The following is a 72,089-nucleotide window of genomic DNA, read 5'->3' on the forward strand; positions in this document are numbered from 1 at the left end:
AAGGAGTGAACTTGGGACGAGTGTGGTCATTTATGATAATAATGTAGTAAGAAAAAAAGGGGGTTGACGGTATATGGTGATATCGCTCTACGTTTTGTAGTTTGGATGGTTTTGTGTGCTCTCGTGGCTAGTATGTCGTGAATTTTGACACCTTAGGAAAAAGTTTGTAGATTTTGAGGGCAAATATATATATTGTTTTTTTTTGTACACAGAGGTGGTGTAAATGAGAATGAGGTACAAATATGTTACTCGTGTATAAGTAAGTATTTGGATCTTTGTAGAGCTGTGATACATGGTTAAAGTTGTCACAATAGTGGTCGTATTATCAATATAAATCGAAAATAAAGATATGGGATTTAAGTCTTTGGATTATGATTAGAGTCTCTCACGCTTGGTTTTTGTGTGAGGGTTATAAGTGTTTCCATTTTTTTTATAAACTTGTAAATTTATTATAAGGTTCTAGCGGTGGAAAAGTTTGTTGTGAAAAAAAAAGGGATGGAATTTAGCATTTAAATTTGATTGAGGTTGGAATGACATGGAAAACGTTGTGGTAAGCATGTTAATATTGGAGTAATTTGAGAAATATGCGTGGCATTCTGGAATTCCATTTTCGAGTACCATGACCATCTGGGAAGCTAAGTTGAATTCAAATAACGTCATGAATGGTTTGACTGCTATCATTAATGGAATTTGATGTATCGTTTTGAAGTGATATAGTTTGGAAAAAAAAAAGTATTCATGGAACTACTTACGAGATGAAAGTGTCTAGGTGAAACCAACAATGGTACTAGAGATATAAGATAAAAAAAAAAAGTGGTTGTATCCTATGAAAGCATGAGTATAATATGGTTGGTTGAAGTACCATAGCATGCTATTTGCTGTAGATGATGTTAAGATGATTAAAATAAGTATTGTTGTGGGGTAAGGTGATTGAAATAAGTATAAAACTTTACTAAATAAGGAAATGAGGAAGGTATTGTGAATAGATGAAAAAGGAAAGAGGGAAGTTTATGTAGAATAGGAGGGAGTATATGATTATAGGATGAGTGGGTTACGTTACGAGTATTCTGTGCAAGTTATATTATTACTCTATGATTTTGGAGTGTATCGGTGAGGTAGCTTACCGACTTGATTTACCGGCTAATTTAGAGAGAGTTCATAATGTGATTACCGGCTAGTTTAGAGAGAGTTCATAGTGTGATTTATGTCCCTCAACTAAGGAGAAATGCTAGTTACCCGTCCCATTAGATGGTCGATGTTGATATAACCGTGATTTATGACGAGGAGACCCTTGTGCAAATGGTTAAGTTTGGTGGAACCGTATTAATGTAAAAGAGACGAGACTACATGGGAATTGAATAGGCCATGAGATACAAGTACCCTCATCTACTGTCTAAAGTAATTTTGCGCTTCGTGGACGAAGCTTTCTTTTAAGGAGGTTGAGAAATACCAATTTACTTATCTTGGATTTCAATGTCTATTTGTGCTTCATGCACTACTTTGGAATTTGTTTATTTGTATTGTTGGTGTTGACTATATATATTGGTTATCATTGAGAGTGATTATATACGCTGATGGTATGTTTGTGCGCAACGCACACATTGGTTACTTGTGCGTAATGCACACTTGTGAAAATTATTTTTTGAGCTTTTGAAATTTAAAAATGTAAAAATATATTTGTGCCTCATGCGCACCCACGCACAAAAAAAATGTTTTCTTACCATCCGACATGCTCTTACCTTTGTTAGTGGTCCTTTCGCCTTGAAGGTCTGGTACGAGAAGTGGTGGTGTATTGCATTTGGGTAGCATCTTGGGGAATTAAGAGATTGTGAAAGTGAGAGATGTTAGTTAACTATCTTGGTGAAAATTTGAGTATAAGAAGTAGATGAATTTTTGGAAGGCCATTTTTATGAAAGCGTTTAAGCTTCGAGGACGAATCTTTGTTTTAAGGAGGGAAGTCTGTAACACCCCGTTATTTTCCTATATATATTTACAAAGGTTGCTTTCTTGTATTTTGTTCATTTTGCGACTCGAAGTCGGAAAGCTTAAAAATAATAATAATAATAAAAAATAAAAATAAAACACACTCCTATGAGATGTGTAATACGGAGTTCTACACTATATTATTACTTTTTGGACATAAACCCTTCAATTCGCATAAACCATCGCTCTTCCGCCTCCATCTTTTAACTTACTAGTTCATCTTGCTCCTCTTCCATCTGCCGACAAGTTTTCGTGACTTGCTTCTTGCGTCCTCAAGGTATTCCTTTCATCACTTTTGGTTTCGGCTTCTCCATTAATATTCTTATGTTGGCTAAGCGGCTAGTTGTTGGTGGGTTTTGGGTATCGAGTTTGAGGAATAAATATCTAAAGAAGTCAGTGTTTGTAGTATTGAAGAGTTGGTCGATTCCAATAGTTTGCAGGTAGTGTAATTTGTTTGTTTATACGAGAAACGGATGGAAATTATAAAAAGTACAAAATTGGTGATGGCATGAACTAAATAAACGCACATGTCTATGGAAGAACATGGGCATTGCAAGTTTGTTGTTTTTATGAGGATTAAGAATAATCAAGGTTCCTGTATTGTGATTGACATTCGGGTTAGAACTACTACTTATCTTTGGAGACGAGCTTTGGATTATATTCCGGATTTATGCGAGTGGTATTGTTTCAGATTAACGTCTCTTTGGTTTTAGCAAGCGAGGAAGTAAACTAAAGTCCCATTGTTTAGGCATGGTGTAACTCTTTGAGGGAACGTTAAAGATATGATTTACGAAATGATTTATATATAGGGTGAGAGCTTTAAGTAACTACCTTTGATAGTAAAATTATATAAACTTCTCGAGGGTTATCTTAATGTTGAACAATATAGTAATCGGATAATTTCTATACTTGTAGCTTGTGGTTTCGAAGTAAAGAATTTTTGGATTAAGCTAGGCTGGATTGACCGTCTCAAGAGGTAAGGACTTTTACCCTTTTTAAAATTAAGAGCATGTTCGGATTAAGCTTTAAGCTGTTTCTATAATATTTTAACATCCATGAATTTCTACTTGCACTTCTAAATTTTGAATATTACACATTGGAATGGTTTCGGCTCAGGCCGCTTTGAAAAATTTGGTTTTCTTCTGGTCTAGAAGGTTTAAGGTCGTCTTTGACGCTCCTGGGATTCTTTCCCGAAAATTTAACTCTTGGCCCGAGTTCTTTTGGGTGGGGATTGTCCGGCCCCCACTCGCTAGGTAGTTAGACTTTCTCCTTTGGCAGTTCCATCCTACTGACTGTCCAAATGTGAGAGGTGCGCACTTTTATGAGTCTAACAAAGCACAGGTGGTGCCTCTAGACCGTGTCAAGGGTAGGACCTTGGCACACAGGTGGTGAAAGTTTTGAATTTCGAACGATTTAATAATTGTTATTGGATTTACGATAATGTTGGTTTTGAAATATAATTCTTTCTTACTGGTTTTCGGAGCTTGTAAAGTTTATAATAATATTGTTCTATGAATTTATCATTCTTCTTATTTTCTCAAAACTCAGCTTTTGCTGACGTCCTTATGTTTTGGGTCGTTCCCCCACTGGAACCTGTACCTATTTATGTTTTGGGTACAGTTGATAGGTACAATTGAAATGCTTGAGATGCTGCATGGGTGCATACTGGATCCTTGGATTAGTACGAGCGTGGAAGGATTTTGAATAAAGACTTCGTCTTAATCTATTTATAATTTTAAAATATCGTTGGATTTGAATTTTATTTATTGTTTTAGATTTTGTAAGACTTAAGTCTTCCGCTGCAACGTTTAATTATTTGATAAAGTTTTGGGACATGTACTTTGTTTTTAAAGGTTGACTGTGATTTACCTTGCACTTGGCATTTTCGGCTAAGTGTGGGTGTAATGTAGTGAATTTTCCATCTCTACTTTACTGTTTTGGTCGTGAAAATTTAGGGTTGTTACATTTGGCCTCCGGCAATATACTTGCCGAGGCTCCCTTTTCGGATCAGCTCTTCAATGGCATTCTTCAAATGCCTGATCGTTGGTTAAGTGACCGGTGTGGCGTGGTACTCACAAAGACAGGCTCGTGTCACCGTCCCCTAGGTTTGGGGGCCTTTCCCACTTCTCGCCCCTCGTTTCGCTCGGGAGAAGACCTCGGCGGCCGATACGACCGGGGGGTGTGATCTTTGTACTTCTTATGGTAGTACGGACCGAACTCCCCCGGCGTCCGCGGGTTTCGCTTCCTCGGCGGGCTGTCGTCCGCGACCTATTATTGTCACGACGCCCTTCATCCGGCTTGTCCTCCCGGTGGTGGCTCTTTCTTTTCGAGTGCCGGCCTCGCCGTGGCCTATCCATATTTTGTGATAGTCTTCGACCTTAATGGCACGGGTCGGCCAATTTCTGGCGGACTCAAGGCTCGGGCCACCGCACTTGATGAGCTCGTTTTCAAGTCCCCCGGGGAGGCCTTTCATCGTGCGAAGGCCGCTAGTTATTTGTTCGGCTCCTAATCTGCTGAACCCCGGCATCGAACCTCTTCACATAGCTTCGGAGTGACTCGCCTCCCCTCGCTCGATGGTCGGGAGATCCGATGTCTCAACGGCTCTCCTTTTATTGGTAGAGTACTGGGCCAAAAACGCGTCTCTTAGGTCGGAATAGGAGTATACCGACCCATCGGGTAGCCCCTTGTACCAGCTTTGCGCCATTCCAACCAAGGTCGTTGGGAAAATTCGGCACCGAGACTCTCGTCAGAGTTGCTCCCACACCGACATGTGAGACTCGAAAGCCTCGGCATGATCGGTTGGGTCGCCCTCTCCTTTGTATGATATAGACGGTAGCTTTAGCTTTGGCGGCACTGGGGTCTCTAGGACGAGGCACCGAGGGGCTGTCGGCCACGTGTCTAATGACACGCGGCGATCGGCTCCTCGCATCCCTAGTCCGGCCCCTCTCCCCGTGGCGGGAAGGGCTTCTTCTCCGACTCTGGTGAGTCGGACTCCTTCTTCGACTCTGGTGAGTCGGACTCCTTCTCCGACTCTGGTGAGTCGGACTCCTTCTCCGACTCTGGTGAGTCGGACTCCTTTCGCTCGTCTGGGGCATGCCTCGTGGGCGTCGCGGCGACATCGTCCTTCCGCGAGTGCGGGAAGGGCTTAGTTCTACCACTGACACTCTGGGCTCCCCCGGCGTCTTGGTAGGCTCGGCCTCTCTCGGTGCTTCGTTCGGGTTTCTCGGAGTCACCTTTTGGGCCCTAGCTTCTGGGACGGGTCCCGCCGCTCTTGTCGGTGTGACGAGTGTGAGCCGGCGCCGACAATCAGTCCGGGAGCGCTTGACTTTTTTGCATCAACCACACGCCCATGACGGTGACACGGTCGGCGGGCGTGGCGTATCTCGGCATTATTGGCATCCCGAACTCCGGTTGAATTATCCCGGTGGTGGAGGGCCGCACAACCTCAAATTGTGGACGGTATCATCTGGGTGGAGGGGCTCTTCGGTTACGAACACCTCTTGTTCTTTTGACATCTTCCTAGCTTTTTGGGTGGGTTTTTTTTTTTTTTTTTTTTTTTTTTTTTTGTGTTTGGGAATGACTAGCTTCTAGTATCTGTCTCCCCACAGACGGCGCCAATTGTTCCGGGTGTGAATTCCGAACTAGGTTTGTTTACCACGCTAGCTTTGTCGAATAATGCCTCTTCTAGCCTTGACTGCTCTCCTCGGCCTCTCCTGCAACAATGAGCAAACTGAGGGCTTGGCTTTGTGCCAAGCGTACTCACTCCGACGCTCAAGTCAGTGAACTTATTGTGATTAAGTAGTATGTAGCTTGATGACGTGTATTGTAGAGTGATGAGAGAGATAATACCAATTTTAGTGGTTCTTAGGTTAGATTCTGAATCCCTTCCTCAATGAGGATTGAGGAGTATTTATAGACTTTCACCTTTTGTCACGTAGTGGCCAAGTGGGCCAAGTGGCATAGCAGGTGGAAAGACTGATCTACCCTCGGCCGAGGGACCTATGGCAGGCCGGCGAGCCTGGTTGACTCCATGCCGAGGGTTCTTGGATATGAGTACGCGGGTATGTGCCCCGGCTGGAAGGCCGAAAGGCTGCATCGGCTGGGATGTCTAAGTCATTGGCTTGCTGTGGATATCTTTGACCTCGTTCAATATGTTGACTTGGTCAGCGGGCACAGAATATGCCCCATCAAGATGCATGAAAAAGCAATATATGTGCATCAAACAACCGTGTACATGCATGAAATAAGTGTTTTATATGGGCATGAAATACGATTATATGTGCATGAAATAAGGTTATATGTGCATGAAACAAGGTTATACGTGCATTAAAAAGTTCTCCAGTTGCACTTAACTACTGTTGGTTCAGGACATTAATTTTAAGTTAAACCCATTCCTATCATAAGGGAAAGGGTTTAGGCTATCGCGGACCCGCCTAATCCAACCCTAAACTCTTTCCCGTCCTAAATTTTAGGACATTATTCCTCTAGTTTTAATTTCGTCCCCTAAAAAAGGGTTCACTTTTCCCCTCTAGGGCGTCTTTTGGTCTTGAAATAACCTTGTATATGTTTGCAATAACCTTGTATGTGCACGAAATAACCTTATATGTGAAATAACCTTGTATGTGCCTAAATAACCTTATATGTGCATGAGATATTAAATGGGCTCAGATCGTCAATTCGAATTTTAAAGGCTTGTCGTACACGATTATTCAATTAATCATATTTAAGTGTTGGGTTATTCTCATTTTAGGACATTATTCCTCTAGTTTTAATCTCGTCCCGTAAGAAAGGGTTCATTCCCCTCTAGGGTGTCTTTTGGTCTTGCTCCCGTTAGAATGAATTTTTCGGAGAAGGGTTTAGGGTAGGATTGCAATAGCCTTATCATTACATGAACTAGCCTTGTAGATGCATGAAAAACCAATGTATGTGCATTACAAAATCTTGTACATGCTTGAAATGTGTAAAATCTCGTTGTTACATTAAAATAAAAATAAGCTAAGAGACAACAAAGTTGCTGCCTAACCCAACCCATTACCCTCCCATTTTAGGGATAAGGGTTGTCTCTTTTATGCTTGTCCTGCTTTAGGACATTATTCCCCTAATTTTGAACTCGTTCCCCTCGTAAAAGGTTCACTCTTCCCTTCTATGGTATCTTTTAGTCTTAAAGTCGTTCAAATGACTTTTCCGGAATAGTTAAGGACATCAATTTTAATTTAAACCCTTTTCATGTCCTAAAAGAATGACAAGATTTTTGGGTGCAATAGCCTTATCAATGGATGAAGTGCATGAAGTAGCCTTGTAGATGCATGAAAAAACAATATATGTGCATTAAACAACCTTGTACAAGTATGAAAAAGTAATATATGTGCATTAAACAATCTTTGTTTCACTTATTTTAAAGGCTATTAGCTCAATGGTAGAGCGAAGTGCATAATTTGCACAAAGGTATGGGTTCGAATCCCATATAGCCTATTAAATAATAAATCACATGATTATAACTTGTCGAGATGCAAGTCGTACAACTAAGATTAAGCAGGCCATAATCATACTTAGGCAAAGACGAGCGACTCGCTTGCGTGCAGCAAGAAGTCAAGGAGGGAATGTATAGCTTTGTAGTGATTAGAAGTTCAAAGACTAGCTTATGCATACCATACATTCCAGTCCTTGACAATCACAATGTAAAATATATACTGCTTTTCTTAGCCAATGTGGGAGTTGAACCCACATCTTGTGTGTTGCACAATGCTCTACCATTTGAGCTAATTGGCTTTCGAAATAAGTAAAATGTAAGTATTGGTAATGTAGAAAGGACAATGACGATATTAAAGATAGTATAAACTGACAATCTGACCATTCTTAGGTCTAATGAAAGCCTTTCTGGTTAGTGATCTTACTATTTTGGTTGTTTGATACCGTGTTTGATGTCAGAAAACTTGGTCATGGAAGTTGTGTGTTACTATTTTTGTTGTCTGTGTGCGTTGGCTTTCATGTATATAATGGCCCATGTCTCTTTTTTCCAGGCGGGTAAACTTTGGTCGCCTGAGTTCCAACCTTCACCGGCGCAATTAATTTGATTTCTTCCTGAAAGTAGGCATATTTTGATGTTTCAGGAACCTTTCATGTTTCAAGTAAATCAATTTGTCCCCTGAGAAATCCAATGAACACGCTTTAGTACTTTAGATACAAAATTCAGGCCTCCAAATACACAAATCGACTTGTATCTGAAATACTAAATTGTGTATCTAGCATCAAATTATATGTATCCGCAACCCACACCCAACCCAAACCCACCACCACCAACGATAGCCACCGCCACTCAACCACACATCATCACTGCCCCCAACCATAATACCTGCCCTAGGCGACTACACTGTATTTCCAACGACGCAGTACCCCACCTTGTCTCAACTATGAACCAGACGAACCACGCAGATGACACACTAGTACTCTAGATACATATTCCTATTCTTTATTTGCTTTGACAATTGTTCCGGGTGTAATTCCAGAGCAGATATTTGTTACCACCCGTAGCTCGTAGAATGATGTCCTGGCTTAAATCCTCCTTGCGGTCTCCTGAAACGATGAACAAACTGAGGGCTCGGCTTTGGCCGAGCGTACTCACTCCGACGCTCAAGTCAGTAAACTTAGAGAGAAGTTGTTGTAACTTGGCTAAGAGTATATTGTAGAGAGATAGAGAAGATATTACCAGATGAATAGTGGTTATTAGGTTAATTTGTGGATCCTTTCCTCAATGAAGGTTGAGGAGTATTTATAGACTTTTACCTTTTGTCACGTAGTGGCCAAGTGGCTAGCAGGTGAAAAGACCGTTTCACCCTCGGCCGATGGACCCATGGCAGGCCGACCGAGAGGTCTTGGATATGAGTACGCGGATATGTGCCTCGGCTGGCTAGTTGTCTTGCCGAGACCCAGGTGACAGGCCGATGGATTGCATCGGCTAGACTGTCTAAGTCGTTGACTTTGCTGTGGACACCCTTGACCTTGCTCAATATGTTGACTTGGTCAGCGGTGCAGAATATGCCCCATCAATTTGCCCCCAGCGTAGTCTATGCCGTGGTATGGGCTCCGATGTATGTTGAGCGTATATTCTGCGTAAGTATTTTGCAAAATTTCTGGTATCAGCTTCTTCTGATGCATCGGCGTGGTTTTTGTTAGGCCGTACCATATCCCCCCTCCACATGGATGCGTAAAGGGTATCCGATGTGGGAAAGAATGTGACGCTGGCCGAGACCAGGGCTGAGAGTGCCGGTTATTTTTGATTGCCCCGGCGGTGCTTCCGGCTTGGTCGATCATGTGGCGGCGGCGGAGAGCGGTACCTAGGAATTTGTTGAGGGAGATGAACAGGCGAAGAGATGTGAATGGGCGTGTTGAATACGCTTGGTCACTGTAGCATTGATTGACATTTAACTGTTGCAACGATTGACATTCCGTGGTTGCATGTCTGACACGTGTCTGTTCGCTGATTGGTTGACGCTTCATGGGCTGTGCCCTGATTGGTCCTTCTTCATGGGCTTTTCCCTATAAATAGGGCAGTTATTCCGTGATTTTGGCCACCAAATTCATTTTCTCAAATTTTTCTCCAAGATCTTCATCTCTCTAAACTTTCAAGGGCTTCCATTTCTTCTAATCTTCAGAGTTTTTGATCCGGCGAGTGTATTTCTTCAAGGTAATCAAACAAATTTTCTTTTACTTTGTTAGTAATTGTTGCGAACATGTCTTCTGTTGACAAACTTTCTTCTTGCAAGGACTGGCAAGGTCGGTGGGTGTACGTCAAGGTGCCGGATGACTATCCGCTGCTGATGTAGGGATTTGCCGTCACTTCCCAATCAAAAACAATTTATAAAACCAAATAAAAGTAGTATTTATTCGGGTGTCGAACACAAAGATGGCGGGGGTGTATACTTAGTCCGTTTAAGTCTTTAGTTTAGTCAAACAAAATAAGATGTTGATTTATCTAAAACTAAGATGCAAACAAGTTAAATTAAACTAAATGGGATTGTATTCAATTGATGGAAGGCTAAGGTCTTTGGGTTCACAAAGGGCAATTAGGGGGAGAAACAAGGTCTAACAAGAAAAGGGTAATAATGGTGGTCAAGGGTTTAAGACTAATTTCTTAGTCACCTTAAGCTCCTCAATAAGTTGTCACTTGATCGAGATGAACTAGCTACAAATTAAGCATAGAGACTACCCAATAGCATGAGCACCAAGACGGATCGAATGCATCAAAGAGATGTTCTAACTTTCATTAAAACTCATCTATAAGCACTTCTAAAACTATCTAATAGCACAATGCACCAAGGTAAGCCAAACATGTTAATGAAATGTCCAATTTTCATTGAGGCATTTCCACAAACACTTCAAATGCATTAAGAGTAGAAACCACATAATCACCCAATTCAAAAGGTTAACAACCCAAATTCATCCCCTTAATTACCCAAATTCCCCTAGACCCTAGATTAGACTACTCACACATGTTCATGGGTGAGAATTCAACAACAAATTGCAACAAAACACAAGTAAACATTGCAAACATGATAAAGACTAATACTTTTGATGAATAACAATTAAACAACATAAGAAATGTAAACAAATGAAAATAATGTAAACAAAAGATGAGAATTGTACCAACAAAGAGGAAAGTAACAATCTTGGACAATAATGGAAGAATGAATTTCTTCTAATCTTCAAATACCACCCAAAATACTAATTGTATACTAATGAGAGATGAAGAACTTGCATAAATAAAAGAAGAATTAAACTAATAATTAAAGAAAGATTGCAAATTTTATTGAATGAAAATAAGAAAGGAAATATTAGGGTTCTTGAGTTACAATATTTGAGAGGAGAGGATGAACTAATCTAATTTTCTATCTAATGTCTAAGGGTAGTGTAATATGAAAGTGTAATGTAATGAGGTGTTGGTCTTTATACTACTAGGCTAATTAATAATAATAATAATAATAATAATAATAATAATAATAATAATAATAATAATAATATAATCTAATAATAATATTACTAACAAACCCACTAAAACTAATCGACCCATTCTAAAAACAAATGACACCGTCACCTTTTTCTATTAAAACAAAACAAAAGCAATAAAAGGGGGAAAGGGAAAGTCAAAACGGAAGCAGGGGACTTTTGCCGGTCCACCGGTGGCCGGGCGTGATGCCGGTAGCGAGTACATGAAGAAAGGGGGCGAAATCAAGTGGGGTGTGCGTCACGGTGGTCGATCACGGGGCACCAGAGAGGGAACAAAATTGATGCGAGGTTGTTGGATTGCGTGTTGCGTGTCGGCAGAGTCTGGCCGCTTGGTGGCTATGACCGTAGCGAGAACTTCACAAAAAGAGAGAAATTGATGTTGTTGTCTGTGGTGAGTCAAAGTCGGTCACGGTTGGCGCAAAGAATGCAATGGTGTTTGATTCTGCAGATTTAGCCGTGGTGGCTCACCAATTTAGGCTCGAGGTTAAATCGCTCGGAGCTCCAACGAGCAAAAGGAGAAAGCAGGAGTCGAATCGGTGGTTTGTTGATGAATGGTGATGGATATCGGGGACGAAGGTGATGAATGTGTTGATGTTGGTGATGCAAAGCGATCAAGTGGTGTTAAATTAATGATGGAGGTGGTTGATGTCGAAATTGATGGTGGATTAATGGAGGATAGTGATGTTGTCGCTGCTGTTACTTGTGTGAGCAGGTGAGTGAGAATGGTGTTGGTCACGGTGGTTGGTCGTGGGAGATGAATTTCTGGGTTGCTGCTTGACTGAGGCAGAGGACGGTGCGAAAATGGAGGTGAAGTTTGGTGATGATTAAGGAAGTGAATGAATTGGTTTATTTCTGGGTTCGGAACATGAGGGAGGTTGGAGGTGATAAAACGTGAAGTGGTAATGAAGATGGTGAATGGTTATGAGGTTGAGGATGAATGGTTGTTAATGGAGGTGATGATGGAATGAGGAGGAGTGAAAATGCAGCAGATGATGTTGAAGTTGTTAATGGTGATGGAGGATGGTGTTGTCGACATTGATGGTGGTGAAGATGAATGAAGATGGTGAAGCTGGTGATGGTGATCGTTGATGAAGGTCGAGTATGAGAAAGGAAGAATGCTGGTGAATGGAAAGGTCAAAGTCAAGTTGACCTTGACTTCTTCCTTTAATTTTCATTCTTTGACTCCGTCTTTGACTCGTCTCAAATCTGCCTTGATTTGTTCTAACTCGAATTTCCTCTTTGTTATTTTGCCTTACCTACAAATTATTATAATAAAGTAATATTAATAATAATTATAAATAAATATCCGACTAATTAATAAATATGACTACGACGACTAATTATTATAAATTAGTAATTAAATGAGCTTATTAGACAATTAAGCACACAAAATCGAGTCGGAATAAAGTATAAATGCGGGGCAAAATACGACTAAAATGTTACTTATCAAATCTCCCTACACTTAAACCTTACTCGTCCTCGAGTAAGCTCATTTAAACTAAACTGAGACCCTTAATATAAAAGACTAGCTAAATTAATAATATCCGATGAGAGGCAATTAACGGGTCTTCTCCGTCCCTTCAACTCACACCAAAACACAACGAGGTATGCATTCCGATGCAAGGCAAGTGGGGGCTTGCAGAAAATTTTGACACATCCAACATTTAAGCACGAATCAACATATAAGATGCATCACAAAAAGCCAAACCGCTTTCCTCATCTAAGCGGCCGTTTTGCTTCAAAATTGAAAGGTCTAGGTTAGGTGAAACCGTCTCAAAACCTCAACGAGATGCCAACTCCCTAAACGTGGCACAAGCAACCCAAATATGTTCACACAAGCCAAAGAAACACATTCTGAGGCGGGGAAAAGGGGAAGCAAGGCTAGTCCTCCAAGAATGACATGACACGCGCAAGATTCAACCAAAAGAGACCCATGGCTAAGGGGACTTAGACCATCGACAACCTCACGGATTTCACTCGCCACTCATTTAAAGAACGGGTGTTTTTGTACAAAAAGTAGCCAAACACTCTCCTACTACGACTCGTGAGAACGTGTCCGCAATCTAATGTGTAAAACAGTCCTATGTCCAAATGAGATGCAAAATGTAACAATGCGCAAGCCATGAAATAAGGGTTGTAATGGGGCTAAGGAGTAGGGCGGAACGGGATTGGTGCAAGCACCGTTTGGATATGTGGAGTTCAAATCAAGAATTATCGACACATCACATCCCTTTCCTTATTGCAACACTTGAGACACGTCTATGCCCTAACATAGAATGGATCACCAAAACTATGCAAAAATTGCATAAACCCAACTCAAATTGGAAAAATTTAAAAGTACTCCTCTTATTTCAACAAATGGTAACGTCTACACCCTAACAAAAACCCGGTTTCCCAAGTCATGCAAAAATTGTGTAAACCCGACTCATTTTGGAAAAACATCAATTTGCCCCTTTATTTAGCAACGGCTCTTTCTACCCCGTTTAATGATGATGAGGGGTGTTGCTTGCCTTTTTCTTCTTTTAACACAAATATATACAAAACAACCAACTCTTTTTTTTGAATTTTTCACAACTTTTTCACTTTTCTATTTTGTTTTTCATTTCTTTTTCAAAACCTCTTAATTATATACAATGCCAAATGCATACCAAGTTCCGACCCAAGTGGATATGTATACTATCCACCACTATGACCCAAATCACCTCCTATAACACTACTACAAAACCGACCAATTCTTGATCAAGGAAGGGTGGTTATGGGATGTAGCTATTTTAGTGAGTTTGCCAAATGAATAGGTTGAGGCTCAAAGGGGGTGAATCAAAAAGGGAAATAATGGAAGGGACAAAACAAGGCAATTTGGCTATGTGAGGTTCATATGCATGTGGAAACAAATTTTATTTCATAACTTGTGCACAAAAAATGGAATGCAAATCATGGCCTAAGGACGGAATGACACACTTATGCGTCTAGACATAACACGTCTCGCGAGGAGACCTACTCACAATCCTAAGCGGGGGTCGGGTATGAATGCACCGACCCTAGGAGGCTCTAATCCTCACATTTGAGTAGCTAGGTCGAGGTTTAGGTCTAGCCTACGGTCCTCTCGGTCTCACAAGGCGGCCAAAACTTGGTGGACATGCCCTTTTTCCATATGCTAACCATGTGACACGGGTGCGAGCCATGGGGAGGGGGAAGGCACGGTCAAGACATAAATCATCATTGGGGTATCATAATCCCTCCCTAGACCACATTTTTTGAAAACATGTATTCACAAACTCAATGCAACATGAAGGAAATACAACACGTATATACAAGAGAAACAAATGCATGCGAGAAATGGAAATGAACATAAGGTAAACATGCAACAATTATCTAAACCTAGCAGCACGTAAGCACACACACCAAGTTCCAAAATGGAACATCCTCATCAACATAGCCCATCCTCCTCCATATATCCAACAATATAAAGGAAAAGAATAGTAAAGGAGAAAGAGATAGGAAATATTCAACCGAGCGGTCTTCTAGTCTCCTAATGCCTCAAATGTCCCGTATGTGCCTGCGCCACTTGTTAGACCAACATATATATACGATGCAATATTTTTGTAATTTTTTGAAATTTTTCAATTTTTAGGCATTTTTTATAATTTTTCAAATTAACAAGTATATAAACAATATTTACAAGGTGGATATTTCCCTCCCCACACTTGAAATTTACATTGTCCTCAATGGAACAAAGTATAAGGAGAGAATATGAAAAATAAATAACATATTTTTGGTGGTTTTTGAATTTTTCGAAATTAAAGAACATGTTTTTTGGATTTTTTTGAATATTTGGAAATAAATAACATGTTTTTGTATTTTTAAATGATGGAATTTCCTCCCCACACTTATTTATTTACATAATTCCATTGGAAATAAATGTGTGGAGGAAATTCGGAAATGAAATACATGTTTTTGTTGATTTTTCAAAATTTTCAAATTTTTAGTGATTTTCAAATAAGTATGCAATGCATGATCTAATCTATATGCAAAATTGAAATACGATGCAACTATACTATATGAATGCAAAGAGAGCTAATTTGGATTAGCTCCTTTTAGAATCATGTTACTAAATGCAAAATGCGGTAAAAACTTAATTAAAGAGAAAGAGAATATGTACATTGCGGTGGTTCTTAAGTAACTCCACCAAACCTCTTCATTCAAAGACTTCATTCAACCGGGATCAATATCCCGAGATCCCACCAACCTTCTACCTTCAATACAAGGATCAACAACACATGAACCCTTGTTCTTCATCATCAAAGCATGCAACTTACTCATGGCATCTTGAACTTCTTGCCATTTTCGGTTCATTTCTTCTTCAAGATTTTCCTTAGTCTCTTTGTCAACATTAGGGTCACATACCCTTTTTCCTTTCGATCTCTTCCTCCATCTTTTTGGCTTCTTCTTTTCAATTCCCGGTTTTGATTTTGGAGGGGCATTGGTGCTAGAATTGAACTCGGTTTCCCAAGTCTTGCCCATTTCCCCACACTTATCTTTAACATTCACTTCTTCTTCAAGGAACTTATCCGGTGGCTCATCATCAAATTTTGGCTCACAAGAAATTAAGAGCTCCATGTTCTCATCTTCATTCTCATGGAGTTCTAATGTCTCCACGGCAAACATGTTTTGAACCACGGTTTTCTTTGAAGTATGTGGTAGCTTGAATTCAACTTTTTCCTCCCCGACTTTGAATGACAATCGTCCCTCTTTGACATCTATGATAGCTCCTCCCGTGGCCAAGAATGGCCTACCAAGAATGACACGAGAGCTTCTTCCCATAGGGATGTCCAACACAATAAAGTCGGTAGGAATTGAAAGCTTACCAATTTGAACCATGATATCCTTGAGAATCCCATTTGGAGATTTGATTGTTCCATCGGCAAGTTTGATTGTAATGGAAGTGCGGGCTAAGCTTGAAATATTCAACCTCTTCACAAGGACAAGTGGTATGACACTCACACTTGCCCCTAAGTCACACAAAGCACTATCCACCTTTTGGTCACCAATGGTACATGGAATTGAGAAACTCCCGGGGTCATCAAATTTGATGGGGATTTCTTTAGATTTGACCACATTGCACTCGTCACTTGAGGCATCAAGCTCATGCTCACTAATGTCCACTCTTCTAGAAATGACTTCTTCTTGCTTGGCCAAAGAGTGTTCTTCTACCATCACCATCTCTTCTTTTTCCGGGTTCCTCTCAACTTCTACCCTCACATTTGGTGCTTCCACTATCTCCTCAAGCACAAATTCTTCACTCATAATGGTTGGTGTAGTCATAATCATCTCTCCCTTACCCGGGTCAACTTCAACATCCAAGCTTGTACCATGAATTGTCATTATTTGCTCAAGAACATAATCTTCTATGCTCTCTTTTTCGGGCACATGGTCAACTTCTTGGAATGTTTCCATAGCCATGGAAAATGGAGTAGTGTAAGATAACTTCTCTTGACTTGGCAAATCAAATGATTCTTCTTTTTCCTCTTCAACTCCAACCATGATAGCATTAACTTCCTTTGACTTCATAGGGTCCCTTGGATTTTGCCCTTGTCTTAGAAACACACCCGGTGGTTTTTGAGAACTCATGAGAGCTTGGGAAGCCACCTTAGCTTCAAGACTCTTGATTTGTTGTTGGGTATTACTTGCCAAATCCCCTATCAACTTCACCAAGTTTTCATATTTATCATCTCCCATGGTATTGCTTGCTTGGGGTGGTGACTCTTGGTTGAAAGGTTGGTTGGAAATTGGAAGAGAAAAGCCATATCCTTGATCTTTAAAGTTGGAATTTTGGTTGTTCCCTTGGTACCCTTGATTGAACCCTTGATTTTGCCCTTGGTTGTACCTTTGATTATTGTTGTATCCTTGATTGAACCCATTGTTGTTATTCCATTGATTGAATCCTTGGCCAAACCCTTGGTTAGCTTGGTTTCCTTGGTTTCCTTGGTAAAAGTTTTGATTACCTTGGTTCCCTTGGTTACCCCTATAATCTTGGTATGCTTGAGATTGGTTGGCAAAGTTTTGGTTGGATCCTTGGTTGTTGTTGAATGAGGGTCTAGGTGGACGGTTGGAAAAATTGTTAAACGCTTGGAAAGCATTCACCTCTTGCACATTGTTCCCATCAAATTTGTTGTAATTGTTGGCACACAAGTCATATGTGTGACCACTTCCTCCACAAAGTTCACAACTTGAGACTTGAGCCACCACCTCCATGGGTGCCCCATGTGAGGTTGTGGCTTGGTGTACTTGATTTCTTTGAAACTTCTCAAATTGTTTTGTGAGTAAGTCGAGCTTGGCATTTGTCTCGGAGTTGGAGGAGTTTTCCTTAGGAAACTTCCCATTCCTTCTTAGCATGTTTCCTCTAGAACCATAGTTTGCTTCCGAATCTACCATTTTCTTGATCAATGCCGTGCCCTCTTCATCACTCAAGTGATCAAATCCTCCCCCCGCGGAGGCATTTACCATCTCCTTGGTCCTCGGTAGCAAAGTTTGGAAGAATGTTTGAGTGATGTACCATTCCGGTATTCCATGGTGGGGGCAACTTGCTATCAAGTCTTGATAACGGTCCCAAGCTTCACCCAAAGACTCCCCATCCTCTTGTTGAAATGTATGAATCTCATTACGGAGCATCGCGGTCTTTGAGGAAGGGTAATATTTGGCCATGAATGATTTAGCCAAGGCATCCCAAGTAGTGAAAGTATCCGGTGGGTGAATGTTCAACCATCGGTCCGCTTTGCCCGTCAATGAAAACGGAAACAACATCATTCTCAAGGTGTCCTCGGACACCCCATTCTTTTTCATCATTGAAACCTTCCTCTTAAACTTCCGGAGATGAGCATGGGCATCCTCTTCAATATGACCCCCGAACAAGTCCTTCTCAATTAACCCGACTTGGGCGGGATGCATTTCAAAGTTGTTTGGGGCCAAGGTGCCAAAATTAATTGGGTCACAAGCATCATTGTGGTTAGGACGGTTATGGTCACGTAAAGCCATTGGTGGTGGTGGTGGTGGATTTGGTATATGAGAAGGTGGTGTTTGAGGTGGGCTATTTGGAAATTGGAAGTTGTGAAATGGATTTTCTAATGAAGGCTCAATTGTGATGTTTGGTTGTTGTTGAGTTGTGTTTTCAATGAGAGGTTGGATGGGTGGATTTGCTTGGTTTATGGTTGCTTGAGAAGAGGTTATAACCCTTGCAATGGTCCTATTCCTTAAGGCTCTAAAAAGCCTTTCGGGGTCGGAGTCAAAGAGCAAAGCTTGGTGGTTCCTCCTAGGCATACAACTTGTCAAACCGTAAGACTCCTAGTGCTTTTACACACTAGGGTAAGGCAAAAATCACACACACTCTACAAGAAGCACACAAACTACACAAACAAGCAAACAACAAGTAACTAAGACTAAGCCTAAGACTCTAACTAACTAAGCATAACCTAACGCCATCCCCGGCAACGGCGCCATTTTGATGTAGGGATTTGCCGTCACTTCCCAATCAAAAACAATTTATAAAACCAAATAAAAGTAGTATTTATTCGGGTGTCGAACACAAAGATGGCGGGGGTGTATACTTAGTCCGTTTAAGTCTTTAGTTTAGTCAAACAAAATAAGATGTTGATTTATCTAAAACTAAGATGCAAACAAGTTAAATTAAACTAAATGGGATTGTATTCAATTGATGGAAGGCTAAGGTCTTTGGGTTCACAAAGGGCAATTAGGGGGAGAAACAAGGTCTAACAAGAAAAGGGTAATAATAGTGGTCAAGGGTTTAAGACTAATTTCTTAGTCACCTTAAGCTCCTCAATAAGTTGTCACTTGATCGAGATGAACTAGCTACAAATTAAGCATAGAGACTACCCAATAGCATGAGCACCAAGACGGATCGAATGCATCAAAGAGATGTTCTAACTTTCATTAAAACTCATCTATAAGCACTTCTAAAACTATCTAATAGCACAATGCACCAAGGTAAGCCAAACATGTTAATGAAATGTCCAATTTTCATTGAGGCATTTCCACAAACACTTCAAATGCATTAAGAGTAGAAACCACATAATCACCCAATTCAAAAGGTTAACAACCCAAATTCATCCCCTTAATTACCCAAATTCCCCCTAGACCCTAGATTAGACTACTCACACATGTTCATGGGTGAGAATTCAACAACAAATTGCAACAAAACACAAGTAAACATTGCAAACATGATAAAGACTAATACTTTTGATGAATAACAATTAAACAACATAAGAAATGTAAACAAATGAAAATAATGTAAACAAAAGATGAGAATTGTACCAACAAAGAGGAAAGTAACAATCTTGGACAATAATGGAAGAATGAATTTCTTCTAATCTTCAAATACCACCCAAAATACTAATTGTATACTAATGAGAGATGAAGAACTTGCATAAATAAAAGAAGAATTAAACTAATAATTAAAGAAAGATTGTAAATTTTATTGAATGAAAATAAGAAAGGAAATATTAGGGTTCTTGAGTTACAATATTTGAGAGGAGAGGATGAACTAATCTAATTTTCTATCTAATGTCTAAGGGTAGTGTAATATGAAAGTGTAATGTAATGAGGTGTTGGTCTTTATACTACTAGGCTAATTAATAAAAATAATAATAATAATAATAATAATAATAATATAATCTAATAATAATATTACTAACAAACCCACTAAAACTAATCGACCCATTCTAAAAACAAATGACACCGTCACCTTTTTCTATTAAAACAAAACAAAAGCAATAAAAGGGGGAAAGGGAAAGTCAAACGGAAGCGGGGGACTTTTTAGGTCCACCGGTGGCGAAGCGTGATGCGGTGGCGAGTACATGAAGAAAGGGGGCGAAATCAAGTGGGGTGTGCGTTCTGCCGGTCGATCGGTCTTGCAAGGGGCACGGTAGAGGGAACAAAATTGATGCGAGGTTGTTGGATTGCGTGTTGCGTGCCGTGCAGTAGCCCGGCCTGCCGGTGGCTATGACCCGTAGCGAGAACTTCACAAAAAGAGAGAAATTGATGTTGTTGTCTGCGGTGAAATTTGAGTGATTCTTGCGGTTGGCCGCAAAGAATGCAATGGTGTTTGATTTTGCAGATTTAGCGTGGTGGCTCACCAATTTAGGCTCGAGGTTAAAGCGCTCGGAGCTCCAACGAGCAAAAGGAGCAGCAGGGAGTCGAACTGGTGGTTTGTTGATGAATGGCTGATGGATATCGGGGACGAAGGTGATGAATGTGTTGATGTTGGTGATGCGGGATGAAGTGGTGTTAAATTAATGATGGAGGTGGTTGATGTCGAAATTGATGGTGGATTAATGGAGGATAGTGATGTTGTCATTTGCTGGTACTTGTGTGAGCAGGTGAGTGAGAATGGTGTTGGTCACGGTGGTTGGTCGTGGGAGATGAATTTCAGGTTCTTTGCTTGACCGAGGCGGAGGACGGTGCGAAAATGGAGGTGAAGTTTGGTGATGATTAAGGAAGTGAATGAATTGGTTTATTTACGGGTTCGGAACATGAGGGAGGTTGGAGGTGATAAAACGTGAAGTGGTAATGAAGATGGTGAATGGTTATGAGGTTGAGGATGAATGGTTGTTAATGGAGGTGATGATGGAATGAGGAGGAGTGAAAATGCAGCAGATGATGTTGAAGTTGTTAATGGTGATGGAGGATGGTGTTGTCGACATTGATGGTGGTGAAGATGAATGAAGATGGTGAAGCTGGTGATGGTGATCGTTGATGAAGGTCGAGTATGAGAAAGGAAGAATGCTGGTGAATGGAAAGGTCAAAGTCAAGTTGACCTTGACTTCTTCCTTTAATTTTCATTCTTTGACTCCGTCTTTGACTCGTCTCAAATCTGCCTTGATTTGTTCTAACTCGAATTTCCTCTTTGTTATTTTGCCTTACCTACAAATTATTATAATAAAGTAATATTAATAATAATTATAAATAAATATCCGACTAATTAATAAATATGACTACGACGACTAATTATTATAAATTAGTAATTAAATGAGCTTATTAGACAATTAAGCACACAAAATCGAGTCGGAATAAAGTATAAATGCGGGGCAAAATACGACTAAAATGCTACTTATCAGCTGCCCTGCTCCTTCCAGCACCAAGTTAATTTGCGGTGCGAGACTAAGGCGGAGCACGACAGATGGGTCACCCGGAAGAAACTCAAGATGGATGCCAGCAAGGTCCCTCTTAAGGAGGATGAGAGGCTGGCAATGAGGCTCTTTGAGGTGGACAAGAGTGGGGTGCCGAAAAGATGGATTCCCCCGACGCAGATCATTCTCCAGGATGAGCCGCTCTGCCATGTCGGCCTCATACCGGCCCTAGCACAGGGTGAGTGGGGTCGGTGTGAGGCCCATCACCGCTCTCAATGTTCCTGTTTCTCGAACTACTATTTATTTCCTCTATTTAACTCTTTGTTTCTTTCGTAGACCACTTTGGACCGGACCTGTCTGAGGATATCCTCCGGAGAATGGGGCTGCACAAAGATAAAACTGTTGCTAACTTGCATCCCAAGGCTCTGGCCCATGACCGCAGGACGTCGCCGAGTGATCTTATGGAACAACGGCTGAAGGGCTTGAGCATGGAGGAGGCTCAGGCGAAGGTTGTTAGCGGCGTAGTGCGTCGGACGCGGAAAACAATGTCTTCGGCGGCGAAGGCGTTGACGCCGGTTCCACCTCCCATCCCCCCCCTAAGAAGGAGACGGTGGAGATTGTTGATATTCCTTCCGAGGGGGACTCTAATGCGGAGGAATCTCCTCTTCTCCGAAAGAGGAAAAAGACAGCCTCTGCCGCTGGCAAGGAAGTGCCTCCTCCGGCCAAGAAGGCCAAGCATGGTACCTATTCATCTTGTGGCTCAGATTTAGCCAGGTCATTAGGTGCTCCTGATGACTTGTTTTCCGATACGTCGATACATGTTGATACTGATGCCTTTATTAAATTTTTGTAGATCAGCCGCTGTCGGCTCTTGCTCTCATTGGGCAGCAAGGGGAGGAGACCTCTGCGCAGGTTGGTGATCGAGGTGTCACCGTCAACTCTTCATTCCAGAAGGCTTCCCTCTCCCAGCTGCAGGCTGGCGGTCAAAGTGTCACCACCGTCCCTTCATCCCAGAAGGCTTCCGTCTCCCAGCTTATAGAGGAAGGCACGAAGCTGATTAAGGAGCTGGCGAGGTGGAACGTGGTTCCGGTGCTCGTCTCATGGAGCGGGGAGAAGGCCGTGGCTCGAGTCATTTTTGAGCATAATGCCACTAAGCAAGTGGGCTGCGTCGGCGAAAAGCTGGATCTCCTTAATGAGCGAGAGGCTTGGGGAGATCGAGAAGGCGCTCTTGGGCGAGAAAACTCGGGGAGGACGCTGAAAAGGAGGTCCTCGGTCCTCGAGAGAGAGCGAAGGCCGAGGCTGCGACCGAAGGCTGCGAAGGTTGTTGGAGAAGTGTAGCTTTGTTCAGGGGCGTGCCGACCTCTATCTCCAGCAGAGGAACGAATCCAGGGACCTGTTTAAGGCCCAGGCGGAGGTGATCCGGAGCAAAGAGGCCATCATCAAGCAAAAGGAGGAGGACATTGAGATGCTCCAAACCGTCATGCTCCCCAACCTGTGCGCTGAATTCCGGGACTTGGCCGAAGGAGCTGCTAGGGAAGTGATCGGGGAGCTTTTCCCTCTTGATGGTTCCTTTCCGTGGGGCAAATATGACGAGCTGCTTGATGACAAGCTCGAGGCTAAGGAGAAAGCCGTGGCGGAGAAGGCCAAGGAGGCGGTGAGGGCGAAGATGGAGAAGGAGGCGGCCGCGGAGAAAGCAGCTCTTGCTGAGAGGGCTAAGGCGGCCAACGAGGAAGCCGAGAAAATGAGGGCAACGATGACGCCGAGGCCAAAGCTGAGGCCGGAAAAGGCTGCTTGGGTTGCTGTTGAAGAAGATGCGGCTACATTTGGCGCCGATGGTGAGCGCGACGAGGCATAGGGAGGCGGGCGGTCGTCACCGAGCTCACCGGCGTCTCGATACCCCGACTCCTCACTAATACCATGGGCTGCTTGATGAGAACAAGTTTACGGCGGATCCTTCAGCTCCTCATACACTACCATGTCTTTGCTTGATGAGAACAAGTTTCTGCGAGATCTGCTTCAAATTGTTCGGGAGCATTATTAAGCCCTTCATCCCTGCCATCTTTTGGCGCTTCAAATGACATATTTGTAATTTTTGCTTTTCTTTCCTTGTATTTTGTACAACTTTGGTAGGTTGTGTTTTGGCTTATCCCAATGAGGACGGCCGTTGTCTGCATTCTTTTCACCTGTAACCTGTTATTATTAATAAGAGTTTGTTTCTTTTGCCTTCGGCATGGCCGAGGTCTTTACCTTTTTTTTTTTTTTTTTTTTTTTTTTTTTTTTTTTTTTTGAGCGTCTGAACGGTATTTAGTGTTTCCACTTTGCCTTTGCCTCTGGCTTGGCCGAGGTCTTCTCTTGTTTTTATGCGAGTTGCCCTCTTACGTTATTAATTGAGCGTCTCTTTTTGTTTCCGCTTCGGTTTGGCGAGGCGAGTTTTTAGTGTGTATCTCAATTTGTGTTTAACGCTTCTAAGGTATTTTGATTGTTTATCAAGCTGCGCGCGCATCGTCGCGGTGTCGCTTTTTTGATGGAGACTGCCGCTCTTGTCGGTACGACAGTATGAGTCGGCGTCTGTTCCTGGATAGCGTGTCATGCGGCGTCTACCACTTTAAGTGACTGCCGAAGCGTCTACTATTTGGGGTGACTGCCACAACGCTACATTTCTTGATGGAGACCACCGCTCTTGTCTATGTGGTGTGGTGGCGTCATTTGCGATAGCGTGTTACGCGGCGTCTACCACTTTAAGTGACGCTGAAGCGTCTACTATTTGGGGTGAGCGCACGGACACTACATTTCTTCATGGAGGCTGCCGCTCTTGTCGGGAGGACAGTGTGAGCCGGCGTACATTCTGGATAGCGTGTTACGCGGCGTCTACCACTTTAAGTGCGCAAGCGTCTACTATTTGGGGTGACGCCACGGCGCTACATTTCTTCATGGAGGCGCCGCTCTTGTCGGGAGGACAGTGTGAGCCGGCGTCTGTTCCTGGATAGCGTGTTACGCGGCGTCTACCACTTTAAGTGACTGCCGAAGCGTCTACTATTTGGGGTGACTGCCACAGCGCTACACTTCTTCATGGAGACTGCCGCTCTTGTCGGGAGGACAGTGTGAGCCGGCGTCTGTTCCTGGATAGCGTGTTACGCGGCGTCTACCACTTTAAGTGACTGCCGAAGCGTCTACTATTTGGGGTGACTGCCACAGCGCTACACTTCTTCATGGAGAGGCCGCTCTTGTCGGGAGGACAGTGTGTGTGGCGCGTTCATTCTGGATAGCGTGTTACGCGGCGTCTACCACTTTAAGTGACTGCCGAAGCGTCTACTATTTGGGGTGACTGCCACAGCGCTACATTTCTTCATAACGACTGCCGCTCTTGTCGAATCGACAGTGTGAGTCGGCGTCGGCCTCTTTCTTCATGACGACTGCCGCTCTTGTCGAATTGACAGTGTGAGTCGGCGTCGGCTTCTTTCTTCATGACGACTGCCGCTCTTGTCGAATTGACAGTGTGAGTCGGCGTCGGCTTCTTTCTTCATGACGACTGCCGCTCTTGTCGAATTGACAGTGTGAGTCGGCGTCGACTTCTTTCTTCATGACGACTGCCGCTCTTGTCGAATTGACAGTGTGAGTCGGCGTCGGCTTCCTTCTTCATGACGACTGCCGCTCTTGTCGAATTGACAGTGTGAGTCGGCGTCGGCTTCTTTCTTCCTGCTAGTGACTTATGGGGAAAATGGACATCTTCATGGAAGACTTGGTCGATTTTACATTAGATATAAACATGCGTCGGGGTGCCCACAGCTGTTCTGGACACCTCCGCCGCTATACAAGGTCTACCAGTTTTCTAATGCCTCATTAGAGGCGCTCCTCCCCCGTCAGCCGTCGGTCGCATCCATAAGGTCGCCCTCCCGTTGTGAGGATGAGCTTTTCCCCTTCTCCGACTGCTTTGCCACTTTGAGGGATTGCATGTTGCATCCTCTGGCAGATATCTGGACGTTGACCACCTCGTCCTTCTCGTCCTTGGAGACGAGCTTATGCGCTTCCCCACGGTCCGAGACATACATAAGTGTCGGGGCCGGATGGACATCTGCGTCGGCATCGCTCGAGTAACTCGGCCTATCGGGACGTTGTAGGCGGACGAGCCGTCAATGACGACGAACTTGGCTAGGACATTCTTGGCCGCATTCCCCTCGCCGAACATCACCGGTAGTCGATTGAACCCGGGGTACCAGGCCGGCCCGGAGAAGGCATGTACGGTGGATGGGTGCGGGGCTCAAGTCCTTGATTCTCGGCCGAGGGTGGAAGCACTCCCTGAACATGATGTTCGTGTAGGCGCTGTGTCTATCGGACACCTCTTCACTAGGTGGTTGGATATGTCCAAGTTGACTACGAGTGGGTCGCTGTGAGGGGCGATGACTCCCTCGTAGTCCTTCCCTCCAATAGTCATATCGGGAATCTTGGAGGCGGGGGTATTTGTGTTGGGCACAAAGTTGATGGCCGATACAGCTCGTTCGAGTGCCGTTTGTGCCCATGAGCCGACCCACCGTTCTCGTTACCTCCGATGACTACATGGATAACTCCTATCCGTTGAAAAACGGATTTCTTATCGGCCGCTGGCGTCGGTCTTGGCCTTTGGCCACATACTTGTCGAGGCTCCCCTTCCTTAGGATTAGCTCTTCAATGGCATTCTTGAGATGCGGCGAGTTGTCGATGAGGTGGCGGTGCAACCGTGGTACTCGCGATCTTGGTTCGTGTCACCGTCTCCTTTGGGCTTGGGAGGCCGTTCCCACTTCTGGCCTTCATTTCTGCTCAGGGCGAAGACCTCGGCGGCCGATGCGACCAGAGGGGTTTTGTCATGGTAATGCCTTTGGTAAAACGTTCCCGAGCTCCCCCCGGCGCCCGTCGAGTCCTGTTTCCTGGTAGATCTATCAGACCGTGACCTGTTATTGTCACGGCGTTTCTCATCGGACCTTGACCCGTTATTGTCACGGCGTCTCTCATCCGGATTGTCATCCCGGCGGCTTTTCTTCTCTGAGGGCTCAACCTCGCTGGGGCCTACCCAGGTCTTGTGGTAGTCTTCTACCTTGATGGCCTGATCGGCCATCCTCCTAGCGACATCTAGGCCCAAACCCCCGTACTTGATGAGCTCGTCTTTCAAGTTTCCCTTTGGGAGGCCTTTCATCAGTGCGAAAGCCGCCAGTTCGGGGTTGATCTCCCGAATCTGCTGAACCTTGCCGTAGAACCTCTTCACATAGCTTCGTAGAGACTCGCCCTCCTCCTGTTTGATAGTTAGGAGGTCCGACGTCTCCACGGCCGTTCTTTTGTTGCAAGAGTACTGGGCTACGAAGGCGTCCCTTAGGTCGACGAAACAGTCTATCGAGCCGTCGGGAAGCCCCTTGTACCAATTTTGAGCCATCCCATGCAGAGTTGTTGGGAAGACTCGGCACCAGACCTCATCGGGCTGCTCCCATACCGACATGTAAGACTCAAAAGCCTCGGCGTGGTCGGTTGGGTCACTATCTCCTTTGTATGTGATTGCCGGCAACTTCAGCTTAGTTGGCACGGCGGTGTCAAGGACGTAAGCACTGAGGGGCTGTCTGACCACGTGTCGAACGAAACGCGGCGATCGACTCCTCGCATTCCTAGTCCGGCTCCTCTCCTCGTAGCGGGAAGGACTCCTCCTTCGACTCGGGCTTCTTCTCCGACTCTCCTGGGTCGGACTTCTCTGGTTCTTCCGGGGTGTGCCTCGTCGGTGCTGCGGCGACGCTGTCCTCTCCCGAGTGCGAGAAGGACTTATATTTACCACGACCACCTTGGGCTCTTCCGGCGTCTTGGCAGGGTCGGCCTCTCCTAGGGCTTCGTTCAAATTTCTGGGAGTCACGTTCCGGGCCCTGGTCTCCTGGGCGGTTTCCGTCGCTCTTGTCGGCGTGACAGTGTGAGCGGGCGTACTCCCAATTAGGTCCAGGAGCGTCTTCAGTTTCGCTACGTCAACCACCTGTCCCATGATGGTGACCTGGTTGGCGGGCAGCGACGTGTCTGGTATTATTGGCATTCCGAATTCTGGTTGGATTACTCCGCCGGTGGAGGGCTGCACGATTCCAGAATTGTGAAAGGTATCATCTTGGTGTGGTTCGGTTTCGTTATTTACGAATACCTCTTGTTGTTTGGGAATGAATGTGACTAGCTTCTAGTGTCTCTCCCCACAGACGGCGCCAATTGTTCCGGGTGTAATTCCAGAGCAGATATTTGTTACCACTCGTAGCTCGTAGAATGATGTCCTGGCTTAAATCCTCCTTGCGGTCTCCTGAAACGATGAACAAACTGAGGGCTCGGCTTTGGCCGAGCGTACTCACTCCGACGCTCAAGTCAGTAAACTTAGAGAGAAGTTGTTGTAACTTGGCTAAGAGTATATTGTAGAGAGATAGAGAAGATATTACCAGATGAATAGTGGTTATTAGGTTAATTTGTGGATCCTTTCCTCAATGAAGGTTGAGGAGTATTTATAGACTTTTACCTTTTGTCACGTAGTGGCCAAGTGGCCAAGTGGCTAGCAGGTGAAAAGACCGTTTCACCCTCGGCCGATGGACCCATGGCAGGCCGACCGAGGGGTCTTGGATATGAGTACGCGGATATGTGCCTCGGCTGGCTAGTTGTCTTGCCGAGACCCAGGTGACAGGCCGATGGATTGCATCGGCTAGACTGTCTAAGTCGTTGACTTTGCTGTGGACACCCTTGACCTTGCTCAATATGTTGACTTGGTCAGCGGTGCAGAATATGTCCCATCAACAATGTTTAAGCACCTCTGTAAAAAAATACTAGTGATTTCTTAAATGGTTAAATGGCTTCTTCTAATATCTTTGCGTAATTAACCATTACTGAAGCAAATGTGGCCAAAAGATATTTTAACTACCATGCAGTTTATGATTCAGGATACAAGACATACTATTTCGATAATTTCTCAAGTTTTACTGCAGTCACAATTCAAGACCTCAATTTTTTTGGCCCAAGCTACCATCATAACAACTCATTGACCGATACCATCATACCACTTACAAAACTGCCCATGTAATAGCCAGAGATAAAAATTTGACTACCATAACAACTTCATTGGAAGAGCTTGATTCACTTCTTCACCACAACCAAAAAGATGGCCAGGACAGCACAAAGCTGGTGATACATGATTAAATACTTCCTAAAAGCTCAGAAAATGTGACTTTCAAGTTCGTGGCAAACAGATATTTACGTATGTCAGATAATCCAAAATTATAGGAGTAATACACAGTGCAGAGGACCAATTCACCAACACACATGATGAGATGACAACTTATGCTCGTCGTACTAGGACTTATTCTCCATCACAACCAAACTTCATCAAAATGAACTACCCAACAGAATGCATAAAGAGACTAAACTCTAGAGCCAACCACATCACTACTTAAGGTTTAAGGTCTTCAAAACTGCTGGACCAAAAGAAGGAACCCAAAAATCCACACATACGAACATTAGAAACGACGACAAAATTTATGCAAGAAATTTTAGTTTGGGGAAAAAAAGGTTCATTCAAGTGCTAAATGGAGCTAATTACCAAAACAATAAAAAGGGCACAGAATTCAATTTAGCTATAGCAATAAAAATAAGGGAAAATTAAGTAACTTTTATGAATTAATTACTCACCTCTAGGCAACCTCCAACTTAAAAATAGGTTGCGTTCCTGCTCGCCAGTTATTTTCCCATCTTTATCAGTATCAACCTCCATAAATACTTTGGTATATTTTTGTATATCAGACTGTGTTGCTCTTGGCCATTGCACCTGGGGCTGATGCCCGATAGAAGTTTGAGGTTGAACTGATGGTGGACCATTTGGGCGGATACTTGGAGCTAAATTTTAATAGTGTCCCTTCTCTAACACTGCTACTTATTAACACCAATTGAGCATTAAAAAGTATGAGTACCTACTGACTACTACCTAGCTGCTTATTCACCATAGTTTTGGTGAACTGATATGACAAAGCTAATATCATCAACAAAAAAGAATTACAAATTAAATTGACGAATATAAACCCTAATTTCGACTAATTCGACCAATTTAATTGATGAATCATAAAATTAAAAAGACATAAAAATATAAACCCTAATTTTGCTAAAATAAAAATCAATTTCTAGTCTTTACCTCGTCGAATCCACAGCTTCCATTGATGCAGAACGCATGACGAAGTTGAATTTACAAAGTCTGGAATGTGATCGAAGAGAGAAAGGGAAAAATTCGTAGTGACGCGGACTCGTAAGTTTGATGTTCGAACAGAGAGAAAAAAAAATTGTACAACGAGGTTTGAAGAGAGAGAAAAAAGGGGGGAGAACAAAAATGTAAAATGACGGGATGGAGGGCTTGGGTTTGGGTGTGGGGAATTAGCCGAGTTAATCTAGTCATTCACTAACATGAGATCTAACGGTTGTAAAAGGTTATCACGGTTCTCATTATACTAGTGGTTCTCACCGGATCCCGACCCTAATAAATATGTGATTAATAGTATTAATAATAATGAGTATATTAATAAAATAATAAATATTAAATAATAACTTATTAATATAATAATAATAATAATAAATATGTTATGAATAATAATAATAATAAATATATTAAAAAAATAATAAATGTAATATAATAATAATAATAATAATAATAATAATAATAAATGTATTAAATATAAATATAATAATATAAACAATACGAATTAATTATTAATAAATATAATAGTAATATAATAAATAAAAAAATAATATTATAATAATAATAATAACAATAGTAAATACATTAATATAAAAATAATAATAATGATATCAATAAGAATAATAATAGTAATGTTGAAATAAACTGAACTGAACTGAACTGAACTGAACTGAATTGAGCTGAACTGAACTGAACTGAACTGAATGGAGCTGAACTGAATTGAACTGAACTTATTAGAACTGAAATTAAGTCCAAAAGAAAACTTGCTTTAAAATAGCTTAGATTACTAATTAAACCCTTAATATATATATATCACTCATTTTAAAACTTACTCTATTTTTTTTGAAGTATACCAAAAGATGACCTTATGCCGAAAGTTTATCTAGCCCACTACATCGATGTAAAGTAGAATCCTGATCATAAAACATTACCCGACAATCCGACATTACTATCAACAACCTACAGAGTCGAGGCCACAACAATTAACGAGTCCTTTTACAGTTTTACTACATCCAATTCTACTTGCTCGTAAAGAATTAACGTTCCCTTTGTGACGATTATACGTAAGACTGTAAGAGAATAGGAAATGTAGTTGCACCTACTGCACCACAATAGCAAGTCACTGTTCTTACGGAGTACTCGTACAATTTTACTTTGGTCTTTATACGTGAATTGTATGAGTTGTGTGAATCAAACAACTAAAATTGCAAAAGAAATACCATGTAAAAATGGTCCATGATTGAAGGATTCCATCTTTAGACATGGGCTAATTTTACCAATGCAAAAAGAGCCATAGGGTATTAAGTGATGCCATTATCGTAGATAAGATCTCCTGTACTCGTACCATATTGCACGATAGCTGGAATAATATCTTCGACAATCGCATTCCACCCTTCAATCATAATCCCTCTTATCTCATTCATTTATTCACGTGAGGGACATTTTAACCAAAAGTAAACAAACGATTGAGACAATGAGAATAACCGAGTAAGTCATACAGAATCACTCATTACCATTCAGTAAAAGTAGATAAGCAGCTAAAAGATATGCTCGAATCAATAGCATTCCACATTTCCACCCTTCAATCATAATTAATTATAATGAATCATAATATCTTCGATGCAATCGCATTCCACCCTTCAATCACAAATAATCACAAAATTGTAATCAATCATAATATCTTCGATGAAAAAGTACCTATACCACAACGCAAGCTCATGTCTGCAGAATCCTAGGGACTGTCAGACAAAAATTAATCAGCTACGACAATATGCTAGGAACAATACGTATCCTCACTGAAGAGTGAAGCCAAGGGACTGACTGGAAATAGATAAATTACCTATGACGAAATACTAGGAATAATATGTATCCTCACTAATTCAAAAACAAGAGCAATGAGTAGCCATTGACATATCTATGGTTGGTTAAGTAACAGCCGGAGGTTCTTCCCAAAACCATTGGTACGACATACATACAGAGCCATATTCTCTTATTCATGAGATATCCCTCAAATCATAAGATTTGTATCCTTTGAACAACACCAAGCTTTCTGAATACGTTTCCAATTTTACATAGGAGCTCATAGATTTTTTGAGCTCCTGGACTCGGCAACTAGCTATATTATAAGTGTGCTTCCCATAAACAAAATAGCCACCATTTCTCTCGCAATAGAAAATCTTTTGTACTGAATCCTTGAACAATTGATACCCATTCCGACTTGATTGCCCGGAGAACCATAAAGTCCATGACCCCTTTTTGTTGTCCTGTTCTAGCACCCATATGCTGGAAGCTACCTCTGAAATACTGAAAACAGCTAGCAACCCCCCAAGAAGAAACACGAACCTCAAGGAGCCTTCTTCGTCCAAACTAAAGGGCAGTTCCAAAAAGTTGACATTTTCCGTATCAAAGTTAAAGGAACCAAGATGTGTTAATTCATACCTTTGGTTATTGTGTTGTCCAAAATCATTTTGTCCAAGCCAGTATGCTGTTCCTCGAAAGAAAACTGCAGTTGGTAGAGAATAAAATGCCATAATCGTATTACTGTTGTACAGATTGGTGACATTGAGGGGATCTTTTCTAACGGTCCATTGTTGATCACGGAGTGTATAAACTGCATAATACATCTTACTTGGCTCTATACCCTCACTTCTCTCAAATGTGATTGAAACCGCTTTATAATCCTGACTATTAGGGGCGAACCCAAACAAATACCTACGACCGAAAAAACCTCGGGGAAGTGGGCTCCAGGGAAGAACCAATGATTTGCGAATACAAGGATTCCACAATCTTAATCGTGAAGAACCGCCTTTTTCCACTAAAAGCAACCCATTACAGCTACCGAAAATAAGGCACGAGTGATAATCATATTTTATAATAATACAAGTTTTCCGAAGAGTTTCAGCCTTACGAAGTGTCAACAACCACCCGTTATTTCCATTGGATCCCAAACCCTCGAGCGCTACGAATAATTTTTTATCATTAATTATTCCTTGTGTTTGGTTGAAAAGTCGGAAATGCAAGTGAACGAAATTAGGGTGATCGATAATGGAGCGCCAAAATTTACATACGCACCTGATTTTCAATACAGTTTTAGCCGGCAACAATGCCAAAATATGAGTCCATATATCTAGTGGTAAGTACTTGAATTTGGAAGATGATGATGATGATGATTTCGCTTTGTTTCTTTCGTTCTCCTTCTTCGGCATCTTACGTTGGTGGACCACTCCCTAGACTGAATAGGGTTTTCTTTGGCCAATCAAGTATGGAGTAATTGCTATAAGTATCTTCGTTTAGGTTATCGGGTAGGTCTCTCATAAGATGGAGATGGCCGTAAAATTAAAACGGGTCAAATAGATTTCCAGGAGAGACTTAACTTTTTGATAGCATTTAGACAATTAGAATGTTGTTACACAGATATACTATTAGACCCATTTTAAGTTTAAGACGACTATTATGTTCGGTTATTTGTTTAATTTTATTTTATGGGATAAAGCCATGTTGTGGTAACGGTCAATCGACATGTTAGAAAAACCCACACTCTAAATATTCAAAATAAAATAGGTAAATGAGCAATCGGGATGAAGAGAGTATATATTATTTTTTTTTTTTTACTTTTTTGTAAGTAATTATTTAAGAAGTACTATTTCGGGTTTTAAATTTATCTCGGAAAATAACAAAAGAATTTAGACGATGTGAAGGTTCAATGGGCTCGTTTGCAGCCCAAGACTTCAGCCTGTTTTATGGGTCGATGTCAAATTGTCCAATGGGTTAACCCGAAATTGCTAACCTCTACTTCAAAATTGTACTCCTTAATCTATCGTGATTTAGGGAGACGACCATGTTTCAATTTATGCGAGGAAAATATTGCAAATTTAAGCAATTATTACAAATCAGCATTTTCATATCTCAACGAACTCCCAAACTCCGAAAAGTTGTAATTTTATGTTTAAACTCGTTAATTGCAGAAACTTTTTTGTTCGATCAAGATTTACATAACGAAAATATAAAAGCACATGAAATAAAAGTTGTTCAGTACAAGTATTGAGACGATGACCTCAAATTTAGTAATACTACCGAATACCAACGACAAAGTCTTAATGCTAACAAGTTTACAGTTCATACAATTTTACTTGACATGTCGATTTGCTAAAACTAACTGCTTGGTTACTCTTAGTAGGAACTGAAATGCTAGGTAAACGACTTTCTTCATTTTAAAGAATGGAAATTTCTAAATAGCTCCAATTTCCATGAAATGTGTGAACTAATCATATATCCAATACGGGCAATACCTATGATGCCTCATCCACAAGCTGAGTTTGGATATCAGCAGCAACTTGTTTCATACATGCAGCAGGGATTACAGGTCAGCAACCGACTGGAAGGCGTGGTTCTGGTCCTGTTCAGCAGAATCAAGTCAATCAACCACCTTTGCCTATGATGCAGCAACAGATGCTTCCAAGAGGGCGTGTTTACTTTGAGACGGTTTTAACTTCTAAGCAAGACCAATAGCTTAAGATTTTTATGTTTTTTTTTTCTTCTTTTTTTTTGCCAAGTTGTTATTATATGTATACGTGAATCTAAAACAAAATTTGGAAAAAAAAAATCATGTAAATATATAGCTTGCTGATGATATAAACAGCTTTTTAAGTTAGCATATTTTTTCCGCCATTTTTCTATTTTGTTATCAATTTCCTCATTAAAACGGACATATCCATCTTGAGCAATAAAATGGGCCAATTAAATTGATCAGACAAAATGTAGATGAAAGCGGGTTTATGGTAGCCTGGTAGGTGATAGTTATCCAACAGTTTTCGAGATCATGTTATAAGTTTTGATTGCCAATTTATACGGAAATGTCGAATTCACCTGATTTGCACGAGTAAAGGAATCACAGTAGAATTGATTGATAATAATAGGATTTTGAACATCTTCCATTATCACACATTTTCGAACTTAATCGCCTTTGCATAACCTGATCCTCCCTAGTCCCTGCATTAAGCGAAAAAAGTCAACTGAATTTATGAACTACAGCCTTAAATATAAGGACAAAACAATATTGTAGTACCTGGCAACTCTTAATCCTTAGAGCATCCGCAAAGGTGGGGCTCCCCATATTTTCTCTTTCTTTCTCTTATTCGTCCACCTCATTTTCCACTAACTTTTCCATTTACCCTCCGCATTTCATAACTACATTTATGCAATAATGAAGTTCCCCAATTCACACACAAACATTTGGGAACCTCCCCATAAATAACACAATTTGTCTTGCTTTTTTTTTTGGGGACCTTCCCTAAAAACAGTGGAGCCTCAAATAATGGGGAGGTTGGTGCAACAATGAGGATGCCCATATGAGGAGAGAGGGTGCATATGGAGAGCTATTTTTCCACCTTTGCGGATGCTCTTAGGCCATTGGTAGTATTTCTCATATACGCGCCATTTAGACGATGTTTTGTACAAAATCTGCAGCATTATTCTTCCCTATCACCATACTGTACTTAACTGCTCAGCAAGACATTAAAATACAATCTAAAACAAAGTACTAAAGAATAGATTACACGTCCGAATTCTCTTACTCTCGCTTTTTACGGAGTACTAATCTTTGCCCTCTTTGAAAAATGAAAAAGGCGCAATAAATAATTAAATATCGTTGACATATAAGTAACGGAGGTTTCGAACAGAGGGTTTTCTGACTTCACATCAACTCTTAAGAATGACAGAGAGTTTCATATATATATCACAGAGCTGCAGCATATGCAGCAAATATTCAGTAATGGTTTTAACATCGGTAGTTGTTTAATTTTGAAAATTGGTAAAGAATTCTATTAGAAATCAATAATCAGGGAGGGTGTAGAAAGAATTGGAGAAAGAAAGATAATAGTACCTACGCAAGGTACGGATACCATACTATAAGACAAACAGAACGAGTAGAATTCTCTTATTCATGGGAACGACCTCAAATCACGAGCTCCATATCCTTTGAACAACACTAAGCTCTCCAAATACGTTTCCAATTTTAAATGAGAGCTCATATATCTTTTGAACGGATGCACTTGGCCACTACCTATATTATAAACCTTGTTCCCACAAACTAAATAACCGCTATCATTATTCTCAAAATAGAACACCTTTTCAAAATTACCATAGCACAACTTGAAAACTTCATAACCATCCTCACATGATTTCCCTGAAAACCATAGAGTCCATGGCCCCTTTTGGTTGTCCTGCTCTAGCACCCATATGCTCGAACTTACCTCAGAAATACTGAAAACGGCTAGCGACCCCCTAAGAAGAAAAAGAAACCTTAAGGAGCCTCTTTCTTCGCAAGTAAATGGCAGTTCCAAAAGGGTTAATTTTTCCTGATCAAAGTCGAATGAACCAAGATGAGTAAATGCAAGCCTTTGGTTATCATTATTTCCAAGCCAGTGTGCTGCGCCTCGAAAGAAAACAGCGGTTGATAGAGAATTAAACATCCAAAACATACTAACATTATTGTTCAGACTACTGACATTGAGGGGATCATGTCTGACGGTCCATTGCTGATTACTAAGAGTATAAACTGCGAAATACATTTTTTCATCCTTTACCCCCTGACTACTATCGAATCCAAATGCAACCACTTTATAATCCTTGCTATCAGGGGCAAACCCGAACAAATACCAACTATTGTATAGCAAAGGAGAGGGAAGTGGGCAAGTTGGAAGTATCAACGATTTGCGAATACATGGGTTCCACAATCTTAATTCTTTAAGGCAGCCCTGAGGAGCAGATCGTTCCACTAAAAGCAAGCCATTACAGCTACCTATAAGACGGTACCTGTACGAATGTATTCTAAAAATGTGATCGATTTTACGAAGATTTTGAGCATAACGAACTGTCAACACACACCCTTGACCTCCAGTGTAACCCATACCCTCGAGGGCTACCAATAATCTATTACTCGTATTATTTTCAGAATTGAATTGGGCATGCACGTGACCGAAATCAGGGTTATCAATAATGGAGCACCAAGATTTACATACGCACCTGAACTTTAATAGGGTTTTGGCAGGCAATGTTGACAAAATACGAGTCCAAATATCGGGTGGTAAGTACTTGCATTCAGAAATATAGACCAAATTCGATAAAGTTGTGGGATTCTTACTGTTTTTCATTGTAAGAGTTTGATAAGGGTACTGTCAAATGAGAGGGAAATGGTATTGCAATTCAATTGATTTCTAGTATTTATACACTTATCTATTTATACTGGTTGTTGGACCGTGCGCAATTCCCCCAATTTCGTAAAATCGGGTTGAAAAATCTAACGAAGAGCGACCATTTTGTTCCTAAAGTGCTCTAAATCTAATGCCACTTCATGAGTTTATAACCTAATTTTTACGGAACTGACTCCTCACCAAACTATTTAGTTCCGTTCAGTATAAGTATGTCTTAAAGTAGGTTTTAGTGTTGTAACTTGTAATGATGAAATCACTTTTATAAAGTAATCACAATTTAAACCGTTGAGTTCATAAAGAGTTTTTAAAGCACCAAATGCCAATTAATATACTTTTTTTTCTTTCTTATGTGTAGTAGGCTACTAGGCTAGTAGCTTGCCCATTTTCTTAAAGAGTATAACTCAGATTTCTTATGTGTGATGGCTTGTCCATTTCATAGGTTCCGCCTATGAAATCACTAAGGGGGTGTTTGGTTGGCATCATTGGAATGGATTGGAATGGATTTGATCCATTCCAATGTTTGGTTGAAGCATTTTGGAATGGAGTTAGATATCCAATGGATTCTAACTCCATTCCAACCCCTTGGAATCTCATACCCATCTTTTTCCCATGGATTCAAACTCCATACCTTTATGCTTATTTTTCCAATGAACCAAACAAGTTTTGAAAGGTATGGAATTGGAACCTCATACTTCCATGGTTTTACATTCCAATCCATTTCATTCCTAAGCAGCGAACCAAACGACCCCTAAGAGTTTCTAAACCTCCAAATGCTACTTGATAATTGATATACTTTTTTTTTTTTTCTCCTGTTCGTTCTTATGTATGGTAGCTGGTCAATCTCAATGTTTCGCATGCACTGGTCAATTTTTGGCTGAACAACAATGAACTATGACGACAAATAATCTAGCAACCTAGAGCTGTGCATCAAAATTCAATTATTGTTCATCAAAGGTTAGGAAAATCCCTATTCAGCCGAAAAAGCCATAACATAGCGGATGCCCCCTCGCAAATGAATCACTCATACGCAAGATATGTATTATGTAGCAGACGCTCAAAGTGGGAACAAGAAATTAAGCGATTAACAATCTTGAAAAATCTAAAGAAAATAGAGAAACAAAGAAAAAGTACCTAATGTATATCACAACTTAAACTCATATCTGCAGAATTGATAATTCAAGGGATTGTTGGGTTAAAAATAAATTAGCTACGACAATATGCTAGTAATTAATAATACGTATCCTTGCAAAAGTAAGGGACTGCCAGGAAATAAATAAATTACCTACAACCATATGCTAGTAATAAAAAAGTATCCTTACTAATTAATCAAACACAAAAGGGATGAGTAGCCATTGACATAACTATGGTTTTGTTGGTAAGACAAACAAAGAGTCATATTAAACACGGGCTTTCCTCAAAGGAAAATGAAAGGGCGTCACCGGATGACACCCAATTTGGGCGCCACCCTCTCACATGAGGTGAGTGGGGACTGGGGACCCCTTCAATTAAAAATGCATGTGAGGGGGTGACACCCAATTTGAGCGTCATCTGGTGACGTCCTATCACTATCATTCCTCAAATTACGGGCTTTAAATTCTTTGGACAACACCAAGCTCTCCGAATACTCTTCCAGTATTAAACATGAGCTCATAGATTTATTCAACTCCTGCACTTGACAACTAACTATATTATAAACCTTGTTCCCATAAACAAAGTAGCCACCATCCATTTCATAATAATAAATCTTTTTTAGTAAACCATTCCTGAACAAGTTATAACCATCGCAACTTGATTTCCCGGAGAACCATAGAGTCCATGGTCCCTTTCTGTTGTCCTGTTCCAGCACCCATATACGGGAAATTACCTTAGAAATTCTGAAAACCGCTAGCGATCCCTCAAGAAGAAAAAGAAACTTCATGGAGTCTGTTTCATCCGGACTAGATGGCAGTTCTAAAAACGTAACATTTTCCTTATCCAAGTCAAAGGAACAAAGATGAGTTAAGAATTCTTTGCTTTGTATAACATTTTGTCCAAGCCAATATGATTTCCCTCGAACGTAAAAAGCAGTTGATAAATATTGAAATGCCACAGCCGTATTAGGAAAGTTCAAATTGGTGACATTGACGGGATCATTTCTGACCGTCCATTGTTGATCACGGAGCGTATAAACTGCAAAACATACTTTTACAGGTTTTGTATCCTCAATTTTGCTATATGTGAACACAACCACTTTATAATCCTGACTATAAGGGGCGAACCCAAACAAATGCCATGTTCTGTTCAAGTAGTTGTGAAATGGGCTCTTGGGAAGAACCAACGATTTGCAAATACTAGGGTTCCATAATCTATATTGTGCCGGTTTCTGAAAAGAGTCATCATATTGTACAACAAAAAGCAATCCATTACAGCTACCTAAAACATGGTATTTGTACTTATTAGATAACCCAAAAATATAACCGGTTTTTCGAAGAGTAATAGCTTGACGAACGGTCAACAGCCACCCCTCATATCCATTAAGTCCCAAATCCTCGAGGGCTACAAATAGTTTTTTATTATTATTCTCTGCATTGACTTTACAAAGTTGGAAATGGAAATGAACGAAGTCAGGGTGATTAATAATGGAGCGCCAAGTTTTACATACACACCTGAATTTCAAAACGGTTTTAGCCGGCAATGATGATAAAATCTGAGTCCAAATTTCGGGTGGTAAGTAGTTGGATTGTGAAGATGATGATTTCGCCTTCTTTATTCGGTTCTCCATTTTCTTCAGCATCTAATAACGGGGTTGACTCCCTGAATTGAACGAGGGTTATCACCAATTGTATCTTCGTTTAGGTTATTACTTGCTCTATCTCAACACGAATATATTCATGTTACGAGACAAGTTTTTGGGCTTTTATTACGGACTATCTTATTAGAACCGTCTTAAGTTTTAAGATGTGATAGATTTTAGAAGGGAGAGTATTTCATAAAGGTACTTTGTTATTGACAATCTTCTATCATGATATGAATACATAAGACCATATTTATAATACTAGCTCAAACCTTAACCCTAGATCTAGAATATTGTCCGTACTAACTTATTATGCAAGCCAGCAATATAATACTTCTATAACTTATACGATATATATATGGTATATTTTCATATTATACCATATCTCTTATTTCCTTCCTAATACCCTCCCTCAAACTTATGGTAATTTGACCCAAATTTCCATGAATTTGAAATTACAATACAATAATTAATAAGAAAAAAAAATGTCGACTTTTCTTCCTCTTCATCATCTTCTTCTTCATCGGTGCGTATACAACCCGCCGGCCAGATAATACGTATTCGACTCGCCAGTCAAGATAAGTGCGTAACTCGCCAGTACATACGAGGGGTAACAACCTACCCACTCAATTCAATACGTGCGTAACTCGCCAGTACAATAATGCGTAACCGACTCGCCAGTCAATACGTGCGTAATTCGCCAGTACATACGACTATACGGAGGGGTAACAACCTACCCACTCATATAATTAAATATTCTTGTCTTACGACCAATAGATAAACAATACACCTCGTCTCGCGAGACAAAGAGAGCCAAAACATACTACGGGACGTTCCTTTTTTCTTGTGTGATTACATACAATAATCCCACAAATCACAATAATCACGTACATGTGATTATCTGGTACCCAAATCAACATTAGTCTCTCAAAGAGAGACGGCTTTTTTTTTTTTTGAAAGTAAAATACGGATTTTGAAAGTAAAATACGGACGGTTGAAGGGATAAGGATACATATTTTTGTGGTTTATTTTTTTTTTTTTTATTTTTTTTTTTGTTTAGAATAAAGATAAATTTGACAGTAATAACGAAATCCCGCCGGTAGGTTACTTACGACGTTATTAACCTACCGGCGAGGTAGCGAAAGCGATTTTTGTAGAGACGTCAGGAAAAGAGGCTCTGATACCATCATAAACGTACTTTGTTATTGATAATCTTCTATCATGATATGAATACATAAGACCGTATTTATAATACTAGCTCAAACCTTAACCCTATATCTAGAATATTGTCCGTACTAACTTATTATGCAAGACAGTAATATAATACTTCTATAACTTATAAAATAAGATATATGGTATATTTTCATATTATACCATCTCTTATTTCCTTCCTAATAAGATGAGTATTGTGTTTGGTCGTCGACACATTTACTTATTTGTCTGGTTTTATTTATTTTTATGGAAGGGAATAAGGGAGGGAGTGACAAGTTTTTCCGTTAAGGACCTAAACGTTCAAGTTTTTTCGTTAAGGACTTCCTACCTTAAATCCGTCAATATTGCCGTTAAACAAGAAATCTACCACAAAAGCATGGGGCCCATTAAAAACGCACTGTATTTATCTCTGAAAAATTCTTCTTGAATTTTGTTGTTGATAAAGCACAGATTGGATTAAATTTTTTCTTAATGAGTTTCACTTCTCCCTCATCAATTATTGTCAATTTTCACCTGTTAATTCACATATTCGCCCTGAATTGACCCGAGGCTATCCTCAACATTCTCGACCAAACTCTTAACTCACAAATTACTTCAACAACGGTGGAATGATGATGGAGTTTGTCGGTAACAGGTCACAAATTACTTCAACTGTAATGCTAATCATAAAACTGTTGGAGCTTGTGTCCTCCACAAATTAGTGTGATAACATTTGTAAATCTCTTACAGGTTCACAAGGGTATACTTCGTATATTTAATCAGTTGATTAACGTTTACCTAATAACGGTTGACTTGCTAGAAAGTTTGACGTTATTATCATACTGAATGGCGGTGATCAACCTGGTCCCTAAAGGTCACACCTATAGGATGTGTTTGAGAAATGTGGTTATAGAAATATAATCACATTGATGCCTAATATGACTAAACAGTTAGTCAATGTGTTGATGAGACAATTATTTAATGAAGATTAAATAATATTAGTTGAGACGAATTAATTGTCAATTCGTAAATTGAATATAATAAGTTATATTTAATTAAATGTATGTAATGTTAGCTTGGACGAACTAATCTGTTAATTCGTAATTAAATGTAATCAGTTATATTTAATGTCAACAAGATGAATGTGTCATAGTGGTAATAGTGAAGGTACACAAACCAAGAGGTCATGGGTTCGATCCTTACTAGATGACAATTTAACACATTTTATACATTTTTGGAAAGACCAAAAATAAGGAGATTACACTCCTTATTTCGGTTATATGGGCCGAATTAGGGAAGATTATATTTCCCTAATTCACTCCCATATTTCGGTCACCATAAGAAGAAAAAAGGAGATCATTATTCTACCCTAATTCTTTTTTTGACCTAGCCTCCTCTCTCATCAGAAAAAAAAACACAAAACAAATAAATTCTACAGAAAATTTTAGATCGATTCTAGCATTATCAATAGGGCATATCTCATATCGTCTTGAGTGCAACTGATAGGCGAATATCTACTTTGATATTGTTCTTAGGCCGTATTTGCTAGGACCGGAGGTTATTTCTGAATCCTATATTTTGTTTATGTATTTTAATTTTATGACTAGTGATCGTCATCATTATATTCATTATAATCCTTAATAATAAGGGAAGTATACAGATTATTTCCCACAAGTGGTATCAGAGAAAAGGCCACGAAGTTTAATTTTGATGTTTTTCATAAAAATTGTATGTAAACTTTTAGGGTTTCCGAAAAAAAAATTAGGGCACGGCTGTTTTTTTTTTTTTTTTTTTGTTAATGCCGATTGAAAAAAAAATGTTTGCAGCCGGTGTTTGTTCTTTTTGATGCGAGATTTCCATTTTTATTTTTCATAATGTTGTTTTAATCAGTTAAAATTATCATATGAAGAATTGGTAGATGTTTGATTTGATGCAGATTAAGTTAAAACATAAATGGAATCGTCATGTTTGATTTAATGCAGATTAAGTTGAAATTAAAAAGGCATTAGGGTCCTAATTTAAAAACCGTGAATTTTTTTTTGCTGTTTCTGTACTGTTCACGGATGAACAGTAATAAAAAAAAAAAAATTGCTGTTTTTTTTTTGCTCTCGGTTTTTCTTAGAAAAACCGATTAAAGTTTTTTGCGGTTGTTTTGTTTATGCCGTTTTGGAAAAGCATCCGAAAAAAAAAAATTGTTGTTGTTAGTGTTCATGTGCTACTGTTCACAGGGGACAAAATTTAAAAAAAAAAAAAAATTTGTTTCGGTTTTTACAGATAAAACCGTGTATAAAATAAGAAACATGCTTGTTTTGTTTTTTCTTTGTTTATGCCGAGACCAAAAAAAAAAGGATTTTGTTTTTGTTTTGATTTTGGCCAATTAGTTATTGTGAAACGGTTCACAATTAAAAGATACCGAATTATTTTAAAGCAGTTTAAAATTTTGACGGATTGAATTCATATTACAAGTTTAATATGGATTAAGATTGAAATTAATGTGATTAATTGAGGAATTGTCACTTAATTTGATTTAAATAGGTGGTTTGGATAAATTAATCAACATAATTAAGGAATTGTGTCATGTATGTTTAATTTTTTTTAGTTGATGTTTTTAATTTTGTTGAATGAATCGAATGAATGAATTTTATTTACGTATTTAATTTTGCAATCGGTTGTAAATTGTAATACTTAGTGTGGCCTTAGTCAAATTATGTTTTCGTAATGAAGGAAACATGATTTTTTATGTAATTATGAGATCTCGAATCTCCTTTTTTAGTTTTGGGTTTTGAAATTAGATTGTAATAAATAGGTTTATTATGTAATTTTAATTATTGTAATTTCAAAGAAGACTAAAGATGGAGATTGGAGCTCACTCCCGCTACATGGATCAAGATGGAACATCAAGACAAGCTTCTCGGGTCCAAGGATGGATTCCAAACTTGTATTTATTGTTCATTTTGATAGGATAGGCCACACTAGGACTTTTCTTGTTTTTTTTTACGTTTTCTTTCTTATTGTTTTTCATTCACATGTTAGTTTATGCATCATATTCCGCCTAAAACCAAACCACCTACTACTAAAATGCATGAAAATTGACTCATATAGGTTGTATGTTAGTTTTCATGGACATACAGATGTCACAGTCTTATTAAGCCATCACCTTAGTTTATTCATTCTCGCATGCTAGATATTAGTTCACTTAAAATGAATTAAAATAAAGTTGATGGGATCTTCCTCTAAAACGGAAATTGAGATTAGTCTTTATAAGGGCAAACATCTATGAATCCCTTCTTCGTCGGTAGGCCTAATATGACCCCTTCTACGTTGGGTAAGTAGTTGTGTTGACTTAGTTTACCTCAACATCATAGTCCGAAGAGTTTCTCGTGATTATGATGGACTAAAGATAGAATTTACAGAAATTTATAGACCAAGAATTCTAACGGTAGAATTAGCTAAAAGGTTAGCTTATCAATTTACAGAGAATTGAGTCTTGGGATCATTTATATAATTCTTGAGGGAGGTCAATTGTATAAATGTTTTGAGTCTTCGCGTTATGACAGTAGTTCATTAGACTTAAAAATATAAACGATGCACATGCTTATTATTTTTATTCTTCTTCTCATGATGTAGAACACGATTATTTTTCATAATCTTGTTACAACGAAATGGCCGGAAATAACGCAATCCCAATGCCTAGTGCCACACTTGATCGCGCGTCCTGGCTAAAAGTATTCATGGACCAGATGAATCACTTCACACGCGTCGAAAAATGATAGGTCCAACTTTGCGGATCGGGAGGCGGCACTACGGAATGCCGCCATTCTTGACGGTAAGCTCAAGTACTTAATCGAGCCAGCCAACCGGTCAACCCAGGCCCCAATGCAGGAGTCAACGAGACACTCGCTTATAGTGATTTCGTTATGGAAGCGGGTGCGATAAAGAACGTACTCATCTTTGCAATGGAAACCAATTTGCAGAGACGCTTCATTGCCCAAAGTGCAAACAAGATTTTCACTACGCTCACTAACGAGTTCTCAAAAGCACCGAGAATCGTTACATATGAGCATACCTGTCGCTTCTTTGATGCGAAACTCCAGAAGGGCCAACCGGTTAGCCCACACATTCTTCACATGATTGAGAATATCGAGAAGCTGGAGGCACTGAATTGTAAAATCAGTGAGAGCATTGACCGAATGCTTCATTCTCTTCACGATGGTTTTGCCCTCTTCAGGGCGAACTACTACATGAATGACTTGAAAAAGAGTCCTCATGAGCTACACTCCCTTCTCGTACAGACCGAGAAGGATATGAAATTGAGTGGGAGCGTGAAGCAGGATGTTCTCACGATTTACAACAAAGGTAAAGGTAAGGGCAAGGCTCATGGCGACCTAGCTGTAGGTAAGCCAAAGTTCAAGAAGCCAGGAAACGGTAAGAGTGCGCCTGGTGAGACTAGTGGCTCACAGGACAAGGCAAAGAGCAAGGGCGGTGACATAGAGTGCCACCATTGTCACAAGACTGGACATTGGAGGAGGAACTGTCCCGTCTACCGTGAGGACATCAAAGCAGGCCGTGTCGTTCCTGTTGGTATGTCATCTTATATTCATATGATTGAGATTAACCATGCAAGTTTCGGAACTTGGGTACTTGATACTGGTTGTGGTTCTCATCTGTGTAATCATTTGTAGGGCCTAAAGAACATCATACCTCTCGAAAAAGGTGATGTGGACCTGCGAGTCGGGAATGGAGCACGAGTTGCTGCTGCCTCGAAGGGAACATATGTAATCAAACACCCTAGTGGTTTTGAGTTATTTTTAAATAACTGTTATTATGTACCCAGTTTGTCTAAGAACATTATTTCTGTTTCCGTACTTGCTAAAGACGGTTTTGCATTTTCAATAAAGGATAATAGTCGTATTTTCTCTTTTAATGAAATGATTTATGGCAAAGCAGTTTCCATGAATGGAATTTATATCTTAGACCAAACCACGGAAGTATTACACGTGAATAATAAGAAATTAAAGGTTGGTGACAAAGATCAAACCTATCTATGGCATTGTCGAATGGGACACATAAATGAGAAACGTGTGAAGAAACTCGTCGATAATGGGACTATTCCCGCATTCAATTTTTCTACATATGGCACGTGTGAATCATGTCTCATTGGCAAGATGACTCGAATTTCCTTCAAAGGTGTTGGAATGCGCACTAGTGACCTATTAGGACTCATACATACTGATGTTTGTGAACCTATGTCAATTACCGCTAGAGATGGCTATAGATATTTTATCACTTTCACGGACGATTTTGTTGGGGTTGGTGTCCTTAACAGTTAGTGCAAGGACTTATAAACCTCTAAAAGGATCAAAGGGCATACTTTTGGTATTATTATCAGTTGATCCACGTTTATCAATAACGGTTGGCTTGCTAGATAAGTTTGACGTTATTGTCATACAGATGGCGGTGATCAACTGGTCCCTAAAAGTCACACCTATAGGATACGTTTGAGAGATGTGACGGTATGAAAATACAGTCATGTAGATGCCAATTTGACTAACCAGTTAGTCCGAGTTATTTGACTAGAAATTAGTCAAAAAAAAATGTGATGTTTGAGATATTATATTTAATACGGATTAAATATTATGAGCTAAGGCGAATTAACCAGTTAATTCGTAAAATTAAATATAAGCGTTTTATATTTAATTAAATGTATATTGAATATTAATTATACAATATTGTCTTTGTCGGATATGTATTAATACTTCAACTAATCCGTGTTATTAGTCGATGTATTAATAGCCGATAACCGATGACGATTTATAATAAAAACCGGGTCATATACATTTTAGCGAATGGGGTCGGTTCAATCGGATCACGAGTTAAATGAGGAGAAAGTGGAAAGCCCACTCCCTCCTCTCATGACCCGCGGACCGAGGCAACAAAAGGAGAGGCTCCCTCTCCTTTTGACCTAGCGATTTTCATTTACAGAAAAACTAGGGTTTTGGAGATTAATTTTTCTCTACGGCGAGATCTCACATCTCGAGAAAAACTCACATCAAGTTCTCCCAATATTGCAAGGCAATCGGAGAACACGTTCTAGCACAAGGGCATATCTCGGACAAATCTTGGGTGCAACAATTAGGAGGGAATCTCTGTTGATTTCTGTTCTTTACGCCGTGCATCAAAGGACCCGAGGTTGATTCTTATTCCTTATCGTTTCTCTATTGTATTTATGTTTTATGACGATATTCGCATGTTAAATTTACGTTATAGTCCTAAATTTAGAGGGTCTTATACGGATATTACCCCACAAGTGGTATCAGAGCGAGGCCACGTAAATTTTTCTATGTGTTTTTCATAAAACGATTTTGAAACGGTTGTGTTTGTCTCGAAATCCGTGCCTTGTATACACGGATGTTGCGTTTTTGTTAAAACCGTGCGGCTGTTTTACACGGCTGTCTAGGGTTGGTTTTCGATTTGTTTTACATGTTGTTATTTTATACGGAGATTATAGCAACATGTCAAGTTTTGTCAATTGTTAAATTGTTTTTGATGCGTTTTTGATCAAAATTGCAATTGATTTTGTCTCGACAAACTGTTTTCACGAGGGTTTTGAATTTTCAGCCATGTTTGCATTCGATCGAGCGTATTTCTACTCGATCGAGTGCTATTTCTGTCTTGTTTTTGCTCGATCGAGTCCCTGTTGTACTCGATCGACCCCTTTTCAAAACCCTACTGCACGATCGAGTTGTCCTCGTACTCGATCGAGTAGATTTGCTGATAAAGGTACTCGATCGACCACCAGTTTAGTCGATCGATCACTTTCTGTTTGGCAACCCTCTCGATCGACTTGCAGTTCAGTCGATCGAGCCCTTTCGTTCCTCGATCGAGCACCTGTGTCCCTGGATCGAGGGATTTGCTGTTTTTGTGACTTTGAAAATTTATTCCTTTTGCTTTAAATTTTCTTTTGGCTACAAAATGTACATTATACGGATATTGTACACTCGCTATGATTGTGAAACGGTTCACACACGTACCATTAAGTTATTTTAAAGCGTATTTAAAGTAACGGATTGTAATGGATTAAAATTAAATGATAGAAGCGGTTTTATCACATGAATTTTAATCATTTAAAGGTGGTTTGGATAAATTTAGCATAATTACGGAATTATGTCACGAATGAATTTGTTTTTAGTTGGTGCATTTTTATTTATCGTTAATTTTGAATCCTTATGAATGCCTTTTATTACGTATTTATTTATTTTTGCAAACGGTTGTAACTTAGTGTGGCCTTAGTAGAACGTGTTACCGTAATGATGGAACACGGTCTTGGTTGTATTTTGAGATCTCGTATCTCCATTTTATTTCTTTTAATTACAGTTTTTAATTAGAATGTAAATAGGTTTATATTTGTAATTTTAAATTGTAATTTTTGAGAAGACCAAAGATGGAGACCGGATGCTCACTCCCGCTACTTGGATCAAGATGGAACATCAAGACAAGCTTCTCGGGTCCAACGGTGGATTCCAAAGTTGTTTTATGTTTTGTTTTACTAGGATAGGCCACACTAGGAATTTTTATTTACGTATTGCATTCTTTTATTTATTTTTCGTAACGATAATATGCATCATATTCCGCCTAAAAACCAAACCACCTATTTATTGCATGAAAACTGACACATATAGAGGTCACGAGTTAGTTTTCATTGACATTCTCATGTCACACGATTTTTAAGCCATCATCCGAATTAATTCATTCACGCAGACGCTAGTTATTCGTTCACTTAAAATGAATTATAATTAAGTTGATGGGATCTTCCTCGTATAAACAAAAATTGAGAACGGTCTTTATAGGTCAAACTCCAATGAGTCCCTTCTTCGTCGGTAGGCATAATATGACCCCTTCTACGTCGGGTAAGTTGGAACCGATTGACCTATTTTATCTCAACACTATGGTCACTCGTACGATCCTGTGACTATGGTGGACTATAGATAGGATTTACGGAAATCTATCGACCAAGAGTTCTTCCGGAAGAATTAGCTAAACAGTTGGCTTATCAATTTACAGAAATTGAGTCTTGGGATCACTTGTATCATTCTTGAGGGAGATCAATTATGCAAGTGCGAGAGTCTACATGTTTAAAATGAATTTTAAAATGAATTTTAAAATAGACTTAAATCACCTCGATGAGTTGCTTATTTCGTTTTATTTTTTCTTTCTTTTTCAGTGTAGATCACGACTTTTAAACTGCTAATAACAAATGGCTGGTTCTACTGAAAACCCAATGCCAAGTGCCACATTGGACCGTGAGTCCTGGCTTCGGATCTTCATGAATCGAGATGAATCGGTCTACTCGATCGAAGAATGATGGATCAAACTTCGCGGACCGGGAGGCGGCATTACGGAATCTTTGCCGCCGCCGACGGAAGCTCAAATATCTCTTGGAGCCCATCCCGTGAACCCAGGTCCCACGGCTAGAGTGCTGAAATCACCAAGTTTAATGATTTCTGTATGGAAGTGGGTGCGATTAAAAACGTACTCATTTTTGTAATGGAACCCAATTTGCAGAAACGCTTCATAGCCCATGGTGCAAACAAGATTTTCACCACGCTCACTAAGGAATTCTCGAAAGCACCGAGAATCGTGACCTATGAGCATACCACTCGCTTCTTTGATGCGAGACTCCAGAAGGGCCAACCGGTTAGCCCACACATTCTCAGCATGATTGAGAATGTCGAGAAACCGGAGACCTTTAATCGTTACATCAGCGAGAACATTGTTATCGACCGCATACTTCACTCACTCCACGATGGTTATTCGCAATTTAGAGCGAATTACTATATGAATGATTTGAAGAAAACTCCGCATGAACTGCACTCCCTCCTCGTACGCACCGAGAAGGACATGAAGTTCGGTGGGAGCATGAAACAGGATGTTCTCGTTGTGTCAAATCAAGGGAAGGGTAAGGGCAAAGCTCGTGCAAACCTAGCGAGAGGTAAGGCGAAGTTCAAGAAGTCGGGTTCAGGTAAGAGTGGGCCTGGTGAGTCGAGCACCTCATCAGGCACGACAAAGAGCAAGAATGAAAACATGGAATGCCATCATTGCCACAAGACTGGGCATTGGAGACGCACATGTCCTGTTTATCATGAGGACTTAAAGGCAGGTCGTGTTAAACCTGTTGGTATGTCTTCCTCTTCTTCTACTTTTATTCATATGATTGAGATTAACCACGCAAGTTACGGAACTTGGGTACTTGATACTGGTTGTGGTTCTCATCTGTGTAATCATGTGCAGGGGCTCCGAAACATCGAACCCCTCGTAAAGGGTGAGGTGGACCTGCGTGTTGGGAATGGAGCAAGAGTAGCTGCCATCTCCAAGGGGACATATGTGATCCAGCTTCCTAGCGGATTTGAGTTGTCATTATATGACTGCTATTATGTACCTAGTCTTTCGAAAAATATTATTTCAGTTTCTGCACTTGATAAACTTGGTTTTTCATTTGTAATAGAAAATAATACTTGCATTTTCTCATTACACGATATGATTTACGGCAAGGCAGTCTCCATGAACGGAATTTATGTTTTAGATCAGACCACGGAAATATTACACGTAATGAATAAAAGGTTAAAGGTTGGTGACAAAGATCAAACGTATCTATGGCACTGCCGTATGGGACACATTAATGAGAAACGCGTAAAACAGCTCATCAAACATGGAGCTATCTCGGCCTTTGATTTTCAATCATTTGGCACGTGTGAATCATGTCTCATCGGTAAGATGACTCGGATTTCCTTCAAAGGTGTTGGAATGCGCGGCTGGCGACCTATTAGGACTCATACACACGGATGTATGTGGTCCTATGTCAATCACCGCACGAGAAGGCTATAGGTATTTCATCACTTTCACGGACGATTTAAGTAGATATGGCTATGTCTACTTAATGAAGCACAAAAGTGAATCCTTTGAGAAATTCAAGGAATACCAGAATAGGGTACAGAACCTATTAGGTAGGAAGATTAAAACACTGCGTTCGGATCGTGGTGGCGAGTATCTTTCTCATGAGTTTGATCAACACCTAAAGGACTGTGGGATTGCCCTACAGTTAACTCCACCTGGAACACCTCAGTTGAATGGTGTGTCCGAACGGAGAAATCGAACACTACTTGATATGGTTCGATCCATGATGAGTCACACCGTGTTGCCTGACTCATTGTGGGGTTATGCTCTTATGTCACCGCTCTAATACTTAACCGAAGTCCGTCTAAAGTCTGTTGACAAGACTCCATATGAACTATGGAAGGGAACGGTCCCTAACTTGTCCTTTATACGGGTTTGGGGCTGCGAGGCTTATGTCAAGTGGAGACACGAGGATAAGCTCGGCCCGCGATCGGTCAAGACATACTTTATAGGTTATCCTAAAGGAACGCTTGGTCATTACTTCTATTCGCCAACCGAACAACGCGTTTTTGTTGCGGCTAGTGCGACATTCTTAGAGAAGGAATTTCTCGAGAATGCAAAGAGTGATAGAACCTTCGACCTGTCGGAGATTCCAGAACCAAACACCGAGCAACCATTGGAGGAACCTGTTCCTTCAATCCCAGCTGCGGTGAATATTCCTGAGGAACCTAGGAGGTCGGGAAGAGTCTCTATTCCTCCGGACAGATACATTGGTATGGTCGAGGAACATGACATAGATGACGTTCTACTCTTAACGAGTAGTGAACCCGCAACCTATAAAGGTGCCATGACTAGTTCTAACTCAAAGCTATGGCTTGAGGCCATGCAATCCGAGATGGACTCCATGTATGAGAACAACGTGTGGGATCTTGTTGACTTACCTGCTAAGGTTCGTCCCCTTCAATGCAAATGGCTTTACAAGATAAAGCATTCTGTGGAAGGTCAACAAGATATCTACAAAGCACGAATAGTTGCTAAAGGTTTCACCCAAGTGCCAGGTTTGCACTACGATGAGATTTTTGCACCCGTAGTCATGCTGCGTTCCATTCGGATTATCTTAGCGATTGCCGCTTTTCATGACTATGAAATTTGGCAAATGGACGTGAAAACCGCCTTCTTAAACGGCTTTTTGGAGGAAGAGTTGTACATGGTACAACCCGAAGGTTTCATCGATCCAGAACATCCTAAGAAAGTGTGCAAGCTTAAGCGTTCCATTTATGGACTTAAGCAAGCATCAAGGAGTTGGAATCATCGCTTCGACCAAGTGATAAAAGAAAATGGATTTACTCGATCTGTCGAGGAACCATGTCTATATATCAAGTCGAGTGGGAGCAAGATTGTCTTCCTAATATTGTATGTTGACGACATACTCCTGATTGGGAATGACATACCTCTCTTAACTTCGGTGAAAGTATGGTTGAAAAACCATTTCCAGATGAAAGATCTGGGAGAGGCACAAAGAATTCTAGGCATCCGTATCTATCGAGATAGATCACGACGGATGTTATCTCTCAGTCAGGAGTCTTACATAGACAAAGTCCTAGAGAGATTCAACATGACTAACTCCAAGAAGGGGTTCCTTCCTATGGCTCCAGGGGTGCATTTGAGCAAGTCTCAGGCACCAGAGACACCGGAAGAGAAAGAGCGCATGACACGGATTCCCTATGCTTCGGCTATAGGATCAATCATGTATGCCATGATATGCACACGTCCGGACGTGGCATATGCATTGAGTATGACAAGTCGATTCCAACAAAGCATCAGGTGAATCACATTGGCCGGTGTTGTCAAGAACATTCTTAAGTACCTACGGAGGACTAAGGATTGGGCATTGACTTATGGAGGCGATCAAAAGCTATGCGCGCAACCTAAGTTACGCAGATGCTAGCTTCCAAACGGATCGAGATGACTCGAAATATCATCCGGATTCGTTTTTACTCTTAATGGCGCTGATCGGTGGAAGAGTTCGAAACAAACTGTTAAAGAGATTCTACGATCGAGTCCGAGTACTATGCCGCGTCTGAAGCTACAAAAGAAGCGATATGGATGCGTCAATTCTTACATGGGCTATCTGTAGTGCCTAGTTCGAATGACCCGATCACCATCTATTGCGACAATAGTGGTGCCATCTTCCAAGCTAAGGAGCCAAAGTCTAGCAACAAGTCTAGACATGTACAACGGAAAGCTCATCTAATCCGGGATTACGTGGAGCAAAAGGAAGTAGTGATAGAAAAGATTGCTACAGATGATAACATAGCAGATCCTCTCACTAAAGCATTACGACAAGATAAGCATGAAGGGCACGTCAATTCCATGGGAATTAAACGTGTTCCTAAGTTGTAGTACTCTTTTATGGATCAGATTCATTCGCTTTTGTACTCTATACAACATCATCGTTTTGATACTTTATATATATTTTGTTTTTCATGTGGTTTTGTACGACAAATTTTGAACACCACAAAGTGAACTGAACGAACATTATATTTTCAGTCCTTAATTGCCCACATGAGCTGATAACTCTGGCAATTATTTTGTGACGTTGGTTGATGGTGGGTTCAACGAGCCATAAGTCAACCGGTTGACTGACCAATCACAGAGGCGATTTATACGGATATTTCGTAGGACACAATTGTGACATCGACGTGGAGTCCTAAATGTTTTATAACATTCGTTACCCGGTCGTGGATAGGATTTCCATGGTGATCCTAAGAGTCGATTCTTTTGACTATCGACTGTCTCTTGAGACTAAGGCAGATTTTGGGTGACTTTGGTTTCTTTCTCACGGTCATCCGTAACAGGGGGCCAAGTAGATTTCTTCTGGGTCATTTCATGCTGTGCTTAGATCGGAAGGAGTCGAGTTGAAGGAAATATTCAGCCTTTATCAGGTACTCGATATTTCTCAGGGCCACTCGAGGAGCTGTAACTGAAATGCATGGCCATGCTCGGATACGGATTCGTTTTATCAGTTGAGTTACTCTCTAGTCGGGGAAACCACTCTAGATACAGATCGATTGTAAAATACGACCTTTGTGGATCCAGATCTGCAAATTGTTTTACATTGAGTGGGAGAAATTTAAAATGAATATGAGAATCGGTTATCGCACATACACTTGTACGGACAAGTGGGAGTTTGTTGGAGCTTGTGTCCTCCAGTTAGTGCGGATAACGTCATTGCACATACACTTGTACGGACAAGTGGGAGCTTGTTGGGGTTGGTGTCCTTAACAGTTAGTGCAAGGACTTATAAACCTCTAAAAGGATCAAAGGGCATACTTTTGGTATTATTATCAGTTGATCCACGTTTATCAATAACGGTTGGCTTGCTAGATAAGTTTGACGTTATTGTCATACAGATGGCGGTGATCAACTGGTCCCTAAAAGTCACACCTATAGGATACGTTTGAGAGATGTGACGGTATGAAAATACAGTCATGTAGATGCCAATTTGACTAACCAGTTAGTCCGAGTTATTTGACTAGAAATTAGTCAAAAAAAAATGTGATGTTTGAGATATTATATTTAATACGGATTAAATATTATGAGCTAAGGCGAATTAACCAGTTAATTCGTAAAATTAAATATAAGCGTTTTATATTTAATTAAATGTATATTGAATATTAATTATACAATATTGTCTTTGTCGGACATGTATTAATACTTCAACTAATCCGTGTTATTAGTCGATGTATTAATAGCCGATAACCGATGACGATTTATAATAAAAACCGGGTCATATACATTTTAGCGAATGGGGTCGGTTCAATCGGATCACGAGTTAAATGAGGAGAAAGTGGAAAGCCCACTCCCTCCTCTCATGACCCGCGGACCGAGGCAACAAAAGGAGAGGCTCCCTCTCCTTTTGACCTAGCGATTTTCATTTACAGAAAAACTAGGGTTTTGGAGATTAATTTTCTCTCTGAAACTGAGATCTCACATCTCGAGAAAAACTCACATCAAGTTCTCCCAATATTGCAAGGCAATCGGAGAACACGTTCTAGCACAAGGGCATATCTCGGACAAATCTTGGGTGCAACAATTAGGAGGGAATCTCTGTTGATTTCTGTTCTTTACGCCGTGCATCAAAGGACCCGAGGTTGATTCTTATTCCTTATCGTTTCTCTATTGTATTTATGTTTTATGACGATATTCGCATGTTAAATTTACGTTATAGTCCTAAATTTAGAGGGTCTTATACGGATATTACCCCACAGATTTGAGTAGATACGGTTATGTCTACTTAATGAAGCATAAAAGTGAGTCCTTTGAGAAATTCAAGGAATACCAGAACAGGGTACAGAACCAACTGGGTAGAAAGGTTAAAGCACTCCGTTCAGATCGGGGTGGCGAATATCTTTCAAATGAGTTTGATCAACACCTGAAAGACTGTGGAATCGTTTTGCAGTTAACTCCACCTGGAACACCTCAATTGAATGGTGTGTCCGAACGGAGAAATCGAACCTTACTTGATATGGTTCGATCCATGATGAGTCACACGGTAGTGCCTGATTCATTATGGGGTTTTGCTCTTTTGTCAGCTGCTCTTATACTTAACCGAAGTCCGTCTAAAGCTGTCGCCAAGACTCCATATGAAATGTGGAAGGGAACGGTACCTAACTTGTCCTTTATTCGGGTTTGGGGCTGCGAGGCTTATGTCAAGTGGAGACACGAGGATAAGCTCGGCCCGCGATCGGTCAAGACATACTTTATAGGTTATCCAAAAGGAACATTTGGTCATTACTTCTATTCGCCTACCGAACATCGAGTTTTTGTTGCGGTTAGTGCGACGTTCTTAGAGAAAGAATTTCTCGAGAACAAGACGAGTAATTGAACCTTCGAGCTGTCGGAGATTCCAGAACCAACGATTGAGGAACAGATGGAGGAAGTTGTTCCTCCAACTGATGATACGGTTAATATTCCTGAGGAACCTAGGAGGTCGGGAAGAGTCTCTCATCCTCCGGACAGATACATTGGTATGGTCGAGGAGAATGACGTTTTACTTCTAGAAAATAATGAACCCGCAACCTATAAAGGTGCCATGACCTGTTCCGAATCAAAGCTATGGCTCGAAGCCATGCAATCCGAGATGGACTCCATGTATGAGAATGACGTATGGGATCTAGTTAATTTATCTAATAAGGTAAAACCTCTACAGTGCAAATGACTTTACAAGATAAAGCATTCTGTAGACGCGCAACCAGATACCTATAAGGCACGACTTGTGGCAAAAGGTTTCACTCAAGTGCACGGATTGCATTATGATGAGATTTTTGCACCTGTAGTCATGCTACGTTCTATTCGGATAATCTTAGCGATAGCCGCATTTCATGATTATGAAATTTGGCAAATGGATGTGAAAACCGCCTTCTTAAACGGTTATTTGGAGGAAGAGTTGTACATGGTGCAACCCGAAGGTTTCATAGATCCTGAACATCCTAAGAAAGTATGCACGCTTAAGCGTTCCATTTATGGACTTAAGCAAGCTTCTCGGAGTTGGAATCATCGTTTCGACCAGGTGATAAAAGAGTATGGTTTCACTCGATCGGTCGAAGAACCATGCTTATATATCAAGTCGAGTGGGATCAAGATTGTATTCTTGATATTGTATATCGATGACATACTCTTGATTGGGAATGACATTCCTCTCCTATCTTCGGTTAAAGAATGGTTGAAGAACCATTTCCAGATGAAAGATCTGGGTGAGGCACAACGCATTTTGGGAATCCGTATCTACCGAGATAGATCATGACGGACGTTATCACTTAGTCAGGAGTCTTATTTGGATAAGATTCTTGAGAAGTTCAGCATGACCAACTCCAAGAAGGGGAACCTTCCAATGACGACTGGGATGCAGTTGAGCAAGTCTCAGTCACCCACGACGCCTGAAGGGATTGAGCGCATGAGTCGTGTTCTTTATGCATCTGCAATAGGATCGATCATGTATGCCATGATATGCACACGTCCAGACGTGGCATATGCATTGAGTATGACGAGTCGGTACCAAAAGACTCCAGGTGAAACACACTAGATAGCTGTTAAAAACATCCTCAAGTACCTACGGAGGACTAAGGATTGGGTATTGACTTATGGAGGCGATACTAAGCTATGCGCAATCGGTTACGCAGATGCTACCTTCCAAACGGATCGAGATGACTCAAAATCTCAGTCCGGGTTCGTCTTCACTCTTAATGATGCTGCGGTCAGCTGGAAGAGTTCCAAACAGAGTATTGTAGCAGATTCTACTACTGAATTCGAGTACTATGCCGCTTCGGAGGTTACAAAGGAAGCGATATGGATGCGTCAATTCTTACAAGGACTTACAGTAGTTCCTAGTTCGAATGACCCGATCACCATCTATTGTGACAATAGAGATGCCATCTTCCAGGCTAAGGAGCCAAAGTCTAGCAAAAAATCTAGACATGTACATCGGAAAGCTCACCTGATCCGTGATTACGTGGAGCAAGAGGAGATAGTGATAGACAAGATTGCGACGGCTGATAACATCGCGGATCCTCTCACTAAACCGTTGAATTATGATAAGCATGTAGGGCATGTTAATTCCATGGGAATTAAACGTGTTCCTGAGTTGTAGTACTTGATTATGGATTTGATACATTATCTTTTTCATATACTATTTATAACTTCATCGTTTTATATATAATATTTTGTTTTTCATGTGGATTGTACTGACAACATTGAACGCCACAAAGTGAACTGAATTACATTATATTTATTTTGGTCCGTAATCGCCAATGGGAGCTGATAACTCCGGCTATTATATTGTGCAGTCGATTGATGGTGGGTTCAACGAGCCATAAGTCAAACGGTTGACTGATCGATCACAGATGCGAGATTATGACGATACCTCGTAGGACAACTTTTTGTGACAACGTAATGGAGTCCTAAATGTTTAATAACATTCGGTGCCAGGTCGTGGATAGGACATCCATTGGGTTCCTAGAGTCGATTCTTTTTACTATCGACTGTCTCTTGAGATTAAGGCAGTTTTTGGGTGACTTTGGTTTCTTTCTCACGTCTGCCGTGAATCGAGGCTAAGTAGATTTTTTCCGGGTCATTTCATATTGTGCTTACATCTGCAGGATTCGAGTTGAGGAAAATATCCAACCCTTATCAGGTATAGTTATTTCTCGGGGCCACTCGAGGAGTTGTCAGAATCGAAATGCATGGCCATACTCGAATGTTGATTCGTTTATCAGTTAAGTTACTCTCTAGTCGGGGAAACCACTCTTGATATTGATCGCTTGTAAAATACGACCTTTGTGAATACGGATTTGCAAATTGTTTTACATTGAGTGGGAGAAATTTTAGGATATGAGAATCGGTTATCGCACATACACTTGTGAGGACAAGTGGGAGTTTGTTGGAGCTTGTGTCCTCCACAAATTAGTGTGATAACATTTGTAAATCTCTTACAGGTTCACAAGGATATACTTCGTATATTTAATCAGTTGATTAACGTTTACCTAATAACGGTTGGCTTGCTAGAAAGTTTGACGTTATTATCATACAGATGGCGGTGATCAACTGGTCCCTAAAGGTCACACCTATAGGATGTGTTTGAGAAATGTGGTTATAGAAATATAATCACATTGATGCCTAATATGACTAAACAGTTAGTCAATGTGTTGATGAGACAATTATTTAAGGAAGATTAAATAATATTAGTTGAGACGAATTAACTGTCAATTCGTAAATTGAATATAATAAGTTATATTTAATTAACTGTCACCATAAGAAGAAAAAAGGAGATCATTATTCTACCCTAATTCTTTTTTTGACCTAGCCTCCTCTCTCATCAGAAAAAAAAACACAAAACAAATAAATTCTACAGAAAATTTTAGATCGATTCTAGCATTATCAATAGGGCATATCTCATATCGTCTTGAGTGCAACTGATAGGCGAATATCTACTTTGATATTGTTCTTAGGCCGTATTTGCTAGGACCGGAGGTTATTTCTGAATCCTATATTTTGTTTATGTATTTTAATTTTATGACTAGTGATCATCATCATTATATTCGTTATAATCCTTAATAATAAGGGAAATATACAGATTATTTCCCACAAAAACCATGACAACTCCAACTCCAACGCACCACTCCTCGACTCGACCTAAAAGCAGACAACGACCTAAAAGCAGACGGCGAAGATATTCCGACCGTCGACACATCTCTCGGTCGTCAATTTACCCCTCGCGCAGATTCCGATTCCGACTCTGACGATATGACGAAGGGTGCAAACTTAAGTCCATATTTCCTTTCAACCTCCGATAAATCCGGAGATAAGTTAATGGTTGTTGAATTGAAAGGAGACAATTATGATGAATGGTCGGTCAAAATGCGGGGTGCATTGCGTTCGAAGAAGAAAACCGGTTTCATCGATGGGACGATTAAGAAGCCTGCCGATGGTTCAGAAGACCTTGAAGATTGGTACATGGTCAATGCTATGATTGTCAATTGGATCTTTAACACGATTGAACCAGGGCTTGGTTCATCGATCACATATGTTGAAGAAGCCAAGGCGTGTGGGACGATATTGAGCAACGTTTCAGCATTGGAAACGGTCCAAAATTACATCGCATCAAGGGCTCGATTGCGACTTGCAAGCAAGGGGATAATGAGACGGTGACTGACTACTTTGGCCGTTTCAAGAAACTCTGGGATGAATTTGACAAGTACGATCGAAACCCTACATGTAGTTGCGGTGGTTGTAAGTGCGGAATAAATAAACAATTAGATAAAAAGCGTGACGAGAGCAAAGTACACGATTTTTTGTTGGGTATTTCTTCTGCTTATTCCACGGTCACTTCGAATTTACTCTTACAGGAACCGTTGCCTTCTCTTAATCAGGCATATGCTATCTTGATTCAGGAGGAAGGAGTTCAAGGGAAAGCAATCCAAGTTGCGGGTGCACGAGGAGGCAAAAATAGGGCAGAGCCGATGGGTTTTTGCAGCACGTAGAGCTCCTTCGATGGTGGTTGCGCGTCCAAAGGACGCCAATAATAACAAGGACTCTGACAGTGGTCGACCATATTGTGAGAAATGCAAGAAATATGGGCATGTAATAGCCCGTTGTTTTGATATCATAGGCTATCCTAAGGGATGGCGTGACATAGGAGCAGGCCGTGGAGGACGCGGTGGTTATGGAAATACACAAGGCAGGGACACTTCTGTCAATATAGCGCAAGGTACGGAGACGAACGCGGACTCTAAAGAAAGTTATGTGACGGTAACAAAGAAGCAGTGGGATGCTTTTATGAGTCAGAATAAGGCTTCGAATAAAGCTTCTTCTTCTAATGTGCGAATGACTGGTAAGGCGGATGATAACAATTCTTGGTTACTCGATTTTGGAGTTACTCATCATATGACGGGATATTTCGATGCTTTATATGATGTGCGAGATATTAAACCATGCACTGTCAGCCTTCCTAATGGGAAATTTGTCATAGCTTCCAAAGAAGGCTGCGTGAATTTGGGTGGAGAAATTAAATTGCAAAATGTTCTATTTGTACCAGATTTTAAATGCAATCTTGTTTGCGCTTTTCAATTATGTGTCGATCTTGACTGTGAAGTGAATTTTACTAATAAGGCTTGTCTTATCCAGGACCGCGCAACGAAGAAGACGATTGGTACGGGTGAACAGAAGGGAAGGCTATATCTCTTGACAGGAGGCACGAGCTACACTGTTTCGGCAGCAAGAAGAAATGACGGAGATGTTGACGTTTGGCATCGTAGACTTGGGCATCCTTTGGGAAGGGTAGTCAATTTTTTGCCTTTCATTAGTAATAAGTGTGATAAACATTCTTCCCTTTGTGATATTTGTTTGAAAGCGAAACAAACTCGAAAATAATTCGTTATTAGTGAGAATCAAGCTAAATCTATTTTTGAGCTTGTGCATTGTGATTTATGGGGTCATTATCGTACACCTTCGTCTTGTGGGAGCTATTATTTTATTACTATTGTTGATGATTTCTCTCGAGCTGTTTGGGTATATTTAATTAAAATTAAAAATGAGGTATCTCAGTTGTTACAAAATTTCATTGCTATGGTGAAACGTCAGTTTAATACAGATGTGAAAGTGGTGCGTACCGATAATGGTACGGAATTTACGTGTCTGAGGTCTTATTTTTCCACGCTTGGAATCATACATCAGACTTCGTGTGTGGGTACCTCGCAGCAGAATGGTAGGGTGGAGAGAAAACATCGACATATATTCAATGTAGCGAGGGCTTTGCGTTTTCAAGCTAATTTACCCATTGAATTTTGGGGCGAATGCATTTTGGCTGCAGGATACCTTATTAACAGGACTCCTTCTCTACTTTTGCAAGGCAAAACCCCTTATGAAATGCTTTTTGGTACATCACCCACATATGATAATTTGCGGGTATTTGGTTGTTTGTGTTATGCGAAGCATACTCGTAAGGATGGTGATAAGTTTGCGTCACAGAGTCGACGTTGTATTTTTGTCGGTTATCCTTTCGGTAAGAAAGGGTGGGAAGTATATGATTTGGACTTAAAAATATTTTTTGTTTCACGTGATGTGGTATTTGATGAGTCCGTATTCCCTATGCGTGTTGATGACTCTTCCAACGATGCGCGTGATACTCTAAATACCCTACTTAACCCATTATACGTGATCCTCATTACTTTTATTTATACTTCTTAAATCGTACCATTTCTATAATTTGGAAGATATTTGTGGCATGAATGGAGTATTTTTTATCATATACTAATACGACTGTTAGAACACACTTGATTGATGATACTAAGATTCCTTGTTATTTGATTGTTTGTTCTAATGCTTAGTGATTGAAGCAATCAAATGAACTTTAAAGTAGGCTTAGCATGATCAAGATGAAGTCACGACAATGATATTTCCCTAAGCCTTAGTCGAATGTTGTAAGAGTAAGTGTAACATTCTCAATTAAAACAAGTGGCTGCAACACCATGCAACAGTGCGCTGCACTTTGGTTTCTGATACTACTGTATGCAAGAAATTTTATGCGAAATGTTTATGTGTTGAAATCTTTACAAATTTCACATCCTCAAAGGTTTGACATTTGAATTATCAAAGTTTGAAAACAAATATGAAATTGAAATCACAAATCTCCATTGTTAAATCCTCTAGATTTGTGCATTTACTTTTTACCAAAATGGTAATGGTGGACTTGTCAAAGTTTTAAAGTTAGAAAAGTTTTTTGCCAATTTGGCAAAGTATTGCATGTTGAGTGTTTTGGGAAGAGTTTTCTGATTTTGATTAAAGACTTGTGCTTTAGTCTAAAATGTAATACTTACCATCACTCAAAGGCTGCTTATTTTATAATTGATTTAGTTACTCTAAGTTGTCTTAGATGATCAAATCTACTATAAATAGAGAGCCTTAAAATCATTTATTTCTCAAGACTTTCCAAAGCATTTATTGAGAAAACTTGAAAATCATTTGTGCATTTAAAGCTTTGTTTTTTAAATATTTGCAAAACGTTTTTCGGATTTAGGTCTTCGTTTATTTTTCAAAAAGCTGTCAACCTTCTAGTATCAGTTCGCTGCACTGTGACATAATGAGTTTGTTCCATGATTCTCGTGTTCAAGTCTTAATCGTGATCTCCATGTTCATTAAATGAATCCTTGAGATTCAAATACTCTGTAAACCAGTGAGATAGAACACATAAACTCTTGAAGCGGATTAGCTTTAAGTTTGAGTGCAATCGAGGTAGATTGGCGCGTTATTTTCATTTTAAGGGTTTAATTGTTTGAGTAAATTTCTAAACAAGCAATAAAATAACGATTGGACGTAGGTCTCGGAGTAGAGGTTGAACCAATTTTTAAAACATCATTTGTTTGTTCATTTACTTTTACGTTTCTTACCTTGTTCCATCTCATTCATACTTGTCGCCAGTTCACTGTCACAGTCATCGATACTGTGACATAAAACTGCTGTACTTCCTAGTAAACTTACATTCTATTAAGTTTCTCACGTTTTGTACCTCAAAGTTCTTCATTTAATTATCAATTAACTAAGTTTAGAATAAGATTTTAAAAAAGTTACACCTAATTCACTCATTCCCCTTCTTAGGTGTTTATTGTTTCTAACTCTTCAACCACTTTGGTACATGTTTTTAACAACCATATCTATTAATCCTAGATTGTAATCATTTTTATTAATACACCATTATATATAATAGCTATCTTTATTACCTTTTGTAAAATATTTAATCTCCCTTACTACTAAGGCCCTGTTCTTTTGGACTTAAAGTTGCTGAACTTAACTTAATTTTTCTGAACTTAACTTAATTTTGCTGAACTTAACTTATTTTTGCTGAACTTTTCTGAACTTAATTTTTCTGAACTTAATTTTGCTGAACTTTTCTGAACTTAATTTTGCTGAATTTTGCTGAACTTTGTTGAACTTAACTTATAATAGCTTAACTTTTCTAAATTAAAATAATCGTACTTAAATTAACTTAATTTAATTTCACTTACTACTACTACTACTACTACTACTACTACTACTACTAATAATAATAATAATAATAATAATAATAATAATAATAATAATAATAATAATAATAATAATAATAATAATAATAATAATAATAATAATAATAATAATAATAATAATAATAATAATAATAATAATAATAATAATAATAATAATAATAATAATAATAATAATAATAATAATAATAATAATAATAATAATAATAATAATTCCCTTAAAAAAATAATAATATTTAATAATAATAATAATAATAATAAATATTCTTCACTGCCGCCCTATTCTTCACCACCGGGACTGCCGCCTCTCGCCGGCCTTTCTTGACGTCGGCCTTAAGTATCACGGTGTGCGTGTAGGGTTGCGGTTTTGCGTCACATTGGAGGCATTTTTCTTCTAGGGCATCGTTGCGTTTTTCTTCTAGGGCGTCGATTTTCCTGTGCTTTTCCGCCGCTGACTGCTGCCAACCACCCCACGACGACCATTTAGACCTCACGTCCCCGGTCAGGGGAAGGTGTTGTGGTTGTTTCAGCGGTGGTTTTCCTGGGTTGTGGGGGATTTTATCATACATTGGTCTTTCCAGGCGGCGTCTTTAGAGGTTCACTGTCGCTTAGCTGCGATCGGTGTACACCTGCGCCACCATCCTCTGGCCTTTAGACCTTAAGTCGCCGGTCAGTGTTGTGGTGGATGACGGCCGGACCAGCTGTTGCCCTCCGGTGAGTCCCCTGCTTGTTTTGTTTTGCTTTTCTTGTTCTTTTTTCTTCTTCTCGCTTTAAGGTTCCGGTTGCTGTTGTTTTGCGGCTGGTCGTAGCCTTGGTGTTTGCTGGTGCAGTGACCGGCCACTGCCTGCCGCTGCTGCCGCCTTGTTGGGGCTGGGTGTTGTGGTGGGTTATACGGTTTGCTTGTGCCGGGTGCGTAGGGTTGCGGTTTGTGGTTGGTTGGTGACCATCACCGGTGTGGGTGGTGTGTCGGTGGTCCACTTGACCTGGAGTGCCTCTTGTTGCTCGAGCGGTTGCCTGTTTGGTGGTTTTCGTGCGGGTGTTGGTTTGGTGGCTATATTGGTTTTTGTACAAGTAGGGTGTGGGGTTTCGCTGCTTCCTTCATGCCCGAGCTTGTGCGGTACCATTGTCCTTTTTCGAGTCTTCATGCTTGTCGGGATGGTTTTGGTAAGGGCCTTACTAAGGCTGCTTGGCAGAAACATTTTCAAGACCGACATTGCCTTCATGGTGCGCTGGAACTTACGCGTCAAACTCTTACTGATAGTTTGACTGTTTATTCCAATACCGAGAGTGTTTTGAGACGGATGGGGCTCTGGTTGTGTGGGGTGTGTTTTATGACCCGTACCACTCGTTCTAGATGTCGACATAGTCGGGGTGATATTGTGTTGTCTCCGGAGCGTGTTGATGGCCTCTACAGTTTTCATATTTATGGTATTCCAAGACCTTTGGCTCCCTCTACTTCGGTTTCTTCTGATGATGGTGTTGAGCTTGTTCAGTGGTCTATATCTTCCCTTGATCGTTTATTGTCTTTGGGCCTCCGCACCGTAAAATTTATTTCTTCTAAGTGCCGTCTTGGGTTTGCTCGGGCTTTGAAAGGAGCTCTGGATGATGTGGTTGATTCCCCTAGTGATCTCTCCCGCTGGGTTCGGTTACTTGTTTTACCGCTGTGTCTGCTTAAGACTTTCGCTCCTCGGAGTAATGTTGAGTGTAGGACGGCTATTCGACGCCAGCGTCTGGAGGAGAGTATTGCTAGGGCTATCCTTGCTTGGAGGGTACCTGGGGGGGGGGTGGTTTGCAGTTGTTGTAGGAGTGTTTTGATGAGGGTCCTTCTTTGTTTACTATGGAAGAGGACCTGGATTTGGGTGAGCATAACCTCCATCAATGCCGGCGGAAGATTTTGGATGGTCACTATACTGCTGGTGTTCGGATGCTTTCTTCCTCTGGGGTCGCCCCCTACTCCGATGCCACTCTTGTGGCCTTGCGTGAGAAGCATCCTGTCGCCCCACCTCCTTCTTTGTCTCCTTTATCTGGGGATAATCATCCTCTGGTTGCCTCTGAGTCAGTGGTTTTGGATATGATTCGGAGCTTTTCTCGTGGTACGTCTTGTGGGAGGGATGGTTTTCGTGCCCAGCACCTTATGGATTATTTGAGTATGCCGCCGTGGCTATTTTCGATGAGTTTATCACTTCTATTACTAGGGTGGTTAATCTTTTTCTTGAGGGTCGGTGCCCTCTTGCTTTGGGAGAGTACATTGCGGCGCCACTCTCACGCCGCTTGTTAAATCGGTGGTGGGTCCGTCCTATTTCTTTGTTAATCTTTGTCTGGAGACGGCTTGTCTCTAAGGTGGGTGCTTTTATGGTGGGTCCTTCTTTATCGTCTTATTTTGCTGGTTTACAGTTTGGGGTGGGTGTGTCCGGTGGAGGAGAGGCTATCTTACATGCCTTGAACCGGCTCATTGAGGCTCGGGAGTCTTTGAGGTGGGACTTTCCATGTTCTTGGTTGATTTCGAATGCTTTCAACCTTGTTGATCGTACGACCATGCTTCAGGAAGTCCGCCGACGTTGCCCGGTTCTCTCCCGTTGGGTGGAGTTTTGTTATTCCAGCCTTGCCCGTCTTTTTTATGGGGAGCATTGCTTGTGGTCTTGTCAGGGAGTCCAGCAGGGTGATCCTTTGGGTCCGTTGCTTTTCGCTTTGGTTTTGCATTCCTTAGTATGCAAAATCCGGGACACTTTTGACCTCTCTATGCAGGCATGGTACTTGGATGATGGCACTATTGTAGGGGATACTTTGGAGGTGGGGAAGGTCTTGGATTTGATTAAGGCGGATGTCCCCTGTTTTGGACTACACCTTAATGTCTCCAAGACAGAGGTCTTTTGGCCTGTTGAGGATCCTCAGAGTCGGCTCCCTGTGGTTTTCCCCCTTCCATTGCTCGGCCCGTGAGGGGTGTTACAGTTTTAGGTGGACATGTCAGTACTTGCCCTGGTTTTAGCAGTGAGGTTGTGGCGAAGAGAGTAACTAAGACCATTGAGCTAATGGACTTGGTTGCGAGGATTGAGGACCCGCAATGTGAGTTGCTTCTACTTCGAGCTTGTACTGGTATTTCTAAGCTCTATTTCTCCCTTCGTACTTGCTCCACTAGTGTTTTTGGTTCCGTCCATCTTCCTTTTGATGCTGCTCTTCGTTCCAGCTTGGAACGTATCGTCACCGCGTCTGGCCCGGGTTTTGGGGATTGAAAGTGGCGCCTTGCTACTTTCCCTTTTCATCTTTGTGGTCTTGGTGTCTATGCGGCGGGGGATGTTTTACATTATGCTTTTATTGCGTCCCGTTTGCAGTCTGTTGATTTGCAGGCTAAGCTCCTCGGACCCTCTGGTATTGTAGCTGCTTTTGATGATGCCGCGCGAGGTTTTACTGCGACTACAGGCTCTGGTATCTTAGGTAACCCTAGTGAAATTGCTGCCCCAAACTTATGAAGAAATTGGCAGACATTTATTTTCGCGATTCTTCTGCCGCCTCGGGTCTGTTTTCTCTTTGACACCTCGCTTGACTTGCTTTGTGGCGATCTCAACGGGGTTCCCACTCCTCGATTGGTTGTGTGCGGTTCCTATCTCGGGGTTGGGTCAGACTATGAACGGGAGGACGTACCGTAGTGTGCTTGGGTATCGTCTGGGTGTTCCATTATTCACGGTCTCTCGGCCCTGTCCAGCTTGCTCACGGGATTTTGCTGATGATGTTATTGGGGACCACTGTAACACCCCCATATTCAGAGGAGCCTTAACCAGGCCTTCCTTAGTATATAAGGGCGTTACCATCTCGGTTGCCCGAGGTTAGTAATAATCAAATGTCAATAAAAGAACTATTAAGTTATATTACAAGTGATTTAAACCAACGAACGGTATAAAAGATACAACTCAAAGACTACTCGTTATGACCATCATATCTCGTGAAGACTCATCCCTGCCCGGACTTCAGCTATCCACAATATTAACACCTGCTAAGACCGACTGCTCACCATAAGGGATCACGGCAGACACATAACAAACAAACAACCACACAAAGTCAGTACCGAGATAAGATACGACGACAGCAACTATAATTACCAACACAAAACAATGCTATCAGTCTCAAACACCGTCACGATAACCAACCCAACTCTATCACTGACTGTCCACTGGACCAGCCCTGCCAGTGGGGGACCGCAGCCATTCCCACCAAATCCCCGCTCATCGTATCGAGCGACAACCCTGTCCATTAATGTGCACATCCCCTCCCGTGGCGGGTTCCACGGAGGGCGAAACTAGGGCGTGAAGTCACTCCCGCAAGTGACCCCACTCAGCCGAGACGCATCTCGAAAACCAGAGACAACAACCACAATCACAACCACAGCCGACACAATACAATTACGATACTAAGCAATCACAATATAACCACAACGACCGACATACTAGACCATCTACAGAAACTGAGTAGGCGAACCTACCTTTAAGCAACTACAACCAATCCATGCCAACACATGACATATCCAAAGAATCAAGCAAAGCCTATAAGCACAACACAATCATCTATTACTACCAAGCAAACCCTAATTGCAAAGAACAAGGACACGGATGATGATTATGACATACCTATAGGGAGAAAACTCAGCAAAAGACCGCTACCCGACACAAGTGACGCTCTCCTAAGGCACAAGGATCTTCAAAAGGCTTTCATGGAGGTTTTGAGGTGAAGGGAAGGGAAAGAGGCGACTGAAGGATAGGAGGAAAGTGGCGGAAGTGATTTGCGGATTTAACAAAACGCGATATAAAACCCTCGCTGAAAACTCGGTACTCGATCGAGTACCCAACATAATCGATCGAGTGACCCCCTACTCGATCGAGTAACCTAGCTACTCGATCGAGTAGCCTCTACTCTATCGAGTACCACTCATGACACGCAACCCAAGATGGTTTTGGCACGCAATTCTAAGACTAATCCCGCTCCCAAGGTCAGTCAACGCTGGTCAAAGGGTCTCTAAAAAGGGCGGGTATTACTATCTTCCCCCCTTAAAAAGAACTTCGTCCCCGAACTTCAACTCACCTATCTCCCGCTCAAGGCTCGGAAACAACACGACCTCACCAAACTTCCCGCTCAAACCATTACTCCTTGAAAATACCATCCCCCCCCCCCCCCCATGTCATCATCATCACCGTCTATACTTTATACCTATCGACTCCTACCACTATCATGCAAGCATTATCATCGTTGATTGTCACTCTACATGTATGCATCAATCCTTACTAATGACTATGTATCAAACATTGACTTTGCCATATGAGCCAACACAAACAATCATCGCTCATCATGTGACAACAATTTATCAACCCGAAACGTATCTCATATCAACCTCTTACTGCACAATTAACACTACCGTGTTACTCAATTCATTCAATTACGACGCATCGCGCCGAGATAAGACTTTTTATGACGGTCCTTTACAATTCATTCTATCATTTTCATTTCAACGCATGAATTACTCCACAAACCGAGGTAACTAATTACACTTCATACAAGTAAAGTAACCAAGGTACTAGAAAATTTTGCAATTAAACAACAAAACCTTATAGGCAAACAAAACATAATTTCGAAATCAGCCTTTTATTTCGCGATAATTTTCGCGACATTACTCTCCCCCCCTTAAAAGGAACTTCGTCCTCGAAGTTCACCACCAAAATTACAACACATATTACCTATTATTTTCATCATAACATTAAAGAAAACCATGTTATTTGTTATGGACATTACTCACTAACTATATACTCGCTAAGTTAGAATTCATACACCAATCTCCAGAATATATAGTCACCGTCGACAACACATGTTAATATGGTATGCACAAGTGTACAAGAAGTTATAACTCCAATAAATAGCTCGTAATAGGTCGTATGCAACGTTAAGGTAACAAGAAACTATTACCGCTTCACTAATTGTGACAAATACGCTTATAAAACTTAAAACACGACTTCCAACATATGAAATTAACGGTTCAAAGGTGTTACTACGCACTAATAACCATATTAAACATCAAACTTGCATTTATAAAATAATTGAACATTTTTAATTTCTGAAAACCTCCTGTAACAGTGCTACTCGATCGAGTATGTAGCGGTACTCGATCGAGTGCCATGCTACTCGATCGAGTGCCTTGGCTACTCGATCGAGTAGCCTACAGGTCAGAATGCTTTTTATCCCACCTTCCTGCAGCTACTCGATAGAGTACGGGGTACTCTGTCGAGTACCTACAGGCCAAGTTCCTCTATACAACCTGTCATAAGCCAACATACATGCACATATTTGTCATATAAAATTGAGTCGGGACGACTCCCCGACTTCTAACATCCTGCAACAAGTCAAAATATCAAATCCGGCCTTATGGCCAACAATACAAGTCCCAAAATCAAAGTCGCAACAAAACAACTACTAAAGTCTAACAACACTACTAACCACTAACACCAACTACCATCAACAAAGATAAAACAAGGAGTATCACTCCTCCTGCTGCTGCTGCTGCTCCTCCATCACCTCATCATCACCACCACCGCCAGAAGCACCTGCTCCCGATGACCCAATCCACGCGTCCTCTCCTGCTCCTGCTCCCGGGCCCACGTACCATGGAGTCAAGCCACCGTAGGCAAAGGACTGAGGTGTCCCCCACGTCGACTGATCCACCCCGTAGGAATGGAAAACCCCTGTGTAGTCCCCAACTCCACTCCACCACACCGGATGCGGTCCCTCGGTCCCTATCCCCTGAGCGTACGCCATCTCGTGCATGTTCCGGAGTGTCAAGGTAGATGACACTCTCTCTGCCAAGTAGCTGGATCGCGTCTCCGGGGTGTCGAGGTAAGGGTAGCACGGAAAAGGCTGCTGCTGCTGTGGTGCCACCGGCCGTGGCCTAGTCTCTGAGGTCCTCTCCCTCACTCGACGGGGTCCTCTCCCCAACCTAGGTCTCTCCACCGCCACGACCGATGCATTCTCGCCCTTCGTCGGCTCCGGCATCACCTCGAGAATGGTGTCGTCGATGAGGTAGGTCTGCAGATGGCGGGGTCTATCATCATCCTCCTCCTTCTCCTCATCATCGGAGTCCACCGTCACTACCGTCGGCTCCAAGGGCTCCGTGGGTGGGAGGTGCTCAGGAGCTGGAATCTTCATCCAACTCATGCCCCACACCTTCCAAGCTAGGCTACCGTCAGCCAAAGTCCTCAACCATTTCAGGTCGAGATAGTAGTCACGGTCCATGGTGGACACCGGGGTAACTAGAGGCACGTACTCCGAAGAAGCCTCGAAAGAGGTTAGCTTTTCAGCTAACCGAGTGGCGATGGCGCCACAACTCAAGTATCTGGAAGAGGCGGTAGCCATCAAGGCAAGGGCGGCACAAACCATGGAAGGAGCATTAAAGACCACTTTCCTGGTCCGCTCCGGGTTGAGGTACGACATCAAAAGCAACACCTCATGATTGTTTAGCTTACTGATATCCGGTCGGTCATAAAGAAGGTTCGAGAGAGAACGGAGAAAGATCCTCAACGTGACATGCTGAACATCATTAATCAGCATGTTACTTGAGGTAGGAGCTGGTTTCCCAGTCAGGCAAGGCATTAGGCGGCATACACCGCACTCAGCAGGGATGTCAGTGATGGAGTCCTTGGGAGGCTTGGCCAACCCAAGGTGAGAAGCAAATTGGTCCATAGAAAGCAAGAAACTAGTGTTCATCAATCGAAACTCAACGGTCTGGCCAACGGGGTCATAGATAAAGGAGCTCATAAACTTCAGGGTGAGAAAAGGATAAGTGTGTTTCCTCAGCCTATACAACCCAAGAAGACCCAAAGTCTCAAATATGTGACGGACATCCGTCTCTATCTCCAACTCCTCCAACAAAGTAGTGTTTATACACCTTGTAGGTCTCATTTTGCGTTTTTGTAAAGCTACAAAACGCTCTCTTTGCTTGAAATCAACAAAAACAATGAAGGGTACTGGAAACTGCGGTACCACAGGTCCATTCCTTCCCCATCTCAGGTGGATTACCCCTCCCCGTTTACTTTGGCGGGTTCCTATGTTCAGTCTCGGCATCTGTTTCAGCATATGACTTAAGCAACTTGCACAAACACGTAAAGCCTATACTTCATGTAACTTGAACTTAACTCATTCAGTTAGGTACACCAATTCACCAACAAATTTCAACATGTGAAGCACATAAGTCATGCCATTAACCTTGAATATTAAGCTATGTACACACATTCACCAACAGTTTCCAAAATTTGACATACAAGCTCAGATTACTACTACTCATAGGCCATAGTTGTGAAAGAAATTATCATGGTGATTTCATATGCTCAACAAATTCGAATATCCTAGCATGATTCTAAAGGTTATTCCAAACACGCTTCTAATCACATGTGAGGCATTACTAGTCCATGGAAAAGAATAACTGGGAACATATCATTATCACCCTTCAATATTATGAACAACAATTCACTTAGAATTTTCAGACGGTCTTTACAGCTGTGATAATTTTGGCATATTTTCATCAATTATCGTTTCTATTATCATATTGAAGTTCAACTTATACTTATAATGTCATTCACAACACCAAATTCCAATTATAAATCACTGATTTCCATTTGAGGCATTTTTAAGACGGGGTTTTAAGGCAACTTTCTAAGGTAAAATCATCAAAATCTATCCTCCAACATGATATAAACAATACTTAAGGCTCAATTCTACTATCTAACCATTGTAAAACAACCAAAAATCGATTTCAATTTTGGAAACCCTAGAAATTTCGGGTTCAATCTTTGCAATTTCTAGTCTAATTTACAGCAATTAATCACAAGCAAACATGGAAAGGAGGCATGTGAATCATATTTCAACAATTAAAAGCACCGAATTGATCATAATAATCGAAAATCTCAGATTGTTTCATTTTTCTAACACATTCAAATCAGAAAACCATGTACATTAAGAAGAATAGCATACCTTGATTGAGTAGCAAAGTAAAGAAACGAAATTAAACAAGGAAATCAACCCCTAGAATCACTACTAACCCAAGAGTATGAGAGGATTTGAGAGGAAATAAGGATATGAGAGTAG

The 72,089-nt window shown here is 40.9% G+C and overlaps 4 protein-coding genes and 1 non-coding gene across 5 annotated transcripts; 2 read left to right on the forward strand and 3 right to left on the reverse strand.

Moving 5' to 3' along the window:
• Positions 1–17,548: 17,548 nt before the first annotated feature.
• LOC141589389 (small nucleolar RNA R71) lies at positions 17,549–17,655 on the forward strand. Its single transcript, XR_012520330.1, has one exon. It is a non-coding gene; the product is annotated as a small nucleolar RNA R71 (small nucleolar RNA).
• A 13,676-nt stretch (positions 17,656–31,331) lies between these two features.
• LOC141587579 (uncharacterized) lies at positions 31,332–32,543 on the reverse strand. Its single transcript, XM_074409054.1, has 2 exons — positions 32,410–32,543; positions 31,332–32,172 (listed from the first exon to the last, which is right to left on the reverse strand). The coding sequence occupies exons 1-2, from the start codon at positions 32,541–32,543 to the stop codon at positions 31,332–31,334; spliced, it is 975 nt and encodes a 324-aa protein (XP_074265155.1).
• Positions 32,544–35,276: 2,733 nt separating this feature from the next.
• LOC141587580 (F-box/kelch-repeat protein At3g06240-like) lies at positions 35,277–36,488 on the reverse strand. The gene has a single exon (XM_074409055.1). The coding sequence runs from the start codon at positions 36,486–36,488 to the stop codon at positions 35,277–35,279; it is 1,212 nt and encodes a 403-aa protein (XP_074265156.1).
• A 1,561-nt stretch (positions 36,489–38,049) lies between these two features.
• On the reverse strand, positions 38,050–39,309 carry LOC141587581 (F-box/kelch-repeat protein At3g23880-like). Its single transcript, XM_074409056.1, has one exon. The coding sequence runs from the start codon at positions 39,307–39,309 to the stop codon at positions 38,050–38,052; it is 1,260 nt and encodes a 419-aa protein (XP_074265157.1).
• Positions 39,310–58,704: 19,395 nt separating this feature from the next.
• LOC141587582 (uncharacterized) lies at positions 58,705–60,330 on the forward strand. Its single transcript, XM_074409057.1, has 2 exons — positions 58,705–59,105; positions 59,352–60,330. Exons 1-2 carry the CDS (start codon positions 58,705–58,707, stop codon positions 60,328–60,330), a joined length of 1,380 nt encoding a protein of 459 aa, XP_074265158.1.
• The last annotated feature ends 11,759 nt before the right edge of the window (positions 60,331–72,089 follow it).

Source organism: Silene latifolia, chromosome 6 (assembly GCF_048544455.1).
Source record: "Silene latifolia isolate original U9 population chromosome 6, ASM4854445v1, whole genome shotgun sequence".
Taxonomy (NCBI): Eukaryota; Viridiplantae; Streptophyta; class Magnoliopsida; order Caryophyllales; family Caryophyllaceae; genus Silene; species Silene latifolia.

Excerpts from the sequence above, each read along its gene's own strand:
- LOC141587579 (XM_074409054.1), bottom strand. The coding sequence starts at position 32,543 with ATGCCGAAGAAGGAGAACGAAAGAAACAAAGCGAAATCATCATCATCA. Across the intron at positions 32,173-32,409 it reads AAAACTGTATTGAAAATCAG|CTGTAATGGGTTGCTTTTAG; the intron begins GTGCGTATGTAA and ends TATTTTCGGTAG.
- LOC141587580 (XM_074409055.1), bottom strand. The coding sequence starts at position 36,488 with ATGAAAAACAGTAAGAATCCCACAACTTTATCGAATTTGGTCTATATT.
- LOC141587581 (XM_074409056.1), bottom strand. The coding sequence starts at position 39,309 with ATGGAGAACCGAATAAAGAAGGCGAAATCATCATCTTCACAATCCAAC.
- LOC141587582 (XM_074409057.1), top strand. The coding sequence starts at position 58,705 with ATGACGAAGGGTGCAAACTTAAGTCCATATTTCCTTTCAACCTCCGAT. Across the intron at positions 59,106-59,351 it reads AGCAAGGGGATAATGAGACG|GAGGAAGGAGTTCAAGGGAA; the intron begins GTGACTGACTAC and ends ATCTTGATTCAG.